At 39.7% G+C, this 72,089-nt stretch overlaps 1 protein-coding gene and 12 non-coding genes across 13 annotated transcripts; 7 read left to right on the top strand and 6 right to left on the bottom strand.

The window, feature by feature from the left end:
• Positions 1-9,879: 9,879 nt before the first annotated feature.
• On the bottom strand, positions 9,880-9,998 carry LOC148096390 (5S ribosomal RNA). The gene has a single exon (XR_015717307.1). It is a non-coding gene; the product is annotated as a 5S ribosomal RNA (ribosomal RNA).
• A 767-nt stretch (positions 9,999-10,765) lies between these two features.
• LOC148096389 (5S ribosomal RNA) lies at positions 10,766-10,884 on the top strand. The gene has a single exon (XR_015717253.1). It is a non-coding gene; the product is annotated as a 5S ribosomal RNA (ribosomal RNA).
• Positions 10,885-31,952: 21,068 nt separating this feature from the next.
• LOC148096388 (5S ribosomal RNA) lies at positions 31,953-32,071 on the bottom strand. Its single transcript, XR_015717252.1, has one exon. It is a non-coding gene; the product is annotated as a 5S ribosomal RNA (ribosomal RNA).
• A 319-nt stretch (positions 32,072-32,390) lies between these two features.
• LOC148096387 (5S ribosomal RNA) lies at positions 32,391-32,509 on the top strand. The gene has a single exon (XR_015717251.1). It is a non-coding gene; the product is annotated as a 5S ribosomal RNA (ribosomal RNA).
• A 2,812-nt stretch (positions 32,510-35,321) lies between these two features.
• Positions 35,322-35,440, bottom strand: LOC148096386 (5S ribosomal RNA). The gene has a single exon (XR_015717329.1). It is a non-coding gene; the product is annotated as a 5S ribosomal RNA (ribosomal RNA).
• Positions 35,441-35,759: 319 nt separating this feature from the next.
• On the top strand, positions 35,760-35,878 carry LOC148096385 (5S ribosomal RNA). Its single transcript, XR_015717250.1, has one exon. It is a non-coding gene; the product is annotated as a 5S ribosomal RNA (ribosomal RNA).
• A 1,496-nt stretch (positions 35,879-37,374) lies between these two features.
• Positions 37,375-37,493, bottom strand: LOC148096384 (5S ribosomal RNA). The gene has a single exon (XR_015717249.1). It is a non-coding gene; the product is annotated as a 5S ribosomal RNA (ribosomal RNA).
• Positions 37,494-46,775: 9,282 nt separating this feature from the next.
• On the top strand, positions 46,776-50,964 carry LOC148096383 (uncharacterized). The gene has a single exon (XM_087836293.1). The coding sequence runs from the start codon at positions 46,970-46,972 to the stop codon at positions 50,501-50,503; it is 3,534 nt and encodes a 1,177-aa protein (XP_087692419.1). The 5' UTR covers positions 46,776-46,969; the 3' UTR covers positions 50,504-50,964.
• A 5,475-nt stretch (positions 50,965-56,439) lies between these two features.
• On the top strand, positions 56,440-56,558 carry LOC148096382 (5S ribosomal RNA). The gene has a single exon (XR_015717310.1). It is a non-coding gene; the product is annotated as a 5S ribosomal RNA (ribosomal RNA).
• An 825-nt stretch (positions 56,559-57,383) lies between these two features.
• Positions 57,384-57,502, bottom strand: LOC148096381 (5S ribosomal RNA). Its single transcript, XR_015717321.1, has one exon. It is a non-coding gene; the product is annotated as a 5S ribosomal RNA (ribosomal RNA).
• A 346-nt stretch (positions 57,503-57,848) lies between these two features.
• Positions 57,849-57,967, top strand: LOC148096380 (5S ribosomal RNA). The gene has a single exon (XR_015717248.1). It is a non-coding gene; the product is annotated as a 5S ribosomal RNA (ribosomal RNA).
• An 11,720-nt stretch (positions 57,968-69,687) lies between these two features.
• Positions 69,688-69,806, bottom strand: LOC148096379 (5S ribosomal RNA). The gene has a single exon (XR_015717247.1). It is a non-coding gene; the product is annotated as a 5S ribosomal RNA (ribosomal RNA).
• A 780-nt stretch (positions 69,807-70,586) lies between these two features.
• LOC148096378 (5S ribosomal RNA) lies at positions 70,587-70,705 on the top strand. The gene has a single exon (XR_015717246.1). It is a non-coding gene; the product is annotated as a 5S ribosomal RNA (ribosomal RNA).
• The last annotated feature ends 1,384 nt before the right edge of the window (positions 70,706-72,089 follow it).

The following is a 72,089-nucleotide window of genomic DNA, read 5'->3' as shown; positions in this document are numbered from 1 at the left end:
TTTAACTGAGCTTGAAATGAAACAAGAACTAGCGAATCTCTGCTGGACAGGTAATTACCGCTGTTTTGTTTAATATTCTATTTTAAACAGTGTAACTATGAAGCTAAGACGAATACGGATCATATATTTTCATACAGTTATGTTCCAGGTTGATGTTTGTGTGTCCTCACTGTAAAGACCTCAGGTTATTGGAGAGTGCCTGAAAGGAAAATATGCGCCAAGGATCATTTAAAAAATAATAATTAAAGTTTTAAACTTGCTTTTGGTTGATTTTTATTTTTAGGTTTTAGCTTCTGTGAAGCACTTTGTGATTTTTATCTTGAAAGGTGCTACATAAATAAAGTTTTACTTACTTACTTCACTTTACTTAAATGAAACTAACTAAAAACATATGTCATTACTTTCTTATTCCTTTTAATGATGACTTTTAAAATCATTAAATGATAAAATAAAATAATATAAAAAAAAAAAAAAAAAAATCAATATCAATATAACAGCTTCCAAAAATTCAATATCAAAACCAGTCTAATTTTTGCTTCAGTAAATATTTTGAAACTTTTAGGAGAGGCACGGAGGACATGTAGAACAATAATATTGTGTAATTTTTAAAAGTATTACTTTTTTTTCATTTACAAACATTTGATAGCATGTAGACATTATGAAGGGGCTGCGTTACCTAATTTATTTTATTTTTTTTAAAGTTACATTCACAAGATTAAACTTGACTTTTTTCACAAAGACACAAATAATATTGTGGAGTTTGCTGGTAAGACCTTATAATCGTAGAAATATTTGAATATGCCTGCATAGCAGTTCATTTGGGGCGATCGTTTCTCAAGAGTTGGGAGTTCGCCTTGTAATCGGAAGGTTGCCGGTTCGAGCCCCGGCTCGGACAGTCTCGGTCGTTGTGTCCTTGGGCAAGACACTTTACCTACCGCCTACTGGTGATGGCCAGAAGGGCCGATGGCGCGATATGGCAGCCTCGCTTCTGTCAGTCTGCCCCAGGGCAGCTGTGGCTACAACTGTAGCTGCCTCCACCAGTGTGTGGATGACTGGGTGTGTAAAGTGCTTTGGGGTCCCTAGGGGGGACTAGTAAAAGCGCTATACAAATACAGGCCATTTACCATATGACAGAAGTTTTTATGTAAAGTCATTTAAATAAATTTGATGGTTTTTTAACTCTCAGTTGAAGAGTTCATGAGGTGTATCTAAAAGCAACTTCTCTACTTGCATCCACACAATGAACCTTACAGAGGGAAACGGTCATTGCACTCAGTCATGACAACATTCTTGTTAAATACAATTATTTATATTAGAAAGTTATGAAACTTTTAAGCAAACTTTTCCAACTGAGGACACTTACCGTACTTTTTGCTTTACTGATCAGTGGTTGGTTGATTAACCTGCAGGAGTTCAGGCACGAGTCAGTCGTCTGGAACAGCAGGTGGTGAAGATGTCTTCAGTAAATGAAATGCTCTAAAGGGGAATTAAAATTGAACATTATTTGAGCATAAATTTAAAAAAAAAGATAGGCCTCTGCCTGTGCCTGCACATTTCTTATGCACAATATTCATGGTCACGGAACCCACATGATGCATGTTTTGAAGCCCATATCTGGTTAGTGAATGTGAGTATAAGTGTGGCAGGAGATCGAGTTATTCAAAATAAGCATGTTGTCTATAAAAAAAATTTTAAATATGCAAATAAAAAGTTCTTACCAAACGAGGAGTCAAGATGAGCAGTGACCAGATCTAGTGCAGCTCAGCTGTTTTTAAATTCTACCTGAGCAGGTTGGAGCTCATTTGTGTCACAGAGCAACAAATAACACTTTGGGGGCTTCAGCTTTTAAACATTTCAGCAGCCCCACCTTAAATCATCACTAGCATCAGTGTCTACATCACTAGCCCACCAGTTCCAAGAAACTTTAGCACTGCTCTGTTTGTGGTTCAGAAAACATGCTGCAAACATGATGTGAGGACCAGTGACCACAACAGCATTTGCAATTGCAGCTATTTTGCAACTATTTTTTCAATTCAATAAACCAAATGTATCAAAAATAAATTAATAAAATATGGATATTTGTGAAAAGACAAGTACAGAAACTGCATTTTGGCTTAGTTTTTGTAAGTAAATAATGGTACTGTGTAATATGTTTTTTGTTTTATTTTTAATATCCTGACCTTTCTGCCAGCCTTTGCAATCAGAATTGTGATCTGAATGCACTGTGGCGCCCGACACATTTTGCTTTTGCGAAACATTGTGGTGGCAGATTTCTTTTCTTATGTATTATTTAAGTCATATGTGATATTTTATGTGATTTTTTTTTTTTTTTAAATCAGATGTGATATTTTAATCATATCACATTGGTAGTAAGTAAGATCACTTTCTCACTTAGTTGTATGCATGTGCATTACAAACGGGCCTTATGCTCTATCACACATATATGCACACAATGTGAGGCCATTGTAAGTTCATAGGAGACGTTAAACAGATACTGAGACTCCTGCTTATCAGGGATCTAAATCTTTAGGTGACGGCCAAGCAGAAAACAAACTGTGAGGGAGAAGAGTTTCAGGATGGGGCTCATGGTATAGCCTCTATTTGTGTTGTTTCAGGCAAGAGAAAAAAAAGAAACAAGTGGAGGTGAGGGTTGAATAAAAGGATTGAAAAATGCACAATGTATTGCCAACTGCTGCACCTGTAAGACAAAAACAAACATGCAATAGAGGCCAACCATCCTGGTACAAGTCGAGAACATGGTCCCCGGTGCCCAAGAACCACCTGGCATCCAGAAGGTGGGGAGAAGCTTCCAGCCAGGAGGGCTGGAGTGTGTCCAGGGCCAAGCCACAGCAAGGCCCACAAACACAAATTCTTTGCTCACTCACTCTCACCTACCCATTTGTGACACGCAGAAAAACATAAAGACACAGTGGGAGGTGGTATGCAAGAGCAATGACAGCTTAGCCACCATTTTTCCAGTCACTTTATACTTCTGCTGCCTCAACCATAACACAGGTCTACAAGATCAGTCTGCTCAGTTTTTTTTCTGTCCTCAGTGGAGATCTTGCTGCCCCAAAATAATTGAATCTCTGTAGCAGATACAGCTGCTCTGTTATTTCTGGGCCAATCATGTAATATTCCGAGTTTCTAGTAGCGGCCTTTGATGGCTTACCACACTCCAATGGACCAAAATAATGAAACAATTTTGACATAGGTTTGATCTTAAGGATCTAATAGTTTGTGTTTGTGCATGACATTGCAGCACAAACATGTATTTGCAAGATAGACTGGAATAAATAATGACGCATCAAACATTACATAGGCTGCAGTGAATTTCTGTGGATGCAGGCTATTGAGCTTTGAGGTTCCCAGTCAAACTTAGCTTTTAAGCACATGCTAAAAGCACTTTTACTCTTCTATTTTTCATAAAGAGATACCACACCCAAAATATTAACTCTAAAAAAAACCCGAAACCCAATCACAGGCCATTTTGCAGAGTTCAAACCTGCAGCTGCAGCGCAAACAACAACAAACACTGTTTGTAAACGTGTCCTGGAGTTTATGCAGGTGCAGACGGTGCTACTTATGTAAGTAAGCCTAAGAGCCTCCAGATCATTTATTCAGGCAATATGGCAATAAAGTCATCACTGCTTCAAGCACTGCCTATATGATCTGGTCAGAGAGCAAGGACAGCAGCAGTCCTCTGCCCTTGAAGAAAAGACATCTGCCCAAGATGAAGAAACTTCCTCTCCAGAAAATGAGGGGACAATCTCCAAAGAGGCTGACTGCATCACCACTGATGTTGAGGTGTGAGGATTGGAGGTGTGAGCCTACACCAGGATAAAGCAATACATAGCATGTTGGATAACAACACTGGAAGTATCAGGAAGTTAAAAAGGGAAAGGGGTTCAGACTCCAACTGACGGAGGAGCTCCGAGGACAACGACTTTCCATTCGGTCACCTTGGCAGAGGAACCCCTCAGATGAAAACTGGCACAGGGGAAACAACCCAGAGCTTTCTCCCCAGCTCCTCCAGTTGCAACAGTGAAAGATTTTGTTGTCTGTCTTTGGCTTCACCAAAACTACCATGGCGATATCCCACATGCCAAAGCAACGGAGGAATGTGCTTCTTTTGACAGCAACACACAAGGAACCAGCAGTCATGATGGGGAATAAAGGATGCGTGAAAGCAAGAAGCAATCCTGGACTACAATAGGCACAAATATTGCTTGGATAACTTAGAGAGGATGTTGGCAGCTCGAGTTGTAGAAGGAAAACTAACGGATCGCTGATGGCTCTTTTCTCCAATCTCCTGGATGTCTTGGGATACGATGTCTTTGTCCTGCCAGAAACAACTTCACTGAAGTGGGGGAGTCCTCTACAACCTACAAATGAAGAGCTGGGGCACATGCTGGTGACCTCAACAACTGCAAGACACCCTTGTCCCTGATTCTAAGCCACTTCTGCCATTGATCTCAAGATACAGTAGTCTGAACCAGAGTGTGACCCACACCCCACCAACAAAATGAGAAGAAGGTGCAAAAGGCGCACCTCCAGGATTGGAACAGCAGCCCCTTGCATCAGGTGTAGAAAGTGTGCCTACAAAAACCACTCTAATCTGGTTAGCACATCTTGCTGCTAATGAGGATGCACACAGAAGCACAGACTGGAATATAAATTTTGATCATTTTAGTGGTTATTTGGTCATTAAATTGCCTTTCTGGTCACTAACACACCATGATTTATGTGTGATTTTCTTTTTGGCCATTCACTCCCCCCCCCCCCCCCAAATAAAATAATAAAATAAAGTAAAAATAAATCATTGTTACCGTTACTGGTACTGACCTGCAATGATGATTTAAAAAAATCATCATTAATATGCTAAAAAATGTCAACTTTATTGCTATTTTCCCCCAAAAGTGTAGTAATAATACATGATCTGACTGGTATTCAAAGGGTATAATTTCTGAATTTGAATTATATTTTGGTTTTCATAACTAGGACCGGTGCAAATTTCAAAAATGAAGTCAATAAAAGTAGAAAAATGTTTTAATATATATTAATTTTATAGCATTTTGTAAACGTAAACAGGGGGTGGCCATTTTTGGCCACGAACAAGCTGAGAGGGAGTTTTTTTGTTTTTCTGTCACTGCACAACAAATACTGCACAAAAAAACAAAGATGCATAAAACTCATTGATACTTTTAATTATTGCTATACATCTAACCTCCATCGTGGTTAAAATTTGCATGTATTATTTAGAAATTATTCTTAATATATATGAATTTTATGGCATTTTTTTAAACGTAAACAAGGGGTGGCCATTTTTGGCCACGAACAAGCTGAGAGGGAGTTTTTTATGTTTTTGCTCTCCCTGCACAAAAATAACAATATAATCAATGTTGATGTGAATCAATTACATGCCCCAGACTCTACTATTAATAATACAAGAAATTTCAGTAGCAATGCAATTATAGAAAATTGCGAGATTTGAGGTTGTCTTCCAGCTAGTGCAGTGGACAAACCAACTGGTGTTTAAAGGGTTAAAAGTTTAAAAAGTAATAATTATTTTATATTTATGAAAAGAACTGAAGTTGATTAAAAGCTTAATGCAGAAAAAATGGCAAAAAGACAAAAAAAATAATAAAAATTACAGACCTAATCTTTTGGTGGCCACGTTAGGCCACGAACAAGCTGAAAGGGTAGTGATTTTGAACAAACCCAGAGGGTAAAGACACATAATTTTGGGTATTTATGTACTGTAGAGATAGATAGTCCAGGATCCGTGTGGTGAGGTGATGGTCCACACCTGTGTAATCCACCTTGTCCTTCAGGATTGTGGGTATAATCGTGTTGAAAGCATTGGAGAAATCAAAGCACATGATTCTCACAGTGCTCCACATACTTTCCGGGTGAGCAAGGGATTGATGTAGGAGCTGGATGACAGCATCATCTCCCCCAATGTTGGGCTGATAGGCGAACTGAGCTCACCTGGGGCCGAAGATGAGCAAGGACCAGCCGTCCAGGGTCTCCATCAGGTGTGATGTCAGATCCATCGGCCTGTAGCTGTTGTTCATTTAGATCTGCCTAATTGATCATTTATCCTCAGCACACTTTGAAAAGTGTGTTTATGTTCTCTTGCCTGAAACTGGACAACATGTAAAGTCTGAATTCAAACACAGGTTGGGGAAACCTGCACTGAGCTGAGACTGAAGAAGTCACTTGGATGAGTGACAGAGCGTTCCTCCAACTGAAGATGCTACGTCGTGATGAACAAAATTAACTTTTCGGTACAGGTCCCCAGATGTTTTCTCTTCTCAGAATCCTCCTCTGCTCTGAATTCACAGATCATATCTGTTTTATCTTACATACAATCATGTAGAGAAGAGTGTTTTCATAGGAATCTATAGAGTACTCTGAAAAACTAGGCACACTCCATGAGTGAGTAGCTTGTAGAGCCACCTTTTAGCAGCAACAGTGTCACCAAATTGTTTCTGTATGACTCTTAGTCTGTCACACGGTTGTGCAGGACTTTTGGCTGACGTTTCTTTACATTGTTTCGTCAGTTCATTGAGGTTTGTGGTATTTGTTTATGTACAGCTCTCTTAAGTTCCCAGCACTGTTTTTCAGGTTGAGGTGTGGACTGTGACCGGGCCATTGCAACACCTTGATTCTGTTGTAGCTCTGCTGATGTGCTTGGGATCATGACCCAAACTCACTTTTGACTCCAGAGTACTTGGTATACAGGGGAGTTGAGAAAACTCATTGAGAAAACTCAATGACTGCAAGGGGCCCAGGTTCTGTAGTTGCAAAACAAGCTCAAGTCTTCACCCCTTAACCACTGTGCTGACAGATGGTATGAGGTGTTTGTGCAGTATGCTTTGCAACTTTGCTAACAAACTTGCAGCCGTGCTGTCATGCTGTTTTTAGAGAGAAGAGACTTTCTCCTTGCAACCCTTCCAAACAAGCCACACTTATTCAACTCTTTTATAACTTGACTGTCATGTACTTTAACATTTAACATGCTAACAGAGGTTTGTAGAGTCTGACATGTGGCTCTGGGATTTTTGAGCTTTTTCTGACCACTGCACAGTTTGACCCTGGGGTGAATTTTCTGGGACATCCGTTCCTGGGAACATTATGACATTGTGTTAACACACACCTGAATACTCCAGACCAGCAAACTGCCAAAACTCATGCTTTTATAGAGCTGCTCACATATGCTGATGAGCAATTATTCAAATGCAGCGGATTAGCAGCATCTGGCTGCTACTTACCATCTAATTTGCACTGAAGCAATAAAGGTGCTTTCTGAATAACAGGAGCTGTCTGGTGTGATATTCATATTTAAAGTGAATAATCAGAATCAGATTACTTTAATCATCCCTAAGGAAATTACGTGGGTTACAGATTCTCCAAGACAATAACAGTAACAGATTAAACTAATTAAATAATACAATATATTACAGTGTTTACAAATATAAGACATAGCACTAATATAAATTGCTCAATTATAAATATCAAGAATATTACAGAGGTGAAATATATATGATTGACATTTAACAATAACCTTGAAAGGGTATAACTATTGCACTGTGTACTGTGTATTAGATTGTACAGGGAGATGGCCACAGACAGGAATGATTTCCTGTGTTGTTTAGTGGTTCATTTTGGTAATCTCAGTCTCTCACTGAATGTGCTCCTTATTTTGGACAACATCTGCCTCTCAGACACCCTAAATGAGTCCATCTCCATCCCCACTCATTACTGGCCTTGCGGATCAGTTTGAGTCTGGCACCTGTGTCCCTCAACCTGCTGCCCCAGCATGCAACAGCATAGAGGATGGCACTGGCCACAACAGACTCGTAAAAAATCCTGAGCATTGTCTGACAGATGTTGAAGGAACTCAGCTGCCTCAGAAAATAGAGACGACTCTGGCCCTTCCTGTAGAGGACCGTGGTGTTTTTAACCCAGTCTAGTTTGTTGTCTGTGTATACTCCAAGTCCAGTTACAAAGCAGGAGCAACTTAAACATAGTTTTGAAATATACAATTTATATTTTTCGTTTCACATTAAAATTGATTGATTAAAAGTTGTTTTTTTACAGATAAAAAAAACATTCCTGCTTAGATCTTTTTTTCGTTTTGTGAGATTTTAAGTGTTAATGCAGTCAAAATGAAATAACTGTAAATTCTTATATGTGCTGTTGTGCTGGAAAGAATGACACCAAACAGGGCAAGATGAGCAGTTTTTTAAAGTGAAATATATGAAGGTAAACTTAAAAGTTTATAACCATTTATAACCTTGACTTCAGAGTTTTACATGACACAAAGTGTTACATTATAACATGTGTAGTTAGTGTGATAACATCTAGAGTTATTGCATTCATAGAAGTTTCTTCTGCTCTCAGAACAGATTCAGTTGTTCACAGTTTTGGGACACGGTGCATTACCAGGCTGCAAACACTCACAAGGTGTTGAGTTGTGGTCATGAAAAGAACAAAGTGTTTAAACACAAGTCTCTGATGCAGTTTCATCAGACAAACCCTCAGTCTAGCCACAGTGTGACAGCACGGCTTTGCTGAAAGTCACGTTTTGCATTACTTCTCATGAAGTGTTTTCTGCTCTTTATTTCACTCTACTTGAATACATTTACTTGGACAAGCATCTGATGTGTAAATCAGATCCAACTGAATGTTATCAGAACATACAATGATTTTTTTTTCTTTTGGTAATAAGTTGAGAATGAGGATTTGGAGTAACATAAAAGTTTTCCCTCTCAGGGGGTCAGTTTCTATGTTGGATTGTAAACTCACTTTAGTGGTTCTCCTCTTTCATTATTCCATCCATGATCACTGATGAGAAGTTAACAGGCATTAGCCATATCAATTTAAGACATTGTACAACTTCATATTAAAAGATTTTAATGTGTGTATACTTTTTAATTTTTCACCATGAGATTGAAGCCCATAATAAGTCATATGAAAATGAAAAGGTGAAGCATTACCTTCACCTTGAGCGATGCGAGAAAACTGTTTGCTCTGTTTTTGGTAAATATGGGCTTTAGGTGGACACTGTGCCTTCTCCATGGTTGACAAGTTACTCAGTACTGTGCCGAGAAATTCCTCTTTCTGTAGAATACTACAGAGTGCTTTCTTTGATTCATAGAATCAATACGTTCTGTATTTCATGCAAATTTTGTTCTTTTTTTCTTCTTTTTTTTTGCAGACAGCTTGTTGATGCTGCCTCATTTTAAAGTATGATCTGTTTTATTGGAGTCCAGCAGAGGGCAGTGTTTCACTGTCAATAGATGAATGTCTGAAGCTTCAATTGTGTCTTCAGATTGGATTAGGTTGTAATTTATGTTGTCTGTGCGATACTAAAATTATAATGGGATGTTGAAGCTCTTCTAAATCCTCACCAGTTTTTGCTCAAATGCTACTGATATAAACTCACAATATATCGGCAGTAAATAATAGAGAGGAGAAAAGAGGAAACAAAAGTCAATTACAAAGTTAATGGGGCTGCTTGGAGCCATATCAACAGTTTAAATGATAAAGTTACAGATATCAGGGGGAGAAAATAAAATAATATCTGTGGCTCATCAGTAAGGCTCTGCAAAATAGAAAACAGGAGGGAGACTGATATTTACTGTGAGTAAATATCAGTCTTCCATCCACAAAATGTCAGACACATGACACAGAGCTAAACCTATGCTGGAAAATATACACCAGAAAAGTAGATACAGTGAGATGATTATCAAGTTTTGCACAAAAGCGAAATGCCTTATTTTTATAAGCATTTTAATGACTGTTTTTTCTGATTCTGTTTTCTGTGAGTGAGCAGCAGCGCCATCTGCAGTTTGTGTGTGGAAGTGCAAAAGCTTACAGCACCTGGTATTCCCAGGCGGTCTCCCATCCAAGTACTGACCAGGCCCGACCCTGCTTAGCTTCCGAGATCAGACGAGATCGGGCGTGTTTAGGGTGGTATGGCCGTAAGCGAGAGAGGAGACGTTCAAAAGGCTTTTTATAGATGATGTGGAAACATTCATCATCTATAACTATTGGTCTTAGATGACTGTTCTCCGTCACACTGCCCTGCAGTAAATGATCAGTTACACTTTTTAACATTAATTTGATATGTCATAGATAAAACATTATGATTATACAACTACATTAGGCAGCAACACGCTTTTTACAAAGTAATACCACACTGTTTTTTTTCCCAAAAAATGACATCTGACAATAAAGCCTAATTTGTGCTTTTCAGTATCAAAGAAACTTCGGCTTTCACAATTTATTGCACACTGAAAATTCTTAGCTATGTCTCCAGTAAATCTTTTGTAACTTTGTGTAAACAGAAAAGTTTGGTTTTTTTACTTTCAACCACAGAAATCTTATTTTGTATGACTACAATTAAAAAACAACAAGAACCACAACAACAGAAAATGGGCAATCTGGGCAAAGAGCTACCAGAATGTTGTCTGGGATTTTACACATTTATTTCTTACAATTTAAGTCCAAAAATCTTACTGACAGATTTCTTTCTTTGTCAGAACAGCTTTTCTTTAACACGTAGAAAAACTGTTAAATAAGTGACACTGACAGAAAGGAGACTTTCACTGGTCCAGACGGCTTAAGATCAAAGTGGGCTGTATATGGTCCGCAATATAAAATGAGTTCGACACCCCTGGTGTAATCTATCTGTAATGCATCAAACCTAAATCTGTAATCATCTATAAAAGGCCTTTTATGCATTCTATCCCTCGCTTACGGCCATACCACCCTGAACACGCCCGATCTCGTCTGATCTCGGAAGCTAAGCAGGGTCGGGCCTGGTCAGTACTTGGATGGGAGACCGCCTGGGAATACCAGGTGCTGTAAGCTTTTGCACTTCAACACACAAACTGCAGAGGGCGCTGCTCACTCAGTGGAGGCAGGTTAAATTAATCTCTTCCACCTTTTTAACTGAATTCTTTTTTCCTACCCTTCCCAGATCAGGGAGTACAATCCTAGCTAAGGTCGAGTAGAAAGCAGGCAACTATTAAAATTCTTCTCGATCAATCAGTCAATCAATCAATCAAGCCTTTATTTGTCACATGCAAAGTTTACACCTGCAGTGAAATCAGATTTGTCCTAACACAAAACTATTACGCAGACACAGTGAACTTTCAGCAAAGCCCTCTTGCACTTGGTAACAATATCAGCTATATGAGTGTGACTTCTATTTTAAAAATTTCCAAATTATGAAACTTACTGATGAGTGGTTGGTTGGTTAACCTGCAGTCAGTAGCGCTTTTTGATATGGGCGACCTGGGCGGTTGCCCAGCAATAATGATTACACAGTGAGAAGGTAAGTGAATAGAAGATTTCTGTTGCCATAGCACTTTCTCACACAGGGTCATGTGATTTTTGTTGTTTTCTCTGTTTTCTTTTATTAGCTGACCAGTGGGGTGAAAAGAGGAAGATGGGATAAAAGACATGCTTTGGAAGAGAGCCAGAAATTAATAACACTTATGACTCAATACAGAGAGGTCTATTATACAGGGTGGGCCATTTATATGGATACACCGTAATAACATGGGAAGGGTTGGTGATATTAAAGTCCTGTTTGTGGCACATTAGTATATGTGAGGGGGCAAACTCCTCAAGATGGGTGGTGACCATTTAGAAGTCGGCCATCTTGGATACAACTTTTGTTTTTTCAATAGGAAGAGGGCTGTTTACTATTTACTCACAGACATGAGGCAAATGTAAGCCTGACATCTTTATTAGTGAGTGTAACAAAAACAACATTTAGAAAACATGATGATAAACATCCAACTACTGGAGTTATGTAAGAGTATAAATGTAATAGTAGCTGTCAGCAGTTATAAAGGATATTTGACAGAATGGTGGATTTCTTCATCATCATCGTCGTCAAATATCAATTACCAGCATTTACATTTTGTGCTCGATAATGCAGATTTTTCTGTCCTGGGTGCAGTTTGCACTTGACCATTTCACTCCTGTCCTTTCTGCCAATAAAGTTTAAAAAAAGAAAGATTTGTGCTTTAGAGAGTCTCTGCTATCACCACATGAACTGACATCAGCTGATTGTGAGAGAGGGGAGATCTAGAAGTGGTCAGTGACATCCCACTCCAGGAACTCAGTCATATAGTGATGCTGCAGTGCTCATAGAAGCTCAGCCTCGTTAGTACTCACATAAACATGTTTCCTGTGTATAAAGAGCTAACAGAGCTCTTTAAGAGCCAAGTCTGCATTACTGTTGTGATTATTGTGAACACAGTGTTGATCCATTAAAACATCTTTTTACTCTATTAGAGAAATCATTGGGTAGCAGCTCAGTGTTCGGTGTGATCAACAGAAAACATATCACGTGACCTGTTGTTGAATTCAGACCTCATATTTTTTCAACTTTCACACAGCAGGACTGAAGTGAACTAAGAGGTTATTTATTATTAATGACTGAACAGAGACGGCCAGTTTTCTCACTAATATTATAACGCTAATGTATATCAGAGAGCTACAGTCAGCAGTCTGTTAATAGAATTAAAAGCACATTAAGGACAAAAATGTAACTTTGTGGGAGTCATTTCAAATTGAAAGGCATGGTCATTATTAATGTCACAGGGTGCTTGTGCATAGAAACACATCAACAATCAACAGAGAGCCATTTATACTTTTTGTTCTCAAACTTGCTTTGGTGTAATAAACAGACGCTGAGGGGCAGTCACGTCTCGAGGAACTGTGTTTATACAGGAAGGGTTCATTCATTCAGGAGTGGAGGCCACACAGTTTTTGACCCTGATCTCTGCAGCAGTGGCAGTGAGAGCATTGACTGTGTTACATTAGGCTACATAACTGTAACATCAGATGCCTGCATTTCAAAACATTTATAAGTAATAACTGAAGAAACAACAGCATAGACATTTGGAGCTTTATTTGTTTTGGGGACATCAGTGAAGACTCATCAGTCTGAATATAACTTATAAGCAGCATCGTGACTGCTGCGACAGATTAAGAATATGACACATATATAAAAACGCCAAATGTGTGGGACTCAACAAAACAGCCATTTGAACTGTTACCTGATTAGGGCACGTGGTCTGAATTTAATTTACATGCAACACCGAGTGACTTACTGAAAGTAAGGTTCAGTTAAACAGATCATCTGTTCTTAAGAATATGAGGAGCTGTATGTACAGGATTTGCTGCAAATTTGTACTCATATTCATCACACCTGGTTTTTAAATAAAAATAATAATTTAGTGTCACTTCATTTGTGATTCTTGCTCAAGGATACTCTATTTTTCGAACCATAAGGTGCATAAAGCGAAACAAAACAGTCAGATAAGTCAAACTTTACTTAACTCATTCTTCTTGCTTCTTCCATTTCTGTACCAATGATTCATTAATGTTTAATTCTCTCACAGCTGCTCTATTCGCATGTTGTTGCAGTATATTAATGACTAACTTCGTTTTGTAAGTTTGGTCTGTTTACAGCATCCTGCCATGTGATTACATTTGTCCCTAACCATCGGGAACCCTCAGGTTAACTTTTATCAAGTGGAAAAAAGTTAGCATTTATCCTCCAGCTTCACTGTGCTAATGTTATGCTAACATAGTTGTGTCACTAGCGATCAGGTAGCACATCATTATATACCAGCAGCCCGTTCTCACTCCCGAGGCGTAACATGCCGATGTTTTGTCACGTCCCGCGGCGTTCCTGAGGAACGCAAAAGGAGACATTCGGCGTTCTTATGGTACGCGGTGGGTTATGGCCGAAATCCAGTGCAATGACGCTCCCGCGGTAATAGACGTTCCAGCCCTGTATTCCAGCCCTAACCATAACCTTTTTCCTGAGCTTAACCAAGACTTTAATTATGTTAAGTAGCGTGTTTCTAAATGATTTGAAGAAAAAGAGCGAACATGTGTAGATTGAGTCCATACGGTTCTCATATTTCCTCATTTTTCTGAGGTCGTCATTTAGGAACGTGGTGGGTAGCCGAAAACGTAATATGTTGACGATTTGTCACCTAGCGTAAAATATTACGCTTTGGGAGTGAGAACGTGCTGATACCAGCTAGCCCAACTTCAGTACCAAGTGTCACTGGTGTTTTGTTTTCTGTCTTCGTTTATGTTGGAAGTGATAGCAGAGCTGTACGTTTGAATGTTTTCAGAAATCTCTCAGTCAGAACATGCTTATGTTTAGGTGGAAACCAGTGAGCTAACTTCCTGCTAACTTCTAACTCCATTAAATTTAATAAATTCTGTTTCCATGGATGCCTGGATGTTAAACTTAATTGTTACACCTGGTAAAGCAGCAACACTGATCATTTTATTAAAGATGAAAGAATTTAGACCATTTTTAACTCTCAGTGATGCTGCAGTGTTAATTTGACTTTGGGACCTGCAGCGACCGAGTTTTGGACCCAGACTACTCTGTGAGGCTCATGACTACGATAACCTAATGCTCCGACAATCCATCAAGCAGTGCGACGTCGTAGCTTACCAAAGTCGTAGTGCAACATTTTTTGACAGATTTCTGAGCACAGCAAAATATTATCTTCATACATGTCAGAGCTGTGTTAGCACTGATATTTATAATAGATTTGGTCATAAATAGACAACACTTTTGCTAAATGTAATTATATATTAGAAATTTATCAAGATTGAATTCACACTTTTTCAAATGAGGATATATACTTTATTTTTGACCTCACTGATCAGTGGTCAGTTAGTTAACTGCAGGTGTTCAGGCACGAGTCCGTCGTCTGGAAGAGCAGGTGGTGAAGATGACTTCAGTGAATCAAATGCCCTGAAAGTGGAATTAAAGTTAAACTTGATTTGAAAATGAATCAATGAAGACAGGCCTCTGTCTCGACATGCAGTAATTGCAATACTTATGCATTATTTGCATCCTCACAGAACCCAGATGATGCCAGCATGTTTTGAAGCCCATGTCTGGATAGTGAATGTGAGTATAAGTGTGGCAGCAGAGTGAGTTTCTTTCTTGGAAGTATGCAAAAGCCAACGAGTTCTTACTGAATGAGAAGTGAAGCCTGGAGATGAGCAGAGATCAAGTCAAGTGCAGTTCAGACTCGCTGTTATTAAATTCTACCTGAGCAGGTTATAGTTCACCTCAGTCACAGAAGAACAAATAACATTTGGCTCTGGAAGCTTCAGTTTTTATACATTGCTGTAGCGCCGCCTTAAGCTATCATTTACATCAATACCTACATCACTAGTCCAGCAGTTCTAAGAAACTTCTCTGTTTGTGGTTCAAAACCTAATGTGACACCAATGACCACAACAGCAGACTGCTTAAATCATTTTCTGAGAAGGTTGCGTGCGAAGGACCTTGGTCCAGTAATAGCAAAAGCAGACAACATTCTGTGCCCCCACCCTTGTAGGAGGTAGAAAGACAGGGAGCCCGAGGTCATAACTTAGGCGCCACGACAGATAAGAGAGTGTGAATGTTTAGGTTTACGACCAGGTGGGGGCCAGAGGAAAGTATAAAAAGCTGTGTAACACATCGCCATTTTGAGACTTGCTGTGACCCTCTCATGCATCTCTCCCCATCATGATGGTTTTTATGCTCATTGTGTGAAAATTGTATGGAAATAAAGGATTGTTGATTGAGCATTTATACACCGAGTATTGTCCTTCCTTCAGCCCAAAGATTCAAAGAACTGGGAGAATTCAACAAGCTGCAGGTTGTCATTCACACCTGGCTTAATGGTAAAGAGGCATATTTGCAGGCAGCTACTTGAAATTATTTTTATGTAAATAAAACAAATGTGTCTAAAAATAGGTAAACAATCAGAATATTTTTTTTAAAATACCGAAAATGCATTTGGCTTAGTTTTTGTTAACTTGAGTGTAATATGTCATGTGTTTGCACTCTTTGTCAAAATGAAAGCTATTAAATTCCAAGACTTGGTGAAGCTTAAAACAGCGCAAATAATGTATAAAGTAAGAAATAAATTGCTTCCAAAAGAAATCTGTAAATTGTTCATAGAAAGAGAAGGTGGGTATAACTTAAGAGGGAAATGGAATTTAAAAATACAAAGTGCTAGAACAACTTTAAGAACGATGTCTATCTCAATTGCAGGAGTTAAATTATGGAACAGTCTAACAGAAGAAATAAAAGACAGTAAAAACATAAAACAGTTTAAAGTAAAATATAAAAACCTGATTTTAAATAAGTATAACAATGAAGAAAACGGGGTTAACCCAGGACGGTAATGTTGCTGGTAATGGTGTTGTGGTTCTTTTTTGGGGGTTTTGTTTTGTTTTGGTTGTTTGTTTTTCCATAATTTGTGTATCTGCAAATATACACCTTCTGTATTTTTCATATGAAAGAAACTATACTGTGGTGGGGCTTGCTAATTTCTTGTTTTTGATTTATGTATGTTTTGTTTTGTTTTGCTTTACTTTTGTTTCATATGTTGTTTAATTTAAGACTAAAAAATTTTTTTTAAATGAATGAGAGGTAAAACTTGAGGGACAAATAAGTAAATACTTCTACCTACTCCTTTTCAAACAAATAATGGAATAATATATTGTAATGATTGTGAAGGCTCATGTTTGAAATGTTTGAAATAAAAATGAACTGAACTGAACTGAACTGTTGTTGTTCAGCTGAAGTCTTCTTCCACACAACATGATGAGTGCCGCCTGCTCCAATCAGAGACGAGGTAAAATGCAGCACTGTTAAAACAATGAGATTAACGCTGCATTAAAATGAGCATTTAGCACATAGAGATGATTAAACAGTTTAAATTGAGTTAATTATTTATAAGGCAGTTGCTACACATTAGAGCTCTGAAACGTCAGATTGGACACATTCAAATGTTAAAGCTTTCTCTCTCACAGACTAACAGAAGAGACGTGGAATCACTTTGGTTTGTCTCCAGATGCAGTCTGTGCTTCATTCGGTGGAATGGTGCAAAGTTTAAGAGTAAAGACAGAATATAAAAAGAGAATTCAGATATGGCTCCAGTCTGGGACAGATTGGGTCTAAAGCACAAGTTACCATGGCAATATACCCCAGTAAAAAGCAAATCATCTTTGTAGGACATAAAACCCAGAGCTAACCCTAAAGTTACCTGGTTAAGACAAAACTGTGCTTCATTTTTTGTGACTATTTACATTGTAGATTCTCACTGAAGGGATCAGAACTATGAATGACACATATATGGAATGATGTAGCAAACCAAAATGTTAAAAACAGCCACCCTATGTTGTGACTATTGCTTTGCACACTCTTGATCTTCATGAGGTCGTCACCTGAAATGGTTTTCCAAGAGTCTTGATGGAGTTCCCAGAGGTGCTGAGCACTTGCTGACTCTATTGCTTTCACTCTGTGGTCCATCTCATCCCAAACCATCTCGATATGGTTTAGGTCAGGTGACTGTGGAGGCCGGGCCATCTGCCTCAGCACTCCATCACTCTCCTTCTTGGTCAGATAGCTCCTACACAGCCTGGCGGTGTCTTTGGGGTCATTGTCCTGTTGAAAAAAAAAAAGATGGTGGTCCAACTAAACGCAAACTGGTTGGGATGGCATGTTGCTGCAGGATGCTGTGGTAGCCATGCTGGTTCAGTGTGCCTTCAGTTTTGAATAAATCCACAACAGTGTCACCAGCAAAGCACCCCCACACCATCACACCTCCCCCACCATGCTTCATGGTGGGAACCATGCATGTAGAGACCATCAGTTCACCTTCTCTGTATCAGTCAAAGACATGGCAGGTGGAATCAAAGATCTCAAATTTGGACCCATCAGACCAAAGCATGGATGTCTACCGGTCTAATGTCCATTCCTTGTGTTTCTTGGCCCAAACAAATCTCTTCTGCTTGTTGATCTTCCTTAGTAGTGTTTTCTTAGCTATTTGGCCTTAAAGGCCTGATTCACACAGTCTCCTCTGAACAGTTGATGTAGAGATGTGTCTGCTACTGGTTATTGGTCAGATGAACACACTGCTTCTGAGTCCTCTATCTTAATGTTTATTCCCTGTTCACTTTTCTTAGGTGGAGAATGTTTGTCCTACCAGCTTCTTGGTTTTCCCAGTGCTAATCTGGAGGCGGAGCTGCTGGCACCAGTCATCAAAGTCCTCAGTCAGTCTTCTGTACTTCCTGTCGTCCCCATTTACCAGTAATTACTGAATCATCAGAGAACTTTTGCAGGAATCATTTATCAAAAGTGTAGGAGAAGTCATATTGTGAATAAAAATGGAGTCAGGGTGCTTATACTGCAAAATTCCCATTCAGACACATAATTATGGGCACTTGTGTACTGAGGGTGGTTGGTAAGACTCACCAGGATCCATGTGGTGATGGTCCACACCTGTGTAATCCAGCTGGTCCTTCGGGATTGTCGGTATAATGGTGTTGAAAGCACTGGATAGATCAAAGGACATGATTGTCATAGAGCCCCAAACACTTTCCAGGCGAGGGATTGATGTCAGAGGTGGATGACAGCATCATCTACCCTAATGTTGGTGTAGTAGGTGAACTGAAAGGGGTTCAGCAGTGAGCTCACCTGGGGCCGAAGACCAGCTCTCCAGGGTCTCCATCAGATGTGATGTCAGAGCCTCCAGCCTGTAGCTGTTGCTCATTTACATCTGCCTAATTGATCATGTATCCTCAGCACACTTTTCAGTTCCCTTGGCTGAAACCGGACAACATGTAAAGTCTGAATTCAAACACAGGTTGGGGAAACCTGCACTGAGCTAACTGACAACAATTTCCTGTATGACATTTGATCAGGTCTTTTAAAACTTCCTGTTAATCAGGCAACATTCTCAAGCTGCTAATGCACTGTTAAGAAAATCATAGCTTAATCCTCATAGCACAGTCACAAGAAAACAAACAAACATACAGTCATGTGGAAAAGATTGTTTTCATAGGAATCTATAGCATACTCTGAAAAACTAAGAACACTCCATGATTCAGTCATTTATAGAGCCACCTTTTAGCAGCAATAGCGTCACCAAATTGTTTCTGTATTACTATCAGTGTTTCACAAAGACGTTTGGCTCACTCTTCTTTACATTGTTTCTTCAGATCATTGAAGTTTGTGGTATTTATTTCAGTACAGCTCTCTCAAGTTCCCTGCACTGAATTTTAGGTTAAGGTGTGGACTGTGACCAGGAAGAAATAAGGATGCAAGAAAAAAAAACAAAAAAACAACAAAACTTTAAAATAAAACATGACTCCCTTTTCCTATTGGGAAAAAAATATATATCAGCGTGTGGCATTTGGTACACAAAGATTGCATTATCACGTATCTAGTTAGTGTGATAACATCTAGAGTTATTGCATTCATAGAAGTTTCTTCTGCTCTCAGAACAGATTCAGTTGTTCACAGTTTTGGCACACGGTGCATTACCAGGCTGCAAACACTCACAAGGTGTTGAGTTGTGGTCATGAAAAGAACAAAGTGGTTAGCAAAAATTCTGTGATGCAGTGTCATCTGACGGTTGACAAACCCTCAGTCTAGCCACAGTGTGACAGCATGGCTTTGCTGAAAGTCACGTATTGAATATTTTCTCATGCAGTGTTTTCTGCTCTTTCTTTAATGTTCATTTACTTGACCAAACCTCTGATGTGTAAATCAGATCCAACTGAATGTCATCAGAACATATTATATAATGAAATTTGTTTTCTTTTACTAATAAGTCGAGGATGAGGATTTGGAGTAACATTGAATATAGAAGTTTTCTATCTCTGAAGGTCAGTTGCAATTATGGATTGTAAACTCACTTTAGTAGTCCTCCTCCTTCATTATTCCATCCATTTTGTGCAATTGATCCGTACCACTGGTAGCAAATTGGCCCCGGAGCATGATCCTTCCACCACCATGCTTAACATCTGGTGCAGTGTTCTCAGATTTTAAAGGATCATCTTTAATACATCAAACATACTGTTGTCATTGTGGCCATATAGCTCATAGTCTAGTCTGCCCAGAAAGCTTTCTTTCCAGAAGCAAATTGTTTTTTTGTGGTTGGGATCCTCTCAGTTCACAGTAAAAACAAATTTTTTGGCCCAATTTAAGATGAATTTTCAGTCGTGCAACCGTTTTGGGAATCGGCCCAAGTTTCACCTTAGTCGTGTGTCATGCATCGTGTAGGTTGGGGTAACGAGAAGCAAGTAACACCTCATGATCAGCTCCCGATCAGCAATCATATAATTGCGGCCAGAATTTCAAACCTGTTAGAAATTCTGGTCGCCCCTCATGAGGGTATCGCACCGTTGAAGCAGTGCCACGAGCTGATTTAACACAACCTGTCACACTGCACACGCAAAAACACAGGAATGGAAATGAAAAAGACGAAGTAGCATGGCAGTGCAGTGTGTGATCTGGACACAAGCGACGGAAGCCCAACTTGTAGAACGTTGGGAAGCTCATCCGAGCCTTTTCAATGTGGCCTCACAAAATTATCACGACCGCAACAATCGTGAAAAGAGTTGGATGGACATTGCTGCTCAATTGCAGCTGTCTGGTCAATGTTTTTCATTAGCAAGTTTGCAAAGTTGATGGTGGTGTGTGTGTGTGTGTGTGTGTGTGTGTGTGTGTGTGTGTTAAAGATAGAGGGAGAGGGAGAGAAAGATTTTGTGTTATAAGCTTCACGTTGTGGACGCACAGTGTGAGCACTGTGAGCATCGGGCCGCATATTGTGAGACCATGCATCATGACCTACGACCTTCTAACCCAGGGGTGGGCAATCTCAGTCCACGAGGGCCGGTGTCCTGCAGGTTTTAGATCTCACCTTGGGTCAACACACCTGAATCACATGATTAGTTCGTTACTAGGCCTCTGGAGAACTTCAGGACATGTTGAGGAGCTAATTTAGCCATTTAAATCAGCTGTGCTGGTTCAAGGACACATCTAAAACCTGCAGGGACACCGGCCCTCGAGGCCTGGAGTTGCCCAACCCTGTTCTAACCCCTTCGATTCAATCATACAGAGTTGAGCAGGAGCTGAATAACGCGACTGAAAAAAATCACACAGTATACGCACAGCTTAAGGGGGACACTTCAGGTCTTCTTGCAGACCGTGGCAAAGTGGTAACACATCCAAATAACTTGTTTTCTCTAGTCAACTGTATCCCTCTATTTTAGTTGAGATAGCTCATGTCAAACATTTAAGAGTTTAGACTGTTTACTGCGAGTTTTCCTACAATTAACACAAACACAAATATCATCTGGCTTTTAGTATCGCGGTTTATCATATCATCTCCCCTGTATTGTGATACATATTGTATCGCCAGATTCTTGCCAAACACACCCCAACTGTGCAACTGTGACATTCATCAGTATAACTGACAAACAAAACAAAACAACAACTACACTACACACTAACTATAGACTCCAAACACGCTAAATGTCACAAAACTCTTAAATGCAACATGTGGAACACACAAATCTAACTGGTTAACATAAAAAACATTTTAGCTGGAACACTGGAGCTGTGAGCTCGGTACACTCTGTCAGCTGACTGTTAGCTGAGCTTGCAACATCTCCAAAAACAACAGAGCACTTTTGCAAACATGTTCTATTTTGACCAGCTGACCAGATGTGAACTTTACGCCACTACATTCACACAAAAAAAGGGTAATACACATTTCCTGTAATATTAAAGTAACATAATTACAAGGAACATTTTTATTAATCAACTTTATGTAATATTTATTATGTTTCGTGCATTAATTAAAAATTCACGAGCTTTTGCTATTAAGTATTAAACCAAACATGTGTAAAACTGTACACAGACAGAGACTCATATCTTTACATATTTGGCCATGCAGACAAACTGCTTATAAATTGTTGTTTTGCAGTCATGTTTGTGTAGCGCTGCATGTTGATGTATATATGCCATATGTGGGCTCAAAGACACAAAGTTGACAGGAAATGTGGTTGCTAAGCTGCTGCTATGTGCGCTGAATCTATTTATGGCTAAGGCAGTTGTGAAGTATAAAAAGGGCTGACATGGAAATCACTGATCTTTTTTACTCTTGTCCCTTGGCTTTCTTTCATGGTCCTTTTTGAGTAATCCTCAGCTCGACACAGGTCAGTCTTTAGACTTGTTATATTTTAACTTTGATTTTATGTCTCTTTACTTTTGCATAACATTTTACTTGAGTGTAATAAAACTTCAGGTCACGATTAACTTTTTCATCCGAGTATTTAAAACAATGTTTATATTTAAAAAGATGTTAGTTTGTCCAATTTCTCATGAGTGCAGATGTGGTAAAAAAAAAAAAAAAAACATATTTTTTATCATTTAAGTACAAGTACATGTGCTTGGGTTAAAATTAGTGTAGTAAACTTTGAGATTAAACTGATTCAACTTCTTTACTCAAAAGTGAGGAAAATAAAATCTCTAAAATGTACTTGAGTGCATTTTAAAGCCTATTTCTACAATCTATTTTGGTGCAAAGCTAAACAAACCTCATTACTAATATAATAAAAAATATAAAGAAATTAAAACTTTATTTAAACTTAAATTATAATTATAATGAATATAATATGTTATCTTTTGTAACACAAGTAGAGAAAAACAAAGTTTTAAAAAAGTTCTATTTGCTGTTGTCAACATTGTAAACAGGCCAACTGACCTCAACACCTAAATGTTTGAAGTTTCTATTGTGAGCTCCAATAGATGTGGCAGACATGGCAGAAACACATCAGATAGAATGATGCAGTGGAAGTAAAACCTGGAGCTAAGAAATTAGAGTGCTAGTCAACTGGTTCAGGTGCAGCAGGTGGGCTGATCCTCCTAATTGCTCACAAGTATTTGGCTGCTTCACTTCGTTTGTTCCAAAAAAAACATGTCAGCTTTTTACTTTCCTAACATGCCTATTTTTCATATTTTACTTGCATGTATCATATACAGTCAACTTTACATAATATCTGTTTAAACAAATATTCATCTTCATTCAAACTGATCTTACATGCAGCTGCTGTTCATTCACCCATTTAGTTTATTAACTTATAGCAATTAATCTGACATTTCAGAGAATTTCCTTCCCTGAAGATCTTCATTGATCCTTGTGTCAGAGAGCCGACTCCCACCAAACACTGCACTGCACAACAAATCACTCTGCTAACTGAAGAAAGAGGTAAAAGTAATACATCTTTACCAGTTGTTGTTTTGGTTCATCCAACTGGGATCATCCAGTTTGTCGTATTAAATGTGTATTTTAAATGTGTTTTAATGTGTGAGCATGTTCAAATGGTAAAACGTTTCAGAAATAAACAAACAAACCGACTACTTTACTTACTCTTGTCAGTGTTCTTTTTTTGTCTTCAAAATAGAAATATGAAGCTCTCCATTTTCTTGCTGGTGGTGCTCTCTATCACTGTGCTCTGTGTGGATTACGAACATGTTAAGAAGGTCAAAAACCAGCGTATCATCGAACCAGACACAAAAATGTCGTCCGTTTCTTCTAGCAGATCAGCACAATAAAGTGATGACAAACGTGTTGACAACTTCAAAAACCAGCATATCATCGAAACAGAAGAGTCATGTGATAAACTAATACGCAAGAGGAAGATCAAAGATGTTAATGGTAAAGATAAAGAAAGAAACACCTTCATCTTTAGCACTTTTGACAAAGTTAAAGCTATTTGTACAGGAAAACAACGTGTTTATAAAAATGACAATCTTTATAGAAGCTCTGAAGAGATGGAGCTTTTGTACTGCAAACTGCAACATGACAAAAAAAACTACAAAGGTGAAATGATAAAGAAGCATATTGAAATTGCATGTGTGAAAATCGACGGTGTTCTTCAACCTGTACACTTCGAATGCTGCTGTTGATTTGAGAACTGCTCTGTACTCACTGTGATCTTTCTATCATTGTTTCATGATGTTGCTTTGGATTTCTTCAGATTTGGAGTTCTTAAGACTTTGTAAAGTTTGCATAAATAATAATGGGAATATTATTATTAAGGAAATATGGAAGAATTGTTTGTAAGTGAATGTGGAAAAATATCACAATCACAAGAGTTATGGAAACAACTTTTGACTGTCTTGTCTCACTTGCATAAGTAAACATTACATTCTGACATTTTTTCTAACTGGCTGTTCATCCTGTTCTCTCAGATCACAGACATCGATTGTCTTTCAGCATTCAATAAATAATCTACAAAAAAACAAGTTGCTGCTCCAGAGAATTTTTTATACTTAAAACAAAGCTCTTGTGAAACCACAAACACTCGCTGGTTTTAAAATCATTGATGAAGAGAGGGGCTACAGATTTTTTCTTAGTGCTGAGGTCTGAGTTAGTGCTGGAGTTCATCTGGACTGCATTGGATTTCTATCTGCTCCATGTGTGGGAATAAGCAGAGACAACTAACAAAGAACTTTCAGCAGTAGGGCTGGGCAATGTATCGAGCTTTTAAATATATCGATATATATGTGACAATATCGTTTACATCAATATTGTCTATGTTACATTATAATTATACTTGTGGAGCCCCAATTTTGCTTCTCTTTCATCCACTTTTGTCTCTACGCAACGTTACTCCGCCTCGCCTCTCTCCTTCACTGAACACAACTCCCCCTCCCCCATCACTTCACCTGCAGGCAGCACAAGATGGACGCGGCAGCTATCAAAGAGGAGCTGGTTGGTAAAAAGAAAACATTTAAAAATCTCCCTGGTTGAATGAGTTCTCACCCCGTGGGGCAAAGCAAGACCTTTGGTGCCGTATGCAGTGAGATAGCTTCTATAATCCAGAGGGACAGCCTCTGTTTGGATTAGCGAAGCAGACAAACAGCTGGTCATATAAACGCACATTCTGAGTGCGCTCAATGTAGGTGCGTAGCACACGCACTGGACAAAGAGAATGCATCCTCCTCTGCTATAGTGATGGGATTTCCGTCTCTTTTTAGAGAACCGGCTCTTTCGGCTCCCAACCGGCTCTTCAGGTTGTTTTGTTGCTTTAATTAATTTATTATTAAGAATAATATAAAATTATACACAAAAGGAATTACTAATGTAAAAAAAAGTGTTTTATTTATATTTATTTATATATAAATATATGTGGTGGCCCCTAGAGACAAAACACATACAAATTCCAAAACACATTGCTAGCGTTAACTGAACTTCCAAAAGAGAGCTACCTAAATCACTTAAATTACACAATTGAAAGCATATGTGTATTGTTTGTGTATTTATACACAAGCACTCATATATATTCAAATCATTTAAAAAAATGTTCATTTACCTGTTATTACCACACACCAAATCTGGTCGTTGGTACTTGCTGGCTTGTGTAGCCACGAGGTAACAAAAGCTCAACACTGCCCCCTAGCATCCTGGAGCACTTCTGTTGTCTTTTGTACGTGTTTTGTCTCTAGGGGCCACCGTAAATATACTTTTATTTATTCACTCCACATAAAATGTAATAAATAAATCATATAATACAAAAATCAACTATTCACATTTCAATTTTTAACTGTTTAAATTTTCAGCTTTTTTCTTTTAAACTAATTTAAAGTGAAACAACACAAAACACTGCAAACCACAACACAATTAAATATAAATTAAAATATGAAAACAAAAGAACATGCATATTCTCTGTCATATGGGCCTGCATGAATAAACTTTCTGAATCCTTTATCATCGGCAACTGAAAATAGTTGTGGATGATTACTATACCTTTCTAATGTGACGTTGTTGTCTCTGGCTCTCTTTCTCTCTCTCTCCCTCCCGCTCTGTTCCTGTGCTACTGAATGTAACTACCGCCCCTCCCCCCTCTGCCCAGCGCAAAGTACAGGCCGCGCGTGCGGAGTGAAGCGGGAAAAAAGTGTGAGAGAGGATGAGAGAAAGAAAAAAAACCACAGCTTGCGATAAGGAGCCGGCTCGCGTCGTTCACGTCAAAGATCCGGCTCTAAGAGCCATTTTGTTCGTGACCAACACATCACTTCTCTGCTCCTCAGATGCAAAAGGAGGGGAGAAAAAGCTCAGCAACTCAAACTCCATTGAGCTATAAGATACCGGCATGATCTTGGGAAAATAGGCAGCATCTGGATGTAATACGACCTTGTGGCCATCAGGAGAGAACTGTGTGCAGGACGGATGCACAGACAGCGCATGAAGGTCACCCACTCGCTTTACCGAAGCCAAAGCGAGAAGTAATGCAGTCTTATATGAAAGAAATTTCATATCCACAGACTCAATGGGTTCAAACGGGGGGCTACAAAGGGCCTCCAGCACCAAAGACAAGTCCCAAGCAAGGACACTGGACTTAAGCACAGGTCTCAGCCGGCGAACCCCTTTCAGAAAACGTAAGGCAAGGGAATTTGCACCTGGTGTCACCCCGTCAAAGCTAATATGACAAGCAGATATAGCTGCTAAATAAATCTTAATTGTCGTAGATGAAAGGCCCTTTTCCCACAGCTCCTGTCAAAACATCCACAATAGAGGTCTAAGAAGCTTGGAAAGAAAAGCGTCTGGACTTCTTTAGATTGCTTGAAGATGTTTCACCTCTCATCTGGAGAGGTTCTTCAGAACTGACGAAGCTTCTTGACTACGATGACCTGGATGACTGAGAACCTTCACAGACATATCCACAATAGAGCACTGAAATGGGAGAGTGTGGCAGTCCTGGCACCATTGCTCGAAGGCTCGCCATTTGTAAGCGTACAAGCCTCTAGTAGATGAGGCCCTAGCGCTCTGAATTGTCGCTATCACACTAGGTGGCAAACCCTTAGCAATCAAGTTTAACCTCTCAGCAGGTAATCATGAAGGTGCCACAGATCCAGGTGAACCACTTCTCCTCCCGCCTGAGAGAGGAAGTCCCTGCGGAGAGGAAGCTGCCAAGGACCCGCTGCTAGCAGGCTGATTATCTCTGCATACCACGGCCTTGTGGGCCACCAAGGGTCCACTAGAATCAGAGAGAGGAACTGCCAACGCACTCTCTCTAGAACTGGAGATATCATTTCCACTGATGGAAAAGTAATAAAGGAGCACGTCTGGCCATTGGTGCGCTAGTGCGTCCAAGCCCAAGGGTGCATCGTGGTCGATTATGGAGAAGAACAGGGGGCAGTGAGTATTTATCCTGGAAGCAAAAAGATCTATTTGCGCCTTGCCAAATAGATCCCAAATCTGAGCCACTATTAAAGAAGACCCCCCTTGGGCTCCCTCCAAGGAGCTAGCACGCAAAGACGTGGTTACCTTCAGCCTCCTCCAGAGGTGATGCGATGCACACAGGCAGTGAGAGAGAGTCCTACCTTGAAACTCTCTCATTTTTAACAGTCCAAGTGGCACTACGGCGATCATAGATGCCATCAGATGAGTCATCCAGACTGCTGACCCATCATCCACGTGCCCTAATCAGGTAACAGTTCAAATGGCTGTTTTGTTGAGTCCCACATATTGGGCACATTTATATATGTGTCATATTCTTAATCTGTCGCAGCAGTCACGATGCTGCTTATAAATTATATTCAGACTGATCAGTCTTCACGGATGTCCCCAAAAGAAGTAAAGCTCCAAATGTTTATGCTGTTGTTTCTTCAGTTATATATTTTGAAATGCAGGCATCTGATGTTCCGGTTATGTAGCCTAATGTAATGCAGTCATTGCTCTCACTGCTACTGCTGCAGAGATCAGGTTCAAAAACTGTGTGGGCCCCACCCATGCACACACCAGAATGAATAAACCCTTCCTGTATAAACGCAGTCCCTCGAGACGTGACTGCCCCTCAGCGTCTGTTTATTACACCAAAGCAAGTTTGACAACAAAAAGAATAAATGGCTCTCTGTTGATTGTTGATGTGTTTCTATGCACAAGCACCCTGTGATGTTAATGATGACCATGTCTCTTAATTTGAAATGACTCCCACAAAGATACATTTTTGTTTTTAATGTGCTTTAAATTCTATTAACAGCTCTCTGATATACATTAGCATTATAATATTAGGGAGAAAACTGGCCGTCCCTGTTCAGTCATTAATAATAAATAACCTCTTAGTTCACTTGCCTCAGGTCTGCTGTGTTCACGACATCAGCGGAGCGGGAGGTGGCTTACTGGGCTTAAGCCCGGGTTGTTGTTTCAGAAGCCCGGGGTCTTTTGGAGTGTAATTTGTTTCATAGTTAGATGCCTGACTGACAACTGTATAAAACAAAAACGACACACAATATTCGAAGCACATAGCGCACAGTCCTAAATTCCCCCTAATTTCGCTATGATCCGAGCTCAGGCACTAGTGATGTGCGGATCGATCCTGAAATATCGATTCCTCTGATACCAATCATTTATGTTCTAGAATCGATTCTCACATTAAAATATCGATATTTTAGTAATTTAGAATAAATTTGTAGTTTATCATTAACAGGAACACATTGGAAAGAAACTATAACATTCGGATTGTCTACATTCAAAGGAACTAGGAAGGAAGGAAGGCTGTATAAATGTCTCGCAGCCACTGGCGTGCGCACTCACAACAATGGCTGAGCGTAATTGGAGTCATGTGCGGACGTATTTTACCTCCACAAACAGCTGAGACGTGGTTTGCGATACATGTGGCAAAAAAGTGCTCCAAGAGTGAGGTGTTGTGGCCACATTGAAAAGGGCTGTGGGGGGTAAATACATTTTACAGGGTTTATTTATCGGATAAAATACATTAAATGTCACCATTATTATTGGCCGGCCCGGAAACAGCGGGAGTGTCCAAATTCAGAGGCTGCTTCCACCTGAGGACCCGGCCTTCGCGGTCTAAAGAAAGCCGGGTAGTACGTCACGAGCTCCCTCGGTGGAGTGAAACTCTGCCGTCTGCTCCTTGCTATCTAAAATATAACAGGCACTGACGTAAACTCTCGACCGTCTCACACTTTGTTTAATCATTTTCTGTTTCTTCAGCTGTGTGAAAACCCCGGAGGAACCCTCCCGAGGGATTAATAAAGTTAAATTTAATTTAATCTAATCTAATAACTTTAATCTCAGCCAAACCGATTTACTCACGAACAAATAAAACACTGAAAAAGCCAAACAATAACATTTTTAAGTTATCAAAGTGACTTATATATCATGTTTAACCCGAGTAGTGAAAGACCGCGGGGTTTGAAGACGATGTGTTGGTCGGCCCCCACCCATGCACACACCAGAAGTTGCTGCCGCCATTGTTGGAGACTGGAACTGGCTGGGCCGCGCTATGAATTCTGCGATATGGTTTTTCAATTTTGTTGTCCGGGTGGAAAGGAGGAGAGGGACAGGTGCTGCTAGGGCGAGACAGACGTCTCTCACGGAGTCCTTTAGTGCTGCAGGCAGGCAAGGTGTTCAAATAGCCACAACTTCAGTTTTTTTATTTCTATAAGATGAACTCTGCATTATTAAGTGATAAGAACAAGTAATCTGATGTCCTGTAATCATTATGATGCTATAATTTGAGATACAATAAATAAAATAAGTTTTTGTACAAAGTATCGGTATCGGATCAGTATCGTCGATACCACCCTGAATATTACTTGGTATTACTTGGTAAAGGAAATCAGTGGTATCACACATCACTATCAGGCACTAGCCGACTGAGCAGAGGCAGAGCCAGACATCAGGGCTTTGGAGCCACGCCCCCTCCCGCCATGCCAGTAGGCCAAACAAAGCACACGGAAACGTCAGCTATGGTTCGTACGTACTGTGTTGTCGGTTGCAACGTTAGATCACACCATAGGGAATGCAAGAAGCTGGAAAATGGGCTCTCATTTCATCGTTTCCTCTCCTGGAGGCAACGGGAGGAATCTCATGTATCCGATATTACTAAACGAAGACGTCAGGCTTGGATTGCAACGGTGAGACTCGGACAAGGCGAGTGCAACGAAAGCGAAAAAGAGCACCCAAAAACATACAAAATTGCGCTCATTGTACGCTAATCTGCACATAACTTTCAGATGAATCACGCACCTGGAATACTGGTATACATTTACCTTATGTGCATACACTAATTTTATCTTACAGGCTTTCGTTATGCAGCTGCAGAGTCTGAAGGTGTGCCCCGTGCAGAAGTAATCCCGTCGTTAAGTCTGACGTCACTAGCCGTTCTGGGCCTAAACTCGCTGCAGGTCCATATATCAAACGATCACTATGGCATTACTGAGAGTTGAAAAACTGTCTAAATTCTTTCATCTTTAATAAAATGATCAGCGTTCTGCTCTACCAGGTGTAACAATTGAGTTTAACATCCAGGCATCCATGAAAACGGAATTTATTTATTTAACGGAGTTAGAAGTTAGCAGGAAGTTAGCTCGCTAGCTTCTATCTAAATACAATAAAGCATGTCCTGACTGCGGGGTTTTGGAAACAAATTAAAACGTACAGCTCTGTTATCACTTCCAACATAAATGAAGACAGAAAACTAAACAGCAGTGACGTTTGTAGGGTTACTGAAGTTTGGCTAGCTGGTATATGATGTGCTACGTGACCGCTAGCGACACAGCTATGTGAGCATAATATAAACAAGCTAACTTTTTTCCCACTCGATAAAAGTTAACGTGAGTGTTCTCGGTGGTCAGGAACAAATGTAATCGCATGGCAGGATGCTGTAAAAGGACCAAACTTCAGCCAGGAGAACAACTGAGATAATCCATCCACAATACGAGGTTAGTTATTCACATACTGCTCCATGGGCTGGGCTGTAGTTACATCCTAAGGTTTTAAAAACTGAGCTTAAATAAATAATTAGCGGTAATAAAAGCCGAGGGAGATCAACAGTGATCACTGACTGTTTTAGGAGCTTTTTGAGATTAAATAGAAGAAAATACAAAACATTAAACATGTTAACAACACAAAAGCCATATTAAACGCAGACTACTTTAGGCCCGGAAGTAGGATTCGTCACATCATCACTTAACGACCGGATAGATGAAGATCTGACAGAAGACCAACAACAAAATCACCATGTCACAGAGGCTGTGGACAGGAGTTACTCATATCATGTGAGGGTGAAGACAAAACACTGCTTGATAGGAATGTTAAGGTGTGCTGTGTTTTGGTGAACATGTGCCCCACTGTGGTTGTCAAACCAGGGCCAAATGAAACTTGCTCTTGTTGAATATTCATAAAACTGCTGTGTTGCATGCACAGTTCATTGTAAATAATTGTACTTTCTGTAAAGTGGTTTCAATAAAACAGAAATTAAAAGTATGTTTTGTTTTGTTTTTTTTATTCAAGATCTGTTCACATGTACTTAGCAAGTACATGTGCAGGTACACATGAAATGCAAACTATTTACATGGCAACGCACAGCTGGCATCAATCGTGAATCGTTCATCTAGAGCAATTTTGGGGGCAGCTGCTGAGGAGAAGTCAATGTTATGTGCAACCTCTGGCCCTCTGATCTAAGGGGGACTCTTTGGTCTTCTTCCAGTCCTTGGCAAAGTGGTAACACATTAAAACAACTTGTAATTACAAACGATTGTTTGAACCGAATCTGTAAGTGTATAAAAATGGCTTAAAATGGTTTACAGTGAGTTCCTTGGACTTTCTGTTGTTCTAAATATTGGTCAATCCAACAAGTGCTTTTAAGCTAATCCTTTTTACGCTTTGAAGAGAAACTAAGCATATGCTTAAGAACAAAAACACCTTAAATGAGAATAATAGAAATTTTCCTTTACAACTTCTACTCAAGTACAATCAATAAACAAAACCACAGACTCTTTGATGTTTGTTTTGAAGAAAAAGTAATTTCCTGTAAATGTTTATCTGTGTGAGATTTTTCAGAAAACATCAATTTTGTTTAAACGTGAGATACATGGCCTATTCTTTCCTTGTTCTACTTTTGTCTCATTATTAATCTGATTACTGTGGAAGACAAGATGGAAATATAATATTCTCATGTTAAAAAGATAGAAAAAAGATTTTATTACCCAGAAATCTAACTGTTCATGCCTTTGAGCATAAACATGAGCAGCAGCGCCCTCTGCAGTTTGTGTGTGGAAGTGCAAAAGCTTACAGCACCTGGTATTCCCAGGCGGTCTCCCATCCAAGTACTGACCAGGCCCGACCCTGCTTAGCTTCCGAGATCAGACGAGATCGGGCGTGTTCAGGGTGGTATGGCCGTAAGCGAGGGAAGCCCGCTATAAAACACCTTTTATACTTGGCAAATGTCACACAGTTTCAAATATAGTATTGTGTTAAATTCCATATGTTACAGCGAAAGCATGCAGCTATTCGTTGTTAACTGCAGCTTCAACACTGAGCTGCAAAAATGCTTTTCCCACAGTAACGTCACCATAATAACATTTGTTAGATCATTATAGAACCGTGTGTTTTGTAATTCAAACGTTTTTGTCGTTTGGAGACTTTAACTTCTATATAGAAGAGAAAACATGTGCATGTGTCGCTACAGCATGTATAAAAATGCTGTTTCTGAGCTTTGCTTTCGCTTACGGCCATACCACCCTGAACACGCCCGATCTCGTCTGATCTCGGAAGCTAAGCAGGGTCGGGCCTGGTCAGTACTTGGATGGGAGACCGCCTGGGAATACCAGGTGCTGTAAGCTTTTGCACTTCCACACACAAACTGCAGAGGGCGCTAAAACTGTCACTCCTTCCTGTAGTCTCTAGTTTCCTCCTGCTTTCCTTGAAGCACAAAAGCGCCTCGCTGATCATTTCCTAGATGCTAATCAAGGAATATTTAAGTTATGTTTCCTTTTGACAGTAACTACTATAAAACCTAAAGCAGCACCTCACTGTCAATAATAGATTAAATGAACAAATCACATTACTATTGCAGAGTATAACATGGAGACATGAAGTAAGTTAGAGAAAAAAATAAAAACAAGATGTGACATGTTGAATTTAATATAATTATAAAAAACAGAAACAGTTTTGGTTTATAGTTTACAGAGAATTTTACAGGAAAAAATAAAACACTGCGTCATATTCATATAAATGCACCGATCTGACAGACTTGCACAGGGTACAAAGCAAAGGAAGTGTTGAGTTCATCTGCATGGAGCCTGAATGACCGTCTCAGCAGATCATGTATGTGGCATACGGCCAATACTGGACCAATGAGCAAGCTTTACCTCATCCCTGTCCTCTCATCTTAGTATTCATACTGAAGTTTGCATGTTATAGAGTTTTTTTTGTTGTTGTTGTTTTTGGCTGTCATATTTTCCTTTTTAAAAAAACGGCACCTTGAAATATAAAAATGTGCTCGACAGTCCTGCTACTTTAACCACAAATCATTTCCTGAAACTCGGGAAAGTGTCTCTGTTGCTGAAAATCACACATCTTCATCATATTTGGAGGAAGTGGCTTGCAGCTCTGAAATGTTTCTCTGGAGGAGAGAGAAGGACATTTGAGAGATTGATGACTCACAAGAGTCTAATCACATCAGTGCAACCAGTGGTTACTTGTATTAGTTTATTAATTAGAGATGAACCGATCTGATATTACGTATCGGTCCGATACTGACGTAAATCACTGGATCAGATATCAGAAAGAAATTTAAAAAATGTAATCCGATCCATTAAATATCACGAAAGCATCTCACAAAACTTGCGACACGGCGTAACTCAGCTCATAACCTTAGCACGTTGGAGCAGTATGCGTCACGTGATAGAGCGGCTGTGGCGTGCGAGACCTGTCGGCGGTCTGGTTGAGCAGTTGGAGCCTCGCTACCAAACCGGCATTTCATCTTCGAGAAAGTTATGCCAGAGAGAAGTAAAGCAAGTGTGTAAGTTCATCTCTGAATATTTGTAAAGCATTCCCACGTTAAGCTTAACAACCGATATATGGAGCGACTGCCTCTTCTCTCTTTCCAAAGATTCTTTCTTTTGGTTTCAATAGTTCTCATCATGCTGATTGATGTCCAAGGGGTCTCCTTTCCCATAAGTTTGATTCTAATTCCTACCGCGGTGATGTTAAATTGGGGTGAAACGTCATCATAACAGCTTTGACTGACAGCTGCTGTCACGGAGAAACTTGCGTATCTCTGTTCGCGAATAGCAGATAGAGCGTAGGCTCTGAGAGGACGCCCAGCGTTTACGCTACGAAAACACGACCCGATGTGTAAATCAGATCCAACTGAATGTCATCAGAACATATTATATTATGAAATTTGTTTTCTTTTACTAATAAGTCGAGGATGAGGATTTGGAGAAGCACTAAATATAGAAGTTTTCTATCTCTGATGATCAGTTTCAATGGTTGATTGTAAACTCACTTTACTAGTCCTCCTTCTTTATTATTCCATCCAGCAAATCAGCCCCGGAGCATGATCCTACCACCACCATGCTTAACATCTGGTACAGTGTTCTCAGATTTCAAAGGATCACCTTTGATACACCAAACATACTGTTGTCATTGTGGCCATATAGCTCAGTCATTGTCAAGTCTGCCCATAAAGCTGTCTTTCCAGAAGTGGTTGGGATCCTCAGTTCACAGTAATAAGAAATTCCCTCTGATCTAAGGGGGAATCTTTGGTCTTCTTCCAGTCCTTGGCAAAGTGGTAACATATTAAAACAACTTGTAATTACAAACGATTGTTTGAACCGAATCTGTAAGTGTATAAAAATGGCTTAAATGGTTTACGGTGAGTTCCTTGGACTTTCTGTTGTTCTAAATATTGGTCAATCCAACAAGTGCTTTTAAGCTAATCCTTTTTACGCTGCAAAGATAAACTAACACTTGTAGTCAGCCATGATCACTAATGAGAAGTTAATAGGGCTTGTTGAGTTATGAGGTGCAGAACCTTCAGCACCTCATATGAAAAGATTTGACTGTGTGTATGCTTTTGGCACTGTGTGCATTTGAGAAAATCCAAAATAAATTCAAACTTGTTTGTGAAAGCTGTTTTATAAATTTCAGTGGTATATTATTCATGCAATAGGGAGTTGTCTTCTCCAACTACTGGGGCTGAAATAAGTTCATCTAGTTTAGAAACTTCCACTGAACAGTCTATTATAGTGTCAGAACTAAGCATATGCTTAAGAATTTAAACACTTTAAATGAGAATAATAGAAATGTTCCTTTACAGCTTCTACTCAAGTACAATCAATAAAGAAAACCACAGACTCTTTGATGTTTGTTTTGAAGGAAAAGTAATTTCCTGTAAATGTTTATCTGTGTGAGATTTTTCAGAAAACATCAATTTTGTTTAAACGTGAGATACATGGCCTATTCTTTCCTTGTTCTACTTTTGTCTCATCATTAATCTGATTACTGTGGAAGACAAGATGGAAATATAATATTCTCATGTTAAAAAGATAGAAAAAAGATTTTATTACCCAGAAATCTAACTTTTCATGCCTGTGAGCAGAAACATGAGCAGCAGCGCCCTCTGCAGTTTGTGTGTGGAAGTGCAAAAGCTTACAGCACCTGGTAGTCCCAGGCGGTCTCCCATCCAAGTACTGACCAGGCCCGACCCTGCTTAGCTTCCGAAATCAGACGAGATCGGGCGTGTTCAGGGTGGTATGGCCGTAAGCGAGGGAAGCCCGCTATAAAACACCTTTTATACTTAGCAAATGTCACACGGTTTAAAATATAGTATTGTGCCAAGCTTTATATGTTACAGCGAAAGCATGCAGCTATTCGTTGTTAACTGCAGCTTCAACCCTGAGCTGCACAAATACTTTTCCCACAGTAACATCTCCATAATAACACATGTTAGATTATTATAAAACCGTGTGTTTTGTAATTCAAACATTTTTGTCGTTTGGAGACTTTAACTTCTATATAGAAGAGAAAACATGTGCATGTGTCACTACAGCATGTATAAAAATGCTGTTTCTGAGCTCTTCCCTCGCTTACGGCCATACCACCCTGAACACGCCCGATCTCGTCTGATCTCGGAAGCTAAGCAGGGTCGGGCCTGGTCAGTACTTGGATGGGAGACCGCCTGGGAATACCAGGTGCTGTAAGCTTTTGCACTTCCACACACAAACTGCAGAGGGCGCTAAAAGTGTCACTACTCCTTCTTGTATTCTCTAGTCTCCTCCGGAAAACAGCTTTGACTGACAGCTGCAGTCACGGAGAAACTTGCGTATCTCTGTTCGCGAATAGCAGATAGAGCGTAGGCTCTGAGAGGAGGAGCAGCGTTTACGCTACGAAAACACTACCCGATGTGTAAATCAGATCCAACTGAATGTCATCAGAACATATTATATTATGAAATTTGTTTTCTTTTACTAATAAGTCGAGGATGAGGATTTGGAGAAGCACTGAATAGAAGTTTTCTATCTCTGATGATCAGTTTCAATGGTTGATTGTAAACTCACTTTACTAGTCCTCCTTCTTTATTATTCCATCCAGCAAATCAGCCCCGGAGCATGATCCTACCACCACCAGGCTTAACATCTGGTACAGTGTTCTCAGATTTCAAAGGATCACCTTTGATACACCAAACATACTGTTGTCATTGTGGCCATATAGCTCAGTCATTGTCAAGTCTGCCCATAAAGCTGTCTTTCCAGAAGTGGTTGGGATCCTCAGTTCACAGTAATAAGAAATTCCCTCTGATCTAAGGGGGACTCTTTGGTCTTCTTCCAGTCCTTGGCAAAGTGGTAACACATTAAAACAACTTGTAATTACAAACGATTGTTTGAACCGAATCTGTAAGTGTATAAAAATGGCTTAAATGGTTTACGGTGAGTTCCTTGGACTTTCTGTTGTTCTAAATATTGGTCAATCCAACAAGTGCTTTTAAGCGAATCCTTTTTACGCTGCAAAGATAAACTAACACTTGTAGTCAGCCATGATCACTAATGAGAAGTTAATAGGGCTCGTTGAGTTATGAGGTGCAGAACCTCCAGCGCCTCATATGAAAAGATTTGACTGTGTGTATGCTTTTGGCACTGTGTGCATTTGAGAAAATCCAAAATAAATTCAAACTTGTTTGTGAAAGCTGTTTTATAAATTTCAGTGGTATATTATTCATGCAATAGGGAGTTGTCTTCTCCAACTACTGGGGCTGAAATAAGTTCATCTAGTTTAGAAACTTCCACTGAACAGTCTATTATAGTGTCAGAACTAAGCATATGCTTAAGAACTTAAACACTTTAAATGAGAATAATAGAAATGTTCCTTTACAGCTTCTACTCAAGTACAATCAATAAAGAAAACCACAGACTCTTTGATGTTTGTTTTGAAGGAAAAGTAATTTCCTGTAAATGTTTATCTGTGTGAGATTTTTCAGAAAACATCAATTTTGTTTAAACGTGAGATACATGGCCTATTCTTTCCTTGTTCTACTTTTGTCTCATCATTAATCTGATTACTGTTTAAGACAAGATGGAAATATAATATTCTCATGTTAAAAAGATAGAAAAAAGATTTTATTACCCAGAAATCTAACTTTTCATGCCTTTGAGCATAAACATGAGCAGCAGCGCCCTCTGCAGTTTGTGTGTGGAAGTGCAAAAGCTTACAGCACCTGGTATTCCCAGGCGGTCTCCCATCCAAGTACTGACCAGGCCCGACCCTGCTTAGCTTCCGAGATCAGACGAGATCGGGCGTGTTCAGGGTGGTATGGCCGTAAGCGAGAGTTTTGCTATGTAAAGGGCATTTTATAGGTGGCAAATGTCTCACAGTTTGATATATGTTATTGTGCCAAGCTTTATATGTTACAGCGAAAGCATGCAGCTATTCGTTGTTAACTGCAGCTTCAACACTGAGCTGCAAAAATGCTTTTCCCACAGTAACATCTCCATAATAACATATGTTAGATTATTATAGAACCGTGTGTTTTGTAATTCAAACATTTTTGTCGTTTGGAGACTTTAACTTCTCTACAGAAGAGAAAACGTGTGCGTGTGTCGCTACAGCATGTATAAAAATGCTGTTTCTGAGCTTTGCTTTCGCTTACGGCCATACCCTACGGTGGCCCTGAGAGGCCAAACGGACTGCAACTTCAGAAAACACTTGCAAAAAGAAAAATGCTGCAAAAAGAAAAATGCTGCAAAAAGAAAAATGCTGCAAAAAGAAAAACACTTGCAAAAAGAAAAGCGCTGCAAAAAGAAAAGCGCTGCAAAAAGAAAAGCGCTGCAAAAGCACACACAACACAACGGAAATAGGAAAAAACACAACGGAAATGTTTCTGGGGAGACAATAACCAGACGGACCAGTTGACCAAAACATGCTAACAAGTGCACTGGGACTGGGAGACACTTCAACGAAGTGGAAGCAGAGCGGCCAAAGAGTAAACTTTCAAAAGTAAGTTCTGAATATTATGTCACTTATTTATGTGCAAATGTTTAATAACGTGGAACATTAAAACATTACTGTTGGCCACATGCCGGCAAAGTTATAAGACATTAGCGATGTTTGTACTTTCAGCGTTTACTTTGTTTTAAAGTCTTTACTTTATACGCCGTTAGATAGTCGACCTTAATCTTACAGAGAATCTGATGATTTTGTGGATAATTAAAGTCAGTCATATATCCACAAACACAACAGGCTGAAAGTCAGTGATGCTGCTCGGTTTGCAGTCCTGAATATCACGGCACAAGCAGGATTCACTGCACTGTTAATGTTAGCTATGTTATATTGCTGCCTCTGTTCGGTGGTGTTGAGCCAAACGGACTTTAACGTGTGTTTGAACGAGCTGACGGTTCACTCATTGTAGCGACTTCCACAGTCGCTAGAGCCCGGGGATGGAGCCCGCCTATTTGCCTGACGCGCTGTCAACTTTAGCAATAATGCGAGAGGTGGAATTGTTTGCTTGTTTATTAAAGTGTTTACAGAGTAATGTCATTTCGAGATTTGGACTCTTACAACGTCACAGGCTCTAATGTAACAAGACGAAACATGTTGTGCAGCGGTCAACAAAAACTAGGCTACCCAGCCCTCCTCTCTGTCAAAATCAAAACCAGTGAATGACAGACTGACAACGCCCTCTTAATGTCACCGCTAGCACCCACGTGACTCCCATTACACATCACCATAGCAACCAAACAAATGAAACCCCAGTGATCATCAAAAAATTCAATACATTTAATTATGGTTCCTACACTCATTAAGCTGAAAGAAAGATGCTTTAATCACAGCAGTCACACATGTGTCCACTGTACCAGCTGGGAACTCTTCTTGTTCAGCACTCGTAATAACACTAAATCCTCCTGTTTGTAGCAGTGTATACACCTGAGACTGTCACCTGTATGTCTGTCCTGCACTCTGTCTCTGTTTCTTTCTCTCTGATTGTGGAATAAAAGTATGAACATGTATTTATAAGTTACACTTGTGTTTGAATCCTGCAGCTTATCACACATTTGATTTCCATGTGTGACGACTGCAAGTGTCCAGAGTGAGGACAGACTGAGGGACCCACTGCTGCACATCATCTGTGAGGCTTTGCACCCCTGATGATCCACCAGGACAAACTCAGCAGTGTGTGAGGAAGAGGAGGAGGAAGAGCCAGCAGCAGCTGACAGATGGAGAGAATAGACAGACTGTTCCCTGTTTGTGAAGGACTGCTAGGAAAGTTTAACATCACTAACTGTCTGTCCTGAATCAGTCTTATTAGGTAATGTTCAAATAATTTGATCATCCCAGTGTTTGCAGTGTGGGAGAAAGTACTCAGGGCCTTCAAGTTACACACTATGAAAGGAAGAAACAAGTTTAATATTCAGAAACCTAAAGTATGTATCAGCAGCAGAATAGAGCTAAAAATAAATGTTTGTTTCAGTTCTATGAAGCTTTGAGTATTTTGGATCAGTAGCAGTGCTGTGTTTGTTGCATCATATTGCTGTAATTGTTCATATGCTTTATATATTCTGAGCTAAGTTGATCTATAGTGTTACATCATATTCTATAAGGATGTTATGTGTTTGTTTACTTTCTGCCCAGTTTGACACATTTAACAGAAGTCAGCCTGTTTAAGGCTCTGATATCTATTCTGTATGACTTAAAGCAGTTATGACATGGTCTGATTTTCTCACCCAATAAAGGAATATTTCATATATCAGTCTACTCTGTGTGGCGGAAAACTAACACTGCACATGACTCTGAACACACCATCCCCACTGTCAGATATGGTGGTGGCAGCATCATGCTCTGGGGGTGCTTCTCTTCAGCAGGGACAGGGAAGCTAGTCAGAGTTGATGGGAAGATGGATGGAGCCAAATACAGGACAATCTTGGAAGAAAACCTCTTGGAGTCTGCAAAAGACTTGAGACTGGGGCAGAGGTTCACCTTCCAGTAGGACAACGACCCTAAACATAAAGCCAGGGCAACAATGGGATGGTTTAAAACAAAACATATCCATGTGTTAGAATGGCCCAGTCAAAGTCCAGATCTAAATCCAATCGAGAATCTGTGGCAAGATCTGAAAACTGCTGTTCACAAATGCTGTCCATCTAATCTGACTGAGCTGGAGCTGTTTTGCAAAGAAGAATGGGCAAGGATTTCAGTCTGCAGATGTGCAAAGCTGGTAGAGACATAAGGCGAACCGGATTATAAGGAGCACTGTCGATTTCCAGAAACACCAAAGGACTGATTTTTAGAGTGCCTTATTTTTCCAAAAAACACAGTAATAACATAATAAAAACGGGCACTCTGATAGGGGGAAAACTGAGATTTCAGTAAAGCTCAGTCTAAAGCCCTTTCCTAATGATTTCCCTGTAACATTAGTCCTCGAGGTCCCGTCATAGCAGACTACTGTGAGCGCCACCAGACAGTTAGAGACAAAAACGAGACGCTCTTACAGCCAGGAGGCTGCTTAGAGATGAAGCTTGATTAATTTGATTGATTATGTGTGAATAAGTCTTGAGCCTCTCCTCGGTTCTGTACTGAGCCAGATGTTCTTCTTCTTCCTTTCTTTAGACTTTCTGAAGGTCATTTAAAGTTTTTCTTTGGACATTGACTGCTTTTTCACCCATTTTCAGTCCAGTCCTTGTACCTGATCATAGGGCTGTGCGATATGACCAAATTCTCATATCCTGATATAAGACATCTATCGTCCCGATAACGATATAAATCACAAAAATTTAACATTTTCTGTAAATTCTGTGAATCTCGGGCAGCTCGACTTGCGTAAAGTGTTTCCAGCTGTGCGTCGTGTACCTGGAGTCGAGTGTTTTAACCAAAGCATGAAACGATACATTTTTAGACATAAGTTGTAACGGTCGCCGTTTTCTTTGTGAGTATTTATTACACGGCGTGCTGCGGGGAAAAGCCTGTTCTAACGTTTGAGTCTAAGGTTTATTTTTTACCTGGCGGCTCTTTTTTAATTCTCATCCGTAAACACTCTGCATCTTTCACGTGATTCAGTTTATTTTGAAAAGTCTCAACAGGATCTTGAGCTTTATTGTGAAAGGTTTATGTGGAACATAAATAAGCGGACACCGGTGGTTTTACCGTCGTTGTTGCTAACGACAACGCATAAAAACAGTCGCTTGTCCGTCCGTAGTGTGGTTATATTAAATATAAGAGAAAGAGAGAACTTTAAGAAATGAATATAGCCACTAAAATGGTGAAAAAAATATTGCCGTAAAGTTTATTTTGCGACACCACGAAACAAACGATAGCGTAAAATGAAACGATAGATGTTTTTATATCGTCATCCGATATATATATCATTATATCGAACAGCCCTACCTGATCACTTTCAGAGCGATATTTTTGTGTTTTTGGGGGGGTTAAACCACTTAACCTTACTCAAGGGACAAACCCGAGTTGTCAAATACAATACAAAACACACAACTTAGCAAAGAACCAATTTTAAATTTTATCTTTAGGTACTTCGTTACTAGCAACCTGTCACAGAAACACACCATTTCCTCTGAGTTCTTTGGATTGGAAAAGTAGGAGACAGAAAAAAGGGGACAGGCTGAAAAATCTATCTACAATGGAGGAACAATACCTGAAAGTCATGTCAAAAAAAATTCAGCAAACACCTGACACAGGACCTGAAAGATGCACTTGGTCCTTCAGTTGGTCCATCTAGTGTTCAAAAAACAGCAGGAGCTCGGTGTGAGGCCACAGTGGGCCAAAAAACACACACAAGATGACCTCCAGCAAGGACAAAATGTATCTGGACGTCTCTGTGAGCATCTGTCCAGCACTCAGACGAGGACCCGGTGCATCGTCTGTGTCTCATCTCAGCCAGTTTACTTACAAACTCTTTAAGTTTGAATTTTAAAGCTGACAATGTGCTCAGGGCAGTGATATTTAAAATGAAGGTAAACTATTCCAATCTCTGGAGCCCCAACTGTGTATCTCACACACACACACAGTCCTGAATTCATTACTGAAGTCTCATCCAGACGTTCAATGTGTACACAAAGGAATTCTTCGGCAGGAGGTGAAAGAAAATGGCCCACAAGTTAATCCAAAAGGACGGTTTTATCAACAATGGCCACCAGCGGTGATATTGGCACCTGTGACAAGGTTGAAAAGAACTGTGGGTAATTTGGTGTCACAAAATGCAGCACACACACACACACACACACACACACACACACACACACACGCTAAGTTCTCCTCCTTGTCTCAGCCCAACCGTTGAGCGCGATGACAAATAGAGCCGCAGAATTGTGCTGCTCTGTAATTAAATTGAGACGTGGAGTCAAAATTCCCACCTAGATTGAGTGAGATGAAATATAAATCGGCTCTCCTCTAACTGACTTTATAGAAATAATTACATAAGCTGCATTTATAAATGTTATTAAATAACAGCAGCACACGAGAACTAAAGTGTAATCCCAGCACATTTCGCTTCGCTTGCACTGATTCTTTAGAGATGACGACTGTGGTGGGTAATTAAGGGCAAACAATATACAAGTCGCATGAAAAATGGAGGCCGCATTACCTTTCCAAAGCTTCCTTTCCCGATGGCCCGCAGTATCTGGAAGTGGTCAAAGTTTACTGTGGAGAAAATGAGAAGCAGTTAGTGAGAACGTGTCAGTTTGAGCTGAGCTATAAAACAGGGAGCATGACATGTACAGCACTGTGCAAAAGTCTTGAGCCATCCCTCATTTGCTTCCAGGGATCTGGACTTCCCTGTAATCTTTAAAGTGGTATTAAGGAATAGCTCTCCAGGCTTTTTAGAGTGTTTCTGATTTTTAATCCAGGGCTTGTATTTGACCAGTTTTTGTCTGTTAAGACCCTTCAAACTAATCTGTGAAACATTCAAACATAAACAGACACCTAAGTCAGAGAAAGGACCAGAAAACTTAACAAAGAACCAATTTTAAATTGTATCTTTACACATTTACTTGCAGCCTATTGCAAAAAAACAAAACCCCACATCATTTGTTCTCACTTCTTTTGTTAAAGAATGCAGTTAATAACACCGTTAACACAGACTGACCTGGCAAAACATGAAAAAAATAAGACTTTTGCTCGGTACTGTATGAGAAATGGAAATCCAGACTCTTTCTGTGCACTTCATAATGTATCGCTGCACTTTGGCATTACTGTGAAGATTAAATGTTTTTTTCAAAGAATTAAAAAGTCGGAGCGCAGTGGGAGAGAATAATGTGTGTGTTGGATAATGAAACGGGAAAGACTGAAAGGTAGAAATAATGAATCACAACAGTCAAAAAGTGAAAAAACAAAAACATTTTCCCTGGAGGATCTGTGCAGTGACACACCGTCACAGTATCGACGACTAGCAAGCAAAACAAAACCCCAGAAATAACATTTATTAAATGAAGACTCAGCTAAACCTTTTTTAAACTTCACATCTGAATGACAAATAACACACGCAGCACATAGAAACAAATATCTAAAATGAGTTAGATCCCAGAAAGTTAGACAAGCTTTCATAAGTTTTATGATCGACTTTTACGAGATTGAATTTGAGCAAGTAAAGACATTTCACAGCTCAGAGGCAGGAGAGTTGTACTTCAGAAAGACATCCAGCTCAGAGCGCTCAACTCATTCATCTTACTTTATTTTCCTATTTCAGTATGCATAATAACACAGCCAGATGTTTTCATTCATTGCCACTGAAGCAGATGCATGTGTGTGTTCTGCAGACTGATTGAATCCTTCTGTACGCAGCTTAAAATGAGTCCTGAGGAAAAAGGTTGAATGGAAGTGGTGAGGAAGAGTGTCATGTTTTTTTCCTCTGTAATAAATAAACTAAATAATAAGCACAAATATTTTTGTTTTCCAAATATATTTTTTATGAGCGCTGAACATGTGATCAAGATTAGACGATAAATCGATAAATACAAGATTAATTTCACTATTCTGCTGTATTTCTACTTAACACCTACCTGACTCACTTTTGAATTAAATTAATGCAACATGTGAGACTAATATTTGTAATCAGATCTTAATTTATGCAAAAATATCCATCATAGACCCGAGAAAAAAGCGTGAATAAAAAGAACACCCAATCCATGATATTAAAAAAGCCTTGATCATTAATAGCAAGTCTTTTTAATATCAACCAATAAGAGTAAAGTTAGCTTAAAGGCAAAACCCCTGTTTTTCAGGCAGAGGAGAAAAAGAGGAGCTTTGTTTAAGATGAAGAAGCATGCAAAGCTACTCTAGTAGAGTCCAAGAATAAGAATATCATGTTGGAAACGAACATGAGGATGATCAAAACACATTCCCTCCAACAAATAAATACTATAGAGAGCGGAGCTGCTTCATCATTTAAAAAAAACAACGTCTTTGGCACAAACACAAGCGCTCAGGAATCAGATTAACCAACAACAGACAAGATTTGTTTCAACAAGTAAAGAGTAATGAGCTAACACTGAGTAACTGTTGCCAGTAAAATCAACAGTTGCTAACTTTCACATGCAGCAGCTCATTAAGACACTTAAAATAAATCAAATAAAGACATTTAAATGTTGGTTGTATTTTCCTTCCCGATGCATGTGAAAGGTTAAGACTTACATCTCCAAATGTAGTGGAACTGATTTGAACCAGAGGACTCAGCCACACTGTTACTATGTACTGCATAAACACGTTTACCGATGAAGGTAAATCGGACGCTGTCCTGATTGTGTGGCTAAATTTTGTGCTGAAAGCATCAAATCAATTTAATATGATTAACTTGCTATGAGAGGTTTTTACTCCAAGTGTGACTTTTTCTGGGTTCATACACCTTTCAGGGTCAAATTCAAGCACTTTGTAAGCACGTTTAATGTCCATTTTCAAACTTTTCCAGCACATTACCATAAAAAGGATGCATATTTCACTTCGCATCACCTGAGTAAGACCATGTGAAAGGCCAAATTAATACGTTTTTCATCAGATATTGATGCTTCTTTCTTATGTGACACAAAAAATAGGAGGAGACAGATCTTTGCTTGTGTTGTTTTTTTAAGTTTATTCATTCAAAACTAACTGTAAGACGCTTAACTACATTGCAGTCTGTGTTATTGTTGTAGACCTAATTATCACCTTTAAAGTGTTTGTGCTAATAACATCATGTAGAGTAAGACAGGCATAGAGAACAGCACTGACTGGGAAAGGCTTTGAACAGATGAAATACTCAGATCAATTAAACACTTTAAAAATGCACAAGCGTCTTTCAAAAACCTATTTATTTAATCTATCATCATTGATATTATTATGTACAGTTATAATGTACTGTTCATCTCACTTAAATAAACAGGCAGCCTTAAAGTGTGAAATAGTCACTTGTCTACTGTCTCAGTGGCTGATAGTGTCCCACAGGCCTCAATGTGAGCTTGAAGACATTATGTTTAAATTGTTTAATGATAAACAGATTTTGAATGAAAGCGAGGAAACTTCGGTAGCACAAAAAAGTGCCTATTCTTTGTTCCCATATGGTTCAGTCATATTACCGTTATTTCCCCCTAAGGTGTTCCCAAAGACACCAGGTTAATACTTGAAAAAGCTGCAGCAACACACAAAAATATCATCAATATTCTGTTTCCTTGGTGACAACGTCTCTTTTAGCCTTCAATCAGAAAGCTTGAGTTGGCTAGTTAAGCATCGGGCTAACGTTTAAAGCTTTCACTCGAGGGAAGTAACTCGTATTACTGCTACTGCTGTGTAATCTTAGTTAAATTCACAGCATATTCTAGAAGTTACCCTGCAATAACTAACTGTTAGAATAGCGGCACCGTATTGTATCGCACTGAGTGCACTTCAATCCTTTATCTCGCGAGTTTGCTAGCTAGCAAAATAATAATACCAATTTTAAAAAATAACATGTGTAACGTACACACCCGAGAAAATTATTTACTAGGACTTACGCAAACTCCCCCGTGGTGAAAACGTACAAATCCTTCTTGTATTTTTCGTTTTCCACCAAACACTCATTAAAACGGAAACCTCCAGGCACGTTAGTGCGCTCACCCCCGACTGATCAGGGAGTGGGTGGGGGGGTCACACATTGAAACAGACTAACGTGCAGAGGTACAAGGCAGCCCAGGCAGAGAAATGTAGCTTTTATACTTTGCGACTCATTTTATTTCTCTATCTGATAAGAAAACTATTCAATCAGATAGTTATTTGTGGTGAATGAAATACGGTTACAGTTTCAAGAAGTTTTAAGCACCAAATCCAAAATCCAAGCACTGCAATATTAAAATCCAATTCAATTTCTTGTTTGCTCTACGACATGACTATATACAGAAAAGCTTGACATGGTATGGAAAAAAAAAAAAAAAAAACGAAAAAAATACAAATACACGAACAAAAAATGTTTTAACTGTCAGTTTCGTCATTTTAAAATTTTCCAAAACTAACATTTTCTTTGATTGACTGATATTAAATTGATTAGGATCAAATTTAGAGTGAACAATATTACACAAACAAACACGTGTGTGCGCATGCGCACATATTAGAATGCTTCGATCCCTTGTTACGTGATAACTTTGCTTTGATCTTTTCTGACGTGGTAACTTTGCTTTGATCCCAAACCCCTTAAATAGGAGCGCTCACCTATGTTACTTTATGCTTAACGGACATTGACCTGCAGCAACTAAAACCCTTTCGAGAAGTTTTGAGAGCAATTTACAGGAGAAACCAAAACAAGTTCAGTTTTGTTTCTCACCAATTCACAGCACAAACAGACACATTACACCATGTCAGCCAACCCATCCTTCGGCTCAGATGAGCTTGAAATATCTAAAGGGACCATTTTGGGAGATCACCACGTGGTGGAGGCTTTCCTTGGAGAAGGAAACTTTGGTGTTGTAACCAAATGTCGCGATACAAAAAACAACCAAACTGTGGCTATTAAAGTCAACAAGAGCGACCCTGAAATTCTGCTACAGGCAAAACAGGAAATTTTCATCCTGGAGCAGCTACGACGCTTGGATCCAGACAGGTGCAACATTGTCGAATGGAACGGCTATTTCCTCGATGGAGAGCGCATTTGCTTAAATTTTGAACTCCTCGACCAAAGCCTGTCAGACTACATAGGGGACCGGAATAACCAGGGTCTCCCAATGAGAGAAATCAGGCCAATTTTGCATCAGCTCGCAAATGCTCTGTTCCACCTGGGTTCTGTGGGAATAGTGCATGCTGACCTCAAACCTGTCAACATCATGGTTGTGAACCGCAGTGAGTCTCCCGTCAAAGTCAAACTTATAGACTTTGGCATCGCATGTAACACTTCTGCGGTGATTGCTGGTGGTGCTGTGGGGACAATTGGTTATTGTGCACCTGAGATTATGCTTGGCACTCCATATGATGAAGCAATTGACATGTGGTCTCTGGGGCTGGTAGCCGTGGAGCTTGCTACAGGGGTGCCTCTCTATCCTGGGGAAGACGATTATGATGTTTTGAAGTTCATAATTGAAACTCAGGGTCAGCTACCAGATCATCTTCTAGAGTCTGGCTTGTACACTGATTGCTATTTCATCAAGGATAACTACAACGAACAGCGCTGGACATTTAAGACCAAAGAACAATTTCAATACGAGACAGATTATCAATCAAAGGAAACTCGATCGATAAAACTTAAGTGTCTCGATGACCTTGAACAATTACTGGAGGTTAGGCGAGGACCGGAAAATGGCCAACCATTATTTGTAAGGCTAATCAAACAAATGTTGGCCTTGGATGCAAATCAGCGCATAACACCCTCGGAGGTTCTGAAGCATCCCTTTTTCGACCCTGGCCTCTCAGGGAGAACCCCCTGCACTGACATGAATAGCACAGGGGGAGAAAACCTTGTGCTCTCTCAGCTGCCTTCAAGCTGGAAAAGTCATGGATCGCAAAAATTCAACTGCAGTTTCCAAAACTCAGTTGAATTTCCTCAAAAAGGACACATCAACACCTCAGCCAACCCATCTTCCTCTGAAGATGATCTTGAAATAACGGAAGGGACCATTTTGGGAGATCACCACGTGGTAGAGGCCTTCCTCGGAGAAGGAGGCTTTGGATTGGTAACCAGATGTCGCGATACAAAAAACAACCAAACTGTGGCTATTAAAGTCAACAAGAGCGACCCTGAAATTCTGCTACAGGCAAAACTGGAAATTTTCATCCTGGAGCAGCTAAGACGCTTGGATCCAGACAGGTGCAACATTGTCGAATGGAACGGCTATTTTCTCGATGGAGAGCGCATTTGCTTAAATTTTGAACTCCTCGACCAAAGCCTGTCAGATTACATAGGGGACCGGAATAACCAAGGTCTCCCAATGAGAGAAATCAGGCCAATTTTGCATCAGCTCGCAAATGCTCTGTTCCACCTGGGTTCTGTGGGAATAGTGCATGCTGACCTCAAACCTGGAAACATCATGGTTGTGAACCGCAGTGAGTCTCCCATCAAAGTCAAACTTATAGACTTTGGTCTCGCATTTCCTGCTTCTGCACTGATTCCTGGTAACCGTGTGGGGACGGTTGGTTATATTGCACCTGAGGTTATGCTTGGCATTCCATATGATGAAGCAATTGACATGTGGTCTCTGGGGCTGGTAGCCGTGGAGCTTGCTACAGGGGTGCCTCTCTATCCTGGGGAAGACGATTATGATGTTTTGAAGTTCATAATTGAAACTCAGGGTCAGCTACCAGATCATCTTCTAGAGTCTGGCTTGTACACTGATTGCTATTTCATCAAGGATAACTACAACGAACAGCGCTGGACATTTAAGACCCAAGAACAATTTCAATACGAGACAGATTTTCAATCCAAGGAAACTCGATTGATAAAACTTAAGCGTCTCGATGACCTCGAACAACTACTGAAGGTTAGGCGAGGACCTGAAAATGGCCAACCATTATTTGTAAGGGTAATCAAACAAATGTTGGCCTTGGATGCAAATCAGCGCATAACACCCTCAGAGGTTCTGAAGCATCCCTTTTTCGACCCTGGCTTCTCAGGGAGAGCCCCCTGCACCGATATGAATAACACAGGGGGAGAAAACCTTGTGCTCTCTCAGCAGCCTTCAAGCTGGAAAAGTCATGGATCGCAAAAATTCAACTGCAGTTTCCAAAACTCAGTTGAATTTCCTCAAAAAGGACACATCAACACCTCAGCCAACCCATCTTCCTCTGAAGATGATCTTGAAATAACGGAAGGGACCATTTTGGGAGATCACCATGTGGTAGAGGCCTTCCTCGGAGAAGGAGGTTTTGGTTTGGTAACCAGATGTCGCGATACAAAAAACAACCAAACTGTGGCTATTAAAGTCAACAAAAGCGACCCTGAAATTCTGCTACAGGCAAAACTGGAAATTTTCATCCTGGAGCAGCTACGACGCTTGGATCCAGACAGGTGCAACATTGTCGAATGGAACGGCTATTTCCTCGATGGAGAGCGTATTTGCTTAAATTTTGAACTCCTCGACCAAAGCCTGTGGGACTACATAGGGGACCAGAATAACCAAGGTCTCCCAATAAGAGAACTCAGGCCAATTTTGCATCAGCTCGCAAATGCTCTGTTCCACCTGGGTTCTGTGGGAATAGTGCATGCTGACCTCAAACCTGGAAACATAATGGTTGTAAAGCGCCATGAGTCTCCCATCAAAGTCAAACTTATAGACTTTGGACTCGCATTTCCTGCTTCTGCACTGATTCCTGGTAACCGTGTGGGGACGGTTGGTTATTGTGCACCTGAGATTATGCTTGGCACTCCATATGATGAAGCAATTGACATGTGGTCTCTGGGGCTGGTAGCTGTGGAGCTTGCTACAGGGGTGCCTCTCTATCCTGGGGAAGACGATTATGATGTTTTGAAGTTCATAATTGAAACTCAGGGTCAGCTACCAGATCATCTTCTAAAGTCTGGCTTGTACACTGACTGCTATTTCATCGAGGATAACTACAACGAACAGCGCTGGACATTTAAGACCCAAGAACAATTTCAATACGAGACAGATTATCAATCCAAGGAAACTCGATTGATAAAACTTAAGCGTCTCGATGACCTTGAACGACTACTGAAGGTTATGCAAGGACCTGAAAATGGCCAACCATTATTTGTCAGGCTAATCAAACAAATGTTGGCCTTGGATGCAAATCAGCGCATAACACCCTCGGAGGTTCTGAAGCATCCCTTTTTCGACCCTGGCCTCTCAAGGAGAACCCCCTGCACCGATATGAATAACACAGTGGGACAAAACCTTGTGCTCTCTCAGCAGCAATCATCGTTTGGGTGGCCAGAATTCTAGGGAAGCTAGAAATTCTTGTGGAAAAAAAGCCCAAAACAATAACATCAACAAAAACAACCAATGAATATGTTCTTAAACTTGGGCACAATTTGGCTTGAAATCCATCAACTAATCTGTCAATATTCAAAGCGGAGCAGCAGACAACTTACCATCACATCAGTCCTTCAATCAGACCTACAACAAACGTCTTCCTTCTCTCACCCCAACCGGTCGCAGCAGATGGCCCCGCCCCCACCTGAGCCTGGTTCTGCTGGAGGTTTCTTCCTGTAAAAAGGGAGTTTTTCCTTCCCACTGTCGCCAAAGTGCTTGCTCATAGGGGGTCATATGATTGTTGGGTTCTCTGTATGTATTATTGTAGGGTCTACCTTACAATAATACATACAGCCTTGAAGTGACTGGTGATGTGATTTGCTGCTGAATGAATTCGGAACTAATTGGAAATAATCTGGATATTAATTAAATAAACCTGCTTTGAGCATCAATTAATTGTTGTTTGAAATTCTTTATAAATATATAAATATAGTGCCACTCTTCTACTGTTTAAATTGCAACTGTTTAAAACTGACTAATTTATTCATACACTTGAGCATAAACAAACACACGGTAAATGGCCTGTATTTGTACAGCGCTTTACTTAGTCCCCAAGGACCCCAAAGAGCTTTACACTACATTCAGTCATTCACCCATTCACACACACATTCACACACTGGTGATGGCAGCTACAGTGTAGGCAGCATGGATCCATCCTTTCATGCTATTTATGCCAAATTCTGACTTGAACATTTGCATGTCAGAGCAGAAATCAAGACTCATCAGACCAGGCAACATTTTTCCAATCGTCAAGTGTGTAGAACTGTAGCTTCAATTTCCTGTTCTTAGCTGACCAAAATGCTCTTCTGCATTCTTTGGCTGCAACAAATGGTTGTATGAGCTACGGTTGCCTTCCTATCAGACATTTTTCTCTGACCGTTGACATCAATAAGGCAGTTTTTCCGAGAGAACTGCCTTTCACTGGATATTTTCTCTTTTTTGTCACCGAAAAGGGTGTCTGTGTTACTTCTTGTCTTATTTTGATAATCCTAGTCTGTGTTCCCATGTTTGTCCACTTCCCTGATCAGTGTATATATTGTCTCTGGGTTAGGGTTAGAGTGTCTGTTCACCTACCCCCTGTGTCTCCATGTTCCCAGTGTTCAAGGTTTCCGAGTGTTTTCCCAGTTTAGGTTTTCATGGTTGGTTCTGTTTGCTACTCAGCCAGAATAAACAGCTCGCTCTTTTAAAAAGTAGGCTCCAGAATGGATGATGGGATGTTCGCATGTCTTTATGTAACACTGAGTGTGCTGAACTAAAGGTAGGCCTAGTTTCATTTTCATGGTCATTATTATCAAGACAATGATTACGCCTTATTCTGATTATTTCTCCCTTTTGGAGGTGTAACGTTTACATGAGGGGTGTAGGAACATTTCCCCCTAAATATATTTTGATAAACTAATGTTGAAGTCACTGTTTTTGTCGTATTGATGATGCAGCTCAAATAAATGCTTTTAAATAAAAGAATAACCATTCAAAGTGCTCAGTGGTGAAACTGTAACTCTTTCAGAGTTTGACAGCTGGACAAGTGATTTAAAGAAACATGAGATGAGTGCAGCATATTATCTGAACAGACATCATTCAATGAGCAAGAATAAACACTGACAAGAGAAACACTTCACTGTTGATTATCATATGAAGTCTAATGAAAACTGTTAATCTGTTAATATCCTGTTAATCTGCATACAGCAAATAAAGAACATGTGACTTTAAAGCATCCAGCAAAGTGATAACTGTCCTCTGCCCACTAAGTAGTGACTCTACAAAAGATTATTTTCAATATAATCTTTATATTATATTTATATTATATTTAGTTATTCTCCAGCGCAACAATGTAAGGAGCTCTGTGATTGGTTAGGAAAGGACAGACTGGCCACCTCGATTTTTCTTCACTGCACATTGATCCATAGCTTTGCTCTGTAAAGGCTAATAAAGTGCTTTTGCTTTACAAACACATTTAGCCTCGGTATTCACTCTCTTAAAATGCCACTGAACACTGGAGTTAAATGGAGCCCTGATCCTCAGTTTTGTTGTTCCTAATATTTCTTATAGATAGCACAGTTAGTGCCCCACTGCAATAATCACTCATGTCTAGATATTCCTGTTAAAAAGGAGTTTTTCCTCCCCACTGTTGCATAGCAAACCTAGCAAACACAAACTATTCTATAAAACGATCTAATTTAAACGAATAATCCAATTGAAGCTTCAGACAGTCGTCATATGACAGTGAAACACTGCCATCTGCTGGACTCAAATAACAAAGACGCTGCCTTGACAGGTGAGGGAGTTTCAACAAGTCTGCAACGACTCAAGCATCAAACTACAGAACTATTAGAGCGGACATGGTGCTCTAATGGCTGCTTCGTAGGTCAGAAAGGATCAAACATATCAATAAATTATAAAACACAAAACGTCTCTTATTGCCCAGGGCTCAGGAAGTGAGTGTGTTCCTTATAGCCTATTAAACCTTAGCAGTTTATTTTGATGTGTTACAGATGAAACAGCTATCCAGTAACATTCAGCTAAAAAATGTTTTTTTTATAATTACTTTTTTACAGCTTCGCACTTTTACACAAGTTTCATCATCAGTCACAATGGCTGCTGCTAAAATTGAGTACAAGATATTTGTTGGTCTGATTAAAAGGTCTTGATGCGTGCTCAATCATCCAGGGAAGTAAATCTCCAAAAGTTGATTCTGTTCTTCTGGACGTAGCGTTTTCAGTCAGAGAAACCAGCCGACTGAAGGAACAGTGGGCTGGGAGGTCAGTTCCTTAATCATGATTATGCAAATTCTCATGACCACTAATCAACAACCACTGATCAATGGTCTTGAGTACCATTCACGGAGAATTGGAGAATGGCTGCAATCACAGCATTGTAAGATGGTGAAAGATGTACCCTTAGGCCCCCTCCTTGATTCAGAGATGGTCTTTCCCTTTTCATGTAAATGGCCTCCTTGACTCCGCCCTCAAACCAGCGTTCATTGCAGGTATTGTTGACAATCATATTGTATCGTGTAACCATCCAGCTCACATATTAAATGTAAATGTAAATGATTTGTTGAACTTAAGACATGATGAATGTTCCTGCATTAAAACACATCCAGCCTAGTGTTCTCACTCTACCTAAATGGATCTGTTACATTAGTGACATATGGGAGTTGTGTTTCAGTCTTTTCCACATGAGGACATTTACATTTAGTTTTTGCTTTACTGATGAGTGGCTGGTTAACCTGCAGTGGTTGAAGTATGTGTCGGTCGTCTGGAAGAGTAGGTGTAGAAGATGTCTTTAATGTAATGCTCTGAAGGTGTCAGTGATTACTGTGAATTCATTATAAAACTGGATTTCAGTGAATAAAGTGAATAAAGACAGGCCCTCATGGTGAAGCTCAGGTGTCCATAAAGAGTAACAGGAGAGCTTTGCCATACTTTCAGATATTTTACATGAGCCAGTCTTTCAAAAAATAAATAAATACATAAATAATTCATTTATCCACAGGAAACACAATGCTCATATCTGAAAGTAAACTCTGATATATATCCCCGACTAGGGTTACTACTAAATAAAGGATTGCCCCAAGATGACTAAATATATAAAGACACTCTCCAAAAGAAGGAGTTAAAGGGATTTTATTTATTGTACAAGCAATATCTTCATAAGAATTACAAATTCTGCAGACATATTACCTTCTTACTGAACCTGAATAACTCACACACAGACGTGTCCACACATTTAGAATCTGCAGCTTAGAAACATCTTCAGGTTTAAAAGATATATATAGCTGGATGTCGTCTGCGTAGCAGTGGTAGCGAATGTCCTCAAAGGGGCTCAAAATATGCTGGAGAGGAAGTAGATATATTAAAAACAGCACAGAACCTTGTGGCACACCATAGGACAGGGACGTGGAAGATGACCTGTACTTAGAGACCGCCACAGAAAAGTATCGTTCATAGAGATACGAGGAGGACCACTCTAAGGCAGACCCAGATACACCAACCCAGTATTTCAGCCTTTCAAGCAAAATGTAATGGTCAACGGTGTCAAAGGCTGACGTGAGGTCCAACATTAGGAGTACAGAACACTTTCCTGCATTGTTTTGCATCAGAATGTCATTGGAAACTCTAAGAAGGGCTGTTTCAGTAGAATGAGCTCTATGAAAGCCAGACTGAAATTTGTCAAAGATATTATGTTAACAGACAACAGAAGCAGACAGAGTTAACCTGAGCTTGAAGAGTCAGCAGAGCGACTTTTCACAGGGGAACAGGACCTGTTGATTTTTCTAACTGATGGCTACACACAGCTCTGCAGAACAGGTAATTACCGCTGTTCGGTTTAATATTTGATTTTAAACAGTGTTTGAAGCTAAGACAAATACAGATCATATATTTTCATACAGTGATGTTCCAGTCGGGTTAATGTTTGTGTGTCCTCACTGTAAAGACTGCAGGTTACTGGAGCGTGTCTGAAAATGTGACCCTTCAGTCTAATATTGACACCGTTATGCCATCTGCACTTTGATCCCGCTACCTACTCTTGAAAACGATGTGTGCATCTACTTCACTATTTACGGTTCAACATGTTTCCTGTTGCTCTGAGGTGCATCCAACAAACACACAAATCATTTACCACTAATAATAACAATTTTACTTTATTAATTTATTAATATAAACATATATGTAGCAAAGGTTTTATTCAAATTTATGCAGCCCAGGATAAAAGTTGGTCTTTTTTGATATAGGATGTTTGGAAGTTATTTTATTGTTATGATTTTTGCATTTTGTTATTTAATTGGTTGCAAAAAAGAAAACAAGTTTATGTAAACAAGTGGAAATTAATCCTCCTGAGAATAAGCCTTTTAAATAACCTTGGTGGGTTTTTTGGTTGTTCAAGAGTTGAACCATACACAGGATCATAGGTGGCTGAATGCAGTTAGGTAATCTCATACATGTCACAGCTGTGTAAGCACTGATATTGATAATAGATGGGATCACAAAGAGAAAACATTTTTGCTAAATGTAATTATTATATTAGAAATATATAAAACTTGTAATTCGAATTTTTCCAAATGAGAACATATACCTTTTTTTTTGCTTTACTGATCAGTGGTTGGTTGGTTAACTGCAGGTGTTCAGGCACAAGTCAGTCGTCTGGAAGAGCAGGTGGTGAAGATGACTTCAGCGACTGAAATGCCCTGAAGGTGGAATTAACGTTAAACTTTATTTGAACATAAAGACAGGCCTCCATCCTGACATGCAGTACTTGCATTACTTATGTATGATATGCATCCTCACAGAACCCAGATGATGCCAGCATGTTTTTTAAGCCAATGTCTGGATATGAGTATATGTGCATGTGAGTATAAGTGTGGCAGGAGAGTGAGTTCACCCTCTTTCTTGGAAGTATGCAAAAGCTAACGAGTTCTTACCGAATGAGAAGTGAAGCCTGGAGATGAGCAGAGATCAAGTCAAGTGCAGTTCAGACACGCTGTTAAGTGAAAGGACACCTCAGAAACAGCCTTTTTATACATGCTGTAACGACACATACACGCTTACGTTTTTTGTTTTCTATATTTAAGTTAAAATCTCCAAACCACAAAAATGTTGGACTTCCAAATCGTCCGAACACACTGTGTGCTCTGTCACTTTTACACTGTGCTGTAATCAACGAACATGTGTTATTGTCGTGATGTTACTGCGAGAAAATCATTTTTGCAGTTCAATGTGGAAGCTGCAGTTAATAACCAAGGTTTGCATGTTGTCGCTGTAACATATGACGTTTAGCACAATAATATATATCAAACTGTGTGACATTTGCCACCGATAAAAGGTCTTTTTGACAGGTAATCTTTCGCTTACGGCCATACCACCCTGAACACGCCCGATCTCGTCTGATCTCGGAAGCTAAGCAGGGTCGGGCCTGGTCAGTACTTGGATGGGAGACCGCCTGGGAATACCAGGTGCTATAAGCTTTTGCACTTCCACACACAAACTGCAGAGGGCGCTGCTCACTCAGTGGAGGCAGCTTCATGACAACGCTCCTGACTTTTGTGCAAAACAAAACAAAAAAACAACAAGAACGAAATATTTAGGAAATACACGAACTTATTTATTCTGTAAATGTAGAAAATGTCTATGGCTAGTCCGTCTGGGCTCAGTAGTGAGGAACTTGTTAACCTTGTGCAGCGGGCACAGCGTCAACCTGACACCCATGTGCAACGAGTTTGAACTCTTATTGGCTGCCGCCTGCGGCCCCGAAGAATACTGAATAAATGCGCATCAGTGTGCTACCCTGAGCAGGGAACACGATATCATGGAGTTTCTAACATGGAGCAAGGTGAAGGTGACGCTACTATGCAGGACCGCCCCTGCTTAGCTTCAGAGATCAGATGAGAACAGGCGTGGTATGGCCGTAAGTGAGAGGCTTCCTCGATAACGGGGTTCATGTAGATACTGTAACCCATTTATTGGGATTTAAAAAACAATTTAGAGTGAAGGATACTGATTAGTTTCTACTTTTATTTTTATTAGCTGCACATGACAACACAGTTATAATGCATACTTAATGCTGCAATATTCACGTCATAAACAATTGTGAGTGTTTGCACAAAAACATCCACAGGTGCTCTGTGCATGTACAGTGATATTGATGTAACGCTTGAAGAATTTGACATTACTACACCAGTGGAAGAGCTCTTTGCGCAAGACTCACTAACCATCCTATTAGAAAATGAGCTTAAAGAGTGCCTCAGATCCGTTTCAATATTTAAACTGTCATTTGTGTGTTGAAGTGCAAAAGCTTACAGCATCTGGTATTCCCAGGCGGTCTCCCATCCAAGTACTGACCAGGCCCGACCCTGCTTAGCTTCCGAGATCAGACGAGATCGGGCGTGTTCAGGGTGGTGTGGCCGTAAGCGAGGCACGGCTTCAGAAACAGCCTTTTTATACATGCTGTGATGACACAGTCATCCTTACGTTTTGATGTCCTGTATATAAGTTGAATTGTCCAAACCACAAAAATGTTGGACTTCCAAACACACTGTGTGCTCTCTGTGACTTTAACACTGTGCTGTGAGAAACGAACGTGTTATTGTCGTGACGTTACGGCGGGAAAAGCATTTTTGCAGCTCAGTGTTGAAGCTGCAGTTCACAAGAAAGGTTTGCATGTTTTGGCTGTAACACGTGACGCTTAGCACAATCCTATATTTGAAAGTGTGTGACATTTGCCAAGTATAAAAGGTGTTTTCTAGCGGGCTTCCCTCGCTTACGGCCATACCACCCTGAACACGCCCGATCTCGTCTGATCTCGGAAGCTAAGCAGGGTCGGGCCTGGTCAGTACTTGGATGGGAGACCGCCTGGGAATACCAGGTGCTGTAAGCTTTTGCACTTCCACACACAAACTGCAGAGGGCGCTAAAACTGTCACTACTCCTTCCTGCTCTTTCTAGTTTCTTCCTGCTTTCTTTTAAGCACAAAAGCGCCTCGCTGACCATTTCCCAGGCGCTAATTACAGACCTCTCATAGGGAATATTTCCTTTTGACAGTAACAGCCATAAAACCTAAAACAGCACCTTACTGTCAATAACTGATTAAACGGACAAAACACATTTACTAGGGAGAGAATAAGATGGAGACATAGTAAGTTAGAGAAAAAACAAACAAACAACATGTGCCAAGTGGAATTTAATCTAATTATAAAAAACAATCAAACAGTTTTGGTTCATAGTTAACAGAGAATTACAGGAAAAACACCACATCACATTCATTTTAAAATTCTTTTATTTGCTTTTAAAGCCCTCCATGGCCTAGCCCCATCTTATCTCTCTGAGCTGCTACAGCCTTATACGTCCACCCGCTCTCTCAGGTCAGCTGGTCAGCTGTTCCTGAATGTACCCAGGACTGAGCGTAAACTTAGAGGACATCGTGCTTTTGCTGCAGCATTTCCCAAACTGTGGAACGATCTGCCTGTAGAGATTAGACAGGCCTCTTCTCAGCCTGTTTTTAAATCACTCCTGAAAACCCATCTCTTCACCCTGACCTTTGACACCTTGTAAGATGTTAGTTTTAGTTTATTTTTATGTTAGTTGTTTTAGTTGATTATATGCTGTTCTGTCTTGTTTTTTTTAAATATAGGGCTGCTTTAATCTTTACTATGTGTTTTATTTTATTCTGTTTTGTTTTATTCTACTGGTTTTTTTTTTTTACTTATTTACTGTACAGCACTTTGGTGCTGCACTGGGTACTTTAATTGCAGATGTTGCTGTCAATCCATGTCAATCAACCCTTTACATTAGTGCCATCGTGATGCTGCAGTCAGCTATTTCCACTAAAAGCTGCCATAATTTAAATCTTGTTGGAGACTGCAGCTCTCTCTGCAATGTGTGTGTGTGTGTGTGTGTGTGTGTGTGTGTGTGTGTGTGTGTGTTCCCTTTGTGAATTCACTTTTCTTTTGTGATTGTATATTCCGGCAGATGTTCCGCTCATCTCATTTGTCTCCAAGCTACAGTCTGTCTGTGAGACAGTGTTTAATAAAGTAGAAATTTCAACATTAAAGTAGAAAATCTATTTTGGGGGAAAAATGAAATGTTGAGATTACATTTGTTGTTTCAAGACAAACTGCTACAGTTGCTACACCCTCTGAGTTAGTGAAATCATACTTCACTGCATCTGGTGAGACAGAAAATGAACAGCTGCATGATTATCAATGGTTACATCCGATTTCAATACAGAGGATTTTTGGTGTATCACAAGACGTGCGATCAGTTTATTTCATTAAGTCATGTAAACAAGGCATTTTGCAGGCAGTAAAGCAAATGTGGTAGTTTGTCTTGAAACAACAATAGCAATCTCCACATTTCAACATGTTTCTCTAAATTGAATTACAACTTTATTCTTGAATAATAATAATAATTTTGACTTTATTCTCCAAGTAATCAGTAATATTGGTTTTCTTAATGTGGCCCTAACACTCCTTCATGCAGGTGTGTACACAGAAGGAAGCCCAACAATGTTTGACCCTGATCTTTGCAGCAGGAGTGATAGCAACGATATTTAGACTTTTGCTATAATTCTGATGCTTTAAAGCTCATCTTAGAAATCAAATGTTGGCATAAAATGAAAGAAAAAAGCAATAAAATGTAATAACATTAAAAACAAAAAACATCTGAGAGGCAGGGTGCTGAATATGAACATTTCACCTTAGGAGTCCTGTGACTGGTGATGGTAAAAATTGAAGAAAAAAAAATGTCAATAAACAAATCAAATAAAAATATTTTATTAGAAGCAAGTTTGATTGAAGATATTATTTCTACACAGCATCCTACAGTCGGTACAGTTAATATATCAGTATTGGTGGGTTGAATATAGTTTGAAAACAGTTTTATATTATTTAATGAAATGTGTGAAGCTGGTCACATGTTAAATGTAACAGTTACTGATAAGACAGGCTCGAGTGAAAACTTGTAACGAACAAGATGTTTCCAGCGACTTTTGGTTAGAGCTGAGGATAAATGTTGCTCTTTTGTTTTCTCAGACATGTATATTTGTGGGTACAGAGGTAGAGTCCATGGGGATTTTTCCTATAGTTGCGTTATTGGATTCAAAGGTCACTATGTCCTTCTCATAGTGCACAGGTAATCCTCCACATTGCACTACAACAATTCTGTTAGTGAGAAGTTTGCCTTTATACTGACAGTTGGGTTTCCTGCCTCCATTATTCTTTAGTTCACATTTAACAATACTGAACTTTGCTTTACTCTCTGTCAAGCAAGTATTCTTATGAGGTGACCCATGACCATTACAAATGGCTTTGACCTTTTCATAATCACTAAGGATGAACGTGTTTGTGTCCTTACAAGTGTTGTCAACATTGTAGATCTGCTTGTTTTTTATTTCTGCATCACATTTTTTCGCAGTCATCTTGGCATCTACATGCTGTCGTTTAAACTTTTCATAAGGGGTTTCATTCTGACGCTTCTCAATTGGTTTGGGTTGAAGATTGGCTGGTTTTGAGAGTCCAGTGGCAAAGAGCACCATAAGCGGCAAACAGGCAAACAGGATCCTCATTGTTTCCTGGAGAAAGAAAAACAGGAACATTTTCCAAATTAAGAATTTGGAGCAGAAAAAATATCTTGTCATTGTCGAAGTGGATTAATTATTTAATCTTCTGCTGAATTTGTAATTTTGCTCCATTACAAAGGAATGAACAGTCTCTAATATTTATGGTAGTTTCATTTTAATGCAGAGACAGAATATCAACCAAATCCAGAAAACAACACATCACATAAACATACTAACTGATTTGCATGTCATTGATTGAACTAAGTACTTGATCCCCTATGACCAAGCCAGAATTCTGGCTCCCACAGATTGGATTGCACTTAATAAATTAGCCATTTAAAGACAATCTTGATCTCAGTTTATTCTGTGTAAAAAGCACACCTCTACAGTATCAGTCTCTTCCATTCCAACTTCTACACCACCATGGGGAAGACTGCAGAGGTGTCAAAGGATTTGTTACTGAGGTCTACAGGGACAATACAAATCTACAGTCTTGTGCCACCATAGTCAAGACCGAAGACCTCTTATCTTGCTGCATGCAAGATCTTGCCTCATGGGGTGATGATGATCGTGAGAAGGTGTTGTCAACAGGGGATCAAATGATTATTTTCCCATGGTATGCAATGTAAATACACAGAACCATGTGACAGATGGTAGCTTCTTTTCATGACCATCTTTTTACTTTTTTTGTCTTTCTTACAAGCTGCTGACCAGAAAACTTTTATTCATAGATGTTTATTGTTTCAGATAAATTTGCAAACTGAACTCCACGTGTCCCATCTCTCAGTTTCTTTGGCAGAGTTTACTTTTCATTAATGGCATTTAATGGCTTGTTGTTGTTTTTTATTGACTTATATAGAAACCCACACAAGTTTAACTTTAAAAACAACTTATGTAACAAAAAATGAACCAACTTAATGGATCAACATAAATAAAAGGATAATTTCAGTGTTTTTCATCTATTTTTTATGGAATTTTTCCAAAACGTTTTCAAACGTTCAGATCTATCTTTTATTTTCTTGTTTTAACATTATACATGGTGAACTAAAAACCCTGGAATATGGTTTGAAACATTGAAGGCAGCATGTTTCGCTTTTTGGCAGCTTTTATTTTGAAACTGCAACACTAATCAGTACTTCTCCACACCTGTGGTGCACGCGCTGCGCAGACCCTGTCGGACATGCGCGGCAGAGGAGGGGGCTGACTTGAGCAGAAAGCGCGGAGAGACAAGTCGAAAGGAAAAGACAGACGATCTCTGGTAAAGCAAAGCAGACAGAAAGAATTTACCTGAGCTCTCTGCTGGACAGGTAATTACCGCAGTTTGGTTTAATATCTTGTTTTAAACAGTGTAACTACGAAGCGAACACAAATACAGGTCATATATTTTCATGTTCCAGTCGGGTTAATGTTTGTGTGTCCTCACCGTAAAGACTGCAGGTTATTGGAGAGTGCCTGAAAATATGTCTGCGAAGCACCCCCTCAGTTCAAATATTAATTTTGGCCCGCTATCTACTCTAGAAAATTTGATGATTTGTTGAAGCCCCATGCCCCCATTCGTTCGCTTCGGTCAGCTGAGCAACTGTTGCTTCCAGTCCCTAAGTCACAGCTGAAACTTAGAGGAGACAGAGTGTTCTTTGTTGCCACTCTGATGCTTTGGAATAACCTTCCTCTCATATTAGACAAGCTACATCAGTGCCAGTTTTTAAGTCCAGATTAAAAACCTATTTTTATTCCCTAGCTTTTAACTCTTGCTGAAACCTCATAAATGGTGAATTTAAAACCCTGGAATAGTCTGAAAAAAGTATGAAAAGCAGCATGTTTCGCTTTCTGGCAGCTTTTATTCTGAAATTGCAACACTAATTAATGCTTCTCAGCGCCTGTAGTGCACGCGCTGCGGAGACCGCGTCGGGCATGCGCTGCAGAGCATGCGCACCAGAGGAGGGGGCTGACTTAAGCAGAAAGCGCGGAGAGACAGAAGAAAAAGACAGAAGAGCGCTGATGAGGAAAAGCAGACAAAAAGAATTTAACTGAACTTGATATGAAACAAGAACTAGCGAATATCTGCTGGACAGGTAATTACCCCTGTATGCTTTAATATTCTATTTTAAACAGTGTAACTATGAAGCTAAGACGAATACGGATCATATATTTTCATACAGTTATGTTCCAGGTTGATGTTTGTGTGTCCTCACTGTAAAGACAGCAGGTTATTGGAGAGTGCCTGAAAGGATAATATGTCTGTGAAGAACCCCTTCAGTCTAATATTAACCACCATCTGCATTCCGGTCCCGCTGCTCTTGAAAATGATTTGCGTATCTACATCGTCATTTACGGTTCAATGTTTGGCAATGTTTGTTCAAAGTAAGGAATTCCTGGTGCTCTGAGGTGCATCTAGTAAACGCCAACCATCATTAAAAATAATAATTACATTTAACTAAAAACATCTGTCATTTCTTTCTTATTCCTTTAATGCAGAATTTTAAATCATTAAATGATAAAATAAATAAATCAATATCAATATAACAGCTTCCAAAAATTCAATATCAGAACCAGTCTAATTTTTTTTCAGTAAATATTTTGAAAGTTATCAAAGAGGCACTGGAGGACATGTTGAACAATAATATATGCAACTTATTTGAAGTATTACTGTATTTTTTGAGAACAGGAAATTGTAATCATTTACATACATTTGGTAGCATGTAGATATTATGAAGGGGCTGCTTTACCTAATAAATATTTTTTTAAAGTTACATTCACAAGATTGAACATTAACATTAAAAGACATTGATTTTTGAGTCTCAGTTGAAGAGTTCATGAGGTGTATCTAAAAGCAACTTCTCTACTTGCACCCACACATTGAACCTTACAGAGGGAAACGGTCATTGCACTCAGTCATGACAACATTCTTGTTAAATGTTATTGTTATATTATAAAGTTATGAAACTTATAAGCAAACCTTTTCAACTGAGGACACTTACTTTTACTTTTTGCTTTACTGATGAGTGGTTGGTTGATTAATCTGCACGAGTTCAGGCACGAGTCAGTCGTCTGGAACAGCAGGTGGTGAAGATGTCCTCAGTAAATGAAATGCTCTAAAGGTGAAATTAAGATAAACTTTCTTTGAACATAAATAAAAAGATAGGTCTGTGCCTGTGTATGGACATTTCCTATGCAAGATATGCATGGTCACAGAACCCAGATGATGTCTGCATGTTTTGAAGCACATATCTGGATAGGGATTGTGAGTGTAAGTAACAGGAGATCGAGTTATTCAAAATAAGCCTGTTGTCTATAAAAGATTTTAAATATACAAATAAAAGGTTCAATCCTACCAAACGAGGAGTCAAGAAGAGCAGAGACCAGGTCTAGTGCAGCTCAGCTGTTATTAAATTCTACCTGAGCTGGTTGGAGCTCATTTGTGTCACAGACAAATAACACTTGGCTCTGGAGGCTTCAGTTCTTAAACGTTTCAGTAGCACCACCTTTAATAATCACTAGCATCAATATCTGCACCACTAGCTCACCAGTTCCGATACACTTTAGCACTGCTCTGTTTGTGGTTCAGAACATGCTGCAAACATGATGTGAGGACCAGTGACCACAAAAGTATGCAGAAGGAGGTCGTCTTTCATAGCTCACATTTCAACAATTGCAGCTATTTTTTCAATTCAATAAACCAAATGTGTCAAAAAATAAGTAAATTAATAAAATAATGACATTTGTAAAAAAAAAAAAAAAAAAACTAAAAAAAACCCAAAAAACTACAGAGATAATTACATATAACACTGTGAAATAATGACACAGTGTTATAGGTAATATGTCATATGCTGTTATTCAGCTGATGTTGTATATACATAGTTTTAAGGTGTGCACTAAGACTCTATTGTCTTAGTTGAGTCTGACAGCAGCTGGAAGATAAGACCTCTGAAATTTGTCCCCTGAATGCTGTTGTTGCAGCAGTGTGTCATTGTAAGAGCTGCTCTGTGCCTTCAGGTTGACCTGCATGTGGTGGCAGGTTTTTATTTTTAATATCCTGTCTAGTCTGACAGCTTTTGAATTCAGAATTGTGATCTGAATGCATTGTGGTGCCTGACACATTTTGCTTTTGCAGGAACAGTTACATAGAATCTCTATAGGCTCCTCTTGATCACGTGAATGTGTTATCTATTTATTATTAATTTCTATTTGTGTTATTTCAGTTATTACATTATATGTGGCATTGTATGACGATATCTAAGGCAAGACAGGCAAGAGAAAAAAAAGAATAAAGTGGAGGTGGGGGGTAGAGAAATGCACAATGTATCACCAGCTGCTGCATTGATGAGGATGGGAAGCTGCAGCAATGCCCCCCAGAAGCCTGGAGACAGAGATAGAGACAGGACAACAGCGCCATTCACAGCATCCAGGAGTATCAAAGATCTAAGGCACAGGTGTCGAACTCCAGGCCTCGAGGGCCGGTGTCCTGCCGATTTTAGATGTGTCCTTGTTCCAACACAGCTGAATAAATGGCTAAATATCCTCCTCAACATGTCATGAAGTTTTCCAGAAGCCTGGTAATGAACTAATCATTTGATTCAGGTGAGTTTAAACAGGGTGAGATCTAAAACCTGCAGGACACCGGCCCTCGAGGCCTGGAGTTCGACACGCCTGATCTATGCCCATCCCAGCAGGAGAAGGAGGGAGGCCCCAGATGAGGTGCCTACAGCTAAAGAGTGAGAATCCCAGAGGACCAGAGGTAACGGGCAGTCGACCTAACTAGATGCCAGGAATCCTGGTACGAGTCGAGAACAGGGTCCCAGCTGCCCAAGAACCACCCGGCATCCAGAAGATGGGGAGAAGCGTCCAGCCAGGAATGCTGACTGCCATGCATACACAAACACAAGTTATTCGCTCACTCACTCTCACCCACCCACTAGTGACACAGAGAGACATGGAGTCAGGACTGTGGGGTGCCTATACTGCAGACTACCCATTCAGACACATAATTCCTTATGTAATGAGGGTGGTTGGTAAGACTCACCAGGATCCATGTGGTGATGGTCCACACCTGTGTAATCCACCTTGTCCTTCAGGATTGTGGGTATAATCGTGTTGAAAGCACTGGAGAAATCAAAGCACATGATTCTCACAGTGCTCAACACACTTTCCAGGTGAGCAAGGGATTGATGTAGGAGCTGGATGACAGTGTCATCTCCCCCAATGTTGGGCTGATAGGTGAACTGAACTGAGCTCACCTGGGGCCGAAGATGAGCAAGGACCAGCCGTCCAGGGTCTCCATCAGGTGTGATGTCAGAGCCTCCAGCCTGCAGCTGTTGTTCATTTACATCTGCCTAATTGATCATTTATCCTCAGCACATTTTTCAGTTCCCTTGCCTGAAACTGGACAATATGTAAAATCTGAATTCAAACACAGGTTGGGGAAACCTGCACTGAGCTGAGACTGAAGAAGTCACTCGGATGAGTGATGAAGTGTTTCTCCCACTGAAGACGCTACGTCCTGATGAACAGAATTACTTCTTGGGACAGGTCTCCAGATGTTTTCTCTTCTCAGAATCCTCTTCACAGATCAGATCTGTTTTATCTGACATACAGTCATGTGGAAAAGAGTGTTTTCATAGGAATCTATAGAGTACTCTGAAAAACTAGGCACACTCCATGAGTGAGTAGCTTGTAGAGCCACCTTTTAGCAGCAGTAGTGTCACCAAATTGTTTCTGTATGACTCTTAGTCTGTCACACGGTTGTGCAGGACGTTTGGCTGACGTTTCTTTACATTGTTTCGTCAGTTCATTGAGGTTTGTGGTATTTGTTTATCTAAGGCTCTCTTAAGTTCCCAGCACTGTTTTTCAGGTTGAGGTGTGGACTGTGACCGGGCCATTGCAACACCTTGATTCTGTTGTAGCTCTGCTGATGTGCTTGGGATCTTTGTCCTGCTGCATTACCAAAACTCAGTTTTGACTATAGAGTACTTGGTATACAAGGGAGTTGATGGAAAACTCAATGACTGCAAGGGGCCCAGGTTCTGTAGTTGCAAAACAAGCTCAAGTCTTCACCCCTTAACCACTGTGCTGACAGATGGTATGAGGTGTTTGTGCAGTATGCTTTGCAACTTTGCTACCAAACTTGCAGCCATGCCGTCATGCTGTTTTTAGAGAGAAGAGACTTTCTCCTTGCAACCCTTCCAAACAAGCCACACTTATTCAACTCTTTTATAACTTGACTGTCATGTACTTTAACATTTAACATGCTAACAGAGGTTTGTAGAGTCTGGTATGTAGCTCTTGGACCACTGCACAGTTTGACCCTGGGGTGAATTTTCTGGGACATCCGTTCCTGGGAAGATTATGACATTGTGTTAACAAACACCTGAATACTCCAGACCAGCAAACTGACAAAACTCATGCTTTTATAGAGCTGCTCACATATGCTGATGAGCAATTATTCAAATGCAGTGGATTAGCAGCATCTGGCTGCTACTTACCTTCTAATTTGCACTGAAGCAATAAAGGTGCTTTCTGAATAATATGAGCTGTCTGGTGTGATATTCATATTTAAAGTGAATAATCAGAATCAGATTACTTTAATCATCCCTAAGGAAATTACGTGGGTTACAGATTCTCCAAGACAATAACAGTAACAGATTAAACTAATTAAATAATACAATATATTACAGCGTTTACAAATATAAGACATAGCACTAATATAAATTGCTCAATTATAAATATCAAGAATATTACAGAGGTGAAATATATATGATTGACATTTAACAATAACCTTGAAAGGGTATAACTATTGCACTGTGTACTGTGTATTAGATTATACAGGGAGATGGCCACAGACAGGAATGATTTCCTGTGTTGTTCAGTGGTGCATTTTGTTAATCTCAGTCTCTCACTGAATGTGCTCCTTATTTTGGACAACATCTGCCTCTCAGACACCCTAAATGAGTCCATCTCCATCCCCACTCATTACTGGCCTTGCGGATCAGTTTATTGAGTCCGTTGGCACCTGTGACTGTCAACCTGTTGCCCCAGCATGCAACAGCATAGAGGATGGCACTGGCCACAACAGACTCGTAAAAAATCCTGAGCATTGTCTGACAGATGTTGAAGGAACTCAGCTGCCTCAGAAAATAGAGACGACTCTGGCCCTTCCTGTAGAGGACCGTGGTGTTTTTAACCCAGTCTAGTTTGTTGTCTGTGTATACTCCAAGTCCAGTTACAAAGCAGGAGCAACTTAAACATAGTTTTGAAATATACAATTTATATTTTTTGTTTCACATTAAAATTGATTGATTAAAAGTTGTTTTTTTACAGATAAAAAAAACATTCCTGCTTAGATTTTTTTTTTTTTCGTTTTGTGAGATTTTAAGTGTTAATGCAGTCAAAATGAAATAACTGTAAATTCTTATATGTGCTGTTGTGCTGGAAAGAATGACACCAAACAGGGCAAGATGAGCAGTTTTTTAAAGTGAAATATATGAAGGTAAACTTAAAAGTTTATAACCATTTATAACCTTGACTTCAGAGTTTTACATGACACAAAGTGTTACATTATAACATGTGTAGTTAGTGTGTTAACATCTAGAGTTATTGCAATTGTAGAAGTTTCTTCTGCTCTCAGAACAGATTCAGTTGTTCACAGTTTCGGGACACGGTGCATTACCAGGCTGCAAACACTCACAAGGTGTTGAGTTGTGGTCATGAAAAGAACAAAGTGTTTAAACACAAGTCTCTGATGCAGTTTCATCAGACTGTTGACAAACCCTCAGTCTAGCCACAGTGTGACAGCACGGCTTTGCTGAAAGTCACGTTTTGCATTACTTCTCATGAAGTGTTTTCTGCTCTTTATTTCACTTGACTTGAATACATTTACTTGAACAATCCTCTGATGTGTAAATCAGATCCAACTGAATGTTATCAGAACATATAATAACATTTTTTTTCTTTTGGTAATAAGTTGAGAATGAGGATTTGGAGTATCATTGAATATACAAGTTTTCCCTCTCAGGGGGTCAGTTTCTATGTTGGATTGTAAACTCACTTTAGTAGTTCTCCTCTTTCATTATTCCATCCATGATCACTGATGAGAAGTTAACAGGCATTAGCCATATCAATTTAAGACATTGTACAACCCCATATTAAAAGATTTTAATGTGTGTATACTTTTTAATTTTTCACCATGAGATTGAAGCCCATAATAAGTCATATGAAAATGACAGCATTACCTTCACCTTGAGCAATGCGAGAAAATTGTTTGCTCTGTTTTTTGTAAATATGGGCTTTAGGTGGACACTGTGCCTTCTCCATGGTTGACAAGTTACTCAGTACTGTGCCGAGAAATTCCTCTTTCTGTAGAATACTACAGAGTGCTTTCTTTGATTCATAGAATCAATACGTTCTGTATTTCATGCAAATTTTGTTCTTTTTTTCTTCTATTTTTTTTTTGCAGACAGCTTGTTGATGCTGCCTCATTTTAAAGTATGATCTGTTTTATTGGAGTCCAGCAGAGGGCAGTGTTTCACTGTCAATAGATGAATGTCTGAAGCTTCAATTGTGTCTTCAGATTGGATTAGGTTGTAATTTATGTTGTCTGTGCGATACTAAAATTATAATGGGATGTTGAAGCTCTTCTAAGTCCTCACCAGGTTTTGCTCAAATGCTACTGATATAAACTCACAATATATTGGCAGTAAATTATAGAGAGGAGAAAGGAGGAAACAAAAGTCAATTATAAAGTTAATGGGGCTGCTTGGAGCCATATCAACAGTTTAAATGATAAAGTTACAGATATCAGGGACAGAAAATAAAATAATATCTGTGGCTCATCAGTAAGGCTCCACAAAATGTCAGACACATGACACAGAGCCAAACCTCTGCTGGAAAATACACACCAGAAAAGTAGATACAGTGAGATGATTATCAAGTTTTGCACAAAAGCGAAATGCCTTATTTTTATAAGCATTTTAATGAAGTTTTTTTTCTGATTCTGTTTTCTGTGAGTGAGCAGCGGCGCCCTCTGCAGTTTGTGTGTGGAAGTGTAAAAGCTTACAGCACCTGGTATTCCCAGGCGGTCTCCCATCCAAGTACTGACCAGGCCCGACCCTGCTTAGCTTCCGAGATCAGACGAGATCGGGCGTGTTCAGGGTGGTATGGCCGTAAGCGAGAGAGGAGACGTTCAAAAGGCTTTTTATAGATGATGTAGAAACATTTATCATCTATAACTATTGGTCTTAGTTGACTGTTCTCCGTCACACTCCGTAACACTGCCCTGCAGTAAATGATCAGTTACACTTTTTAACATTAATTTGATATGTTATAGATAAAACATTATGATTATACAACTACATTAGGCAGCAACACGCTTTTTACAAAGTAATACCACACTGTTTTTTCCCAAAAAATGACATCTGACAATAAAGCCTAATTTGTGCTTTTCAGTATCAAAGAAACTTCGGCTTTCACAATTTATTGCACACTGAAAATGCTTAGCTATGTCTCCAGTAAATCTTTTGTAACTTTGTGTAAACAGAAAAGTTTGTTTTTTTTTTTACTTTCAACCACAGAAATCTCATTTTGTATGACTACAATTAAAAAACAACAAGAACCACAACAACAAAAAATGGGCAATCTGGGCAAAAAGCTACCAGAATGTTGTCTGGGATTTTACACATTTATTTCTTACAATTTAAGTCCAAAAATCTTACTGACAGATTTCTTTCTTTGTCAGAACAGCTTTTCTTTAACACCTAGAAAAACTGTTAAATAAGTGACACTGACAGAAAGGAGACTTTCACTGGTCCAGACGGCTTAAGATCAAAGTGGGCTGTATATATGGTCCGCAATATAAAATGAGTTCGACACCCCTGGTGTAATCTATCTGTAATGCAGCAAATCTAAATCTGTAATCATCTATAACAGGCCTTTTATGCACTCAATCCCTCGCTTACGGCCATACCACCCTGAACACGCCCGATCTCGTCTGATCTCGGAAGCTAAGCAGGGTCGGGCCTGGTCAGTACTTGGATGGGAGACCGCCTGGGAATACCAGGTGCTGTAAGCTTTTGCACTTCCACACACAGACTGCAGAGGGCGCTGCTCACTCAGTGGAGGCAGGTTAAATTAATCTCTTCCACTTGTTAACTGAATTCTTTTTTCCTACCCTTCCCAGATCAGGGAGTACAATCCTTGCTAAAGTCGAGTAGAAAGCAGGCAACTATTAAAATTCCTCTCGATCAATCAGTCAATCAATCAATCAAGCCTTTATTTGTCACATGCAAAGTTTACACCTGCAGTGAAATCAGATTTGTCCTAACACAAAACTATTACGCAGACACAGTGAACTTTCAGCAAAGCCCTCTTGCACTTGGTAACAATATCAGCTATATGAGTGTGACTTCTATTTTAAAAATTTCCAAATTATGAAACTTACTGATGAGTGGTTGGTTGGTTAACCTGCGGTCAGTAGCGCTTTTTGATATGGGCGACCTGGGCGGTTGCCCAGCAATAATGATTACACAGTGAGAAGGTAAGTGAATAGAAGATTTCTGTTGCCATAGCACTTTCTCACACAGGGTCATGTGATTTTTGTTGTTTTCTCTGTTTTCTTTTATTAGCTGACCAGTGGGGTGAAAAGAGGAAGATGGGATAAAAGACATGCTTTGGAAGAGAGCCAGAAATTAATAACACTTATGACTCAATACAGAGAGGTCTATTATACAGGGTGGGCCATTTATATGGATACACCGTAATAACATGGGAATGGTTGGTGATATTAAAGTCCTGTTTGTGGTACATTAGTATATGTGAGGGGGCAAACTCCTCAAGATGGGTGTTGACCATGGTGGCCATTTAGAAGTCGGCCATCTTGGATACAACTTTTGTTTTTTCAATAGGAAGAGGGCTGTTTACTATTTACTCAAAGACAGCAGGTGTCACAATACGGCTGTGTGCAGGCAAGAGTAGGACCCAAACGCAAACTCGCAGAGACAAAAAGTAAACCCAAAAAACACAGCTTTATTGCTGGCGTGGGACACAAAAAACAATACTAAACTAAACTAAACTGGGAAAACTAAAGCACAAGGAGCCACGGGGAAAAAATCACACAGCTATGAGGGAGGACGCAACACTGACAAAGAGAAACATGGGGCTTAAATACACTGAGGGATAACGAGGGGGAATGAGCCACAGGAGGAGAGCACAGCTGGGAGTAATTAGGCAGGACGAGACAAGGGAAGCAAAACTAGAAACATTAACATAGGACAGAAAGTAAAACAGGAAACACACTGACGGAACTCAAGACATGTAAACTTAACAGACTGGGGAGACAGAACATAGGGACCTGAAACATGGAACAGAAAGGCACAGTAGACACAACATGGGCTGTGTCCCATTTCAAGGTCTGCACGCTTGAAGTACGCGCACTACGCGTACTACGTACGGTGCGT

Source organism: Neolamprologus brichardi, chromosome 23 (genome assembly GCF_056152115.1).
Source record: "Neolamprologus brichardi isolate AB-2024 chromosome 23, ASM5615211v1, whole genome shotgun sequence".
In the NCBI taxonomy this organism is placed as follows: Eukaryota; Metazoa; Chordata; class Actinopteri; order Cichliformes; family Cichlidae; genus Neolamprologus; species Neolamprologus brichardi.
This window is presented reverse-complemented; position numbering and strand designations above follow the sequence as displayed.

Bases quoted from the DNA above. Each gene is read 5' to 3' on its own strand.
- LOC148096383 (XM_087836293.1), top strand. From the start codon at position 46,970: ATGTCAGCCAACCCATCCTTCGGCTCAGATGAGCTTGAAATATCTAAA.